At 39.5% G+C, this 72089-nt stretch overlaps 1 protein-coding gene and 1 pseudogene across 2 annotated transcripts; both read right to left on the bottom strand.

Moving 5' to 3' along the window:
* Positions 1 to 20378: 20378 nt before the first annotated feature.
* On the bottom strand, positions 20379 to 48579 carry TMEM47 (transmembrane protein 47). Of its 2 annotated transcripts, XM_036305410.1 has the most exons (4): positions 48063 to 48579; positions 27679 to 27819; positions 23692 to 23744; positions 20379 to 21995 (listed from the first exon to the last, which is right to left on the bottom strand). In XM_036305410.1, exons 1-4 carry the CDS (start codon positions 48286 to 48288, stop codon positions 21855 to 21857), a joined length of 561 nt encoding a protein of 186 aa, XP_036161303.1. In that variant the 5' UTR covers positions 48289 to 48579; the 3' UTR covers positions 20379 to 21854. The 2 variants fall into 2 exon arrangements, with proteins under 2 accessions (XP_036161303.1, XP_036161304.1); XM_036305411.1 differs by having other exon boundaries at positions 21855 to 23744.
* A 9668-nt stretch (positions 48580 to 58247) lies between these two features.
* On the bottom strand, positions 58248 to 59218 carry LOC118654744 (annotated as a pseudogene).
* Positions 59219 to 72089: the final 12871 nt, after the last annotated feature.

Here is a 72089-nt window from a genome sequence, read left to right as displayed (position 1 = left end):
AAACATTGATCAGCTGCCTCCTGCACACCTCCTACTGGGGATGTGCCCACAACCAAGGTACATGCCCTTGACCGGAATCGAACCTGGGACCTTTCAGTCTGCAGGCCAACACTCTATCCACTGAGCCAAATCGGATAGGGCATTGTTCATATTTTTTATCCCTCTTCTCCTCCTCCTCCTCCTCCTCCTCCTCCTCCTCCTCCTCCTGCTCCTCCTCCTCCTCCTCCTCCTCCTCCTCCTCCTCCTCCTCCTCCTCCTCCTCCTTCCTCTTCTTAAGGAATACCTTTTAACATTTCATGTAACACTGGTTTGGTGATGATGAACTCCCTTAGTTTTTTCTTGTCTGGAAAGCTCTTTATCTGACCCTCAAGTCTAAATGATAGCTTTGCTGGGTACAGTAATATAGATCCTTGCTATTCATCACTTTGAAGATGTCTTGCCACTCCCTTCTGGCCTGCAAAGTTTCTGTTGAGAAATCAGCTGATAGTCAAATGGGCGCTACCTTGTAGGTAACTAACTGCTTTTCTCTTGCTGCCTTTAAAATTCTCTCTTTGTCTTTGACCTGTGGCATTTTAATTATGATGTGTCTTGGTGTGAGCCTCATTGAGTTCCTCTTGTTTGGGACTCTCTGTGTTTCTTAGACTTATAAGTCTATTTCTTTCACCAGGTAGGAGATATTTTCTATGATTATTTCTTCAAATAGGTTTTCAATATTTGCTCTCTCTCTTTTTCTGACATCCCCATGATACAAATGTCGGTATACTTGAAGTTGTCCCAGAGGCTCCTTACACTATCTTCATATTTTTTTATTCTTTATTCTTTTTTGCTCTTCTGATTGGGTGCTTTTGGCTTTCTCATATTCCAAATCGCTGATTTGGTTCTTGGCATCCTCTAGTCTACCATTGGTTCCCTGTAAATTATTCTTCATTTCAGTTAGCATATCCTTCATTTCTGACTGGTCCTCTTTCATGTCTTTGAAATTCTCACTAAGATTCTTGAAATTCTCAGTAAGTCCCTTGAAGCTCTCATTAACTAGTTAACTGCCACAATATTTTGAATTTAATTAAAAAGGTCCACCATTTGCATCTATAAACATTTATAGCATACAAATGGTTGAGATCCTTAAGCATCTTTATAACCAGTTTTTGAACTCTATATATAGTAGTTTGCTTGCTTCCATTTCATTTAGCTCTTTTTTTCTAGAGATTTCTTCTGTTCTTTCATTTGTGGCATGTTTCTTTGTCTCCGCATTTTGGTTGCTTCCTTGTGCTTGTTTCTAAATATTAGGTAGATCATTTATATGTCTCATGGAATTTGTATAATGGCCTTATGTAGTAAGTATCCTACAGGGCCCAATGGCCCTATGTCTCCTGGTATTGGTATAGTGGCCTTATATAGTATGTATCCTGTAGAGCACAGTGGCTCAGCCTCCCTATTCACCTGCGCTGGGCATTCTAGGCGTGCCACTGTGTGGACTGCCTTATTGCAGTTGAGCCTTGATTGCTGTTGGTGTCATTGGAAGGAACTGACCTTCAGGCCAATTGGCTTTGAGGACCAGCTGTGACTACAGTGGAAAAGTTGATGTGCAGAAGATTCCCCTATGGATCGAGACTTACTTTAGTGGGGCTTGGATACTCACTAAGATTGCCCCTTGAATGTGTTGCTCATGGATGCAAAGAGTTGTAATGTGGCATGGTCTGAAGCTGTTCACTGGGTGCCCTGGCTCGGGGGCCCCCTGAGAGATTTAAAGTCAGCCATGGCCTGTGCCCTGCCTGGGGCCACCCAGCAGTAGCTATAGAATGCTCTGCAGGTGGCTGTTACTTGTGTTGAGCTTGGAAGTGCCCAGGAGAGGCCAAACTGTGAAATAAGGCAGGCTGCTGCTAGCGCTGGGCCTGGGGCCACTTATTGAGAGGTATGGGGCATGCTGAGTCCAGCTGCTACTTGTTTGAGAGATTTTAGGAAAGTCTGAAGCTCCAGCCAGGACAGGCCATTCATATGGAAAGGACACTGCCAACAGATAGTTGGTGCTGCAAATATTTCACCTGCCAGTCAACTCTGTGGCCTGGGAGGTTTCAGCAGAGGAACAATGATCTCTGGGAGCACTTTTGTCTGGGAGAAAGCTGCCTCTGAGTTCTTGTCCTTATGCCAGACAATTTAATTCCTCTTCGTATGTCCCTGGATCCTATCAAGCTTCTGTCTCAGCACTGGAGCTCAGAGGGAGCAAGTCTATGTTGATTTTTTAAAAAATATATATTTTATTGATTTTTTTACAGAGAGGAAGGGAGAGGGACAGAGAGTTAGAAACATCAATGAGAGAAACATTGATCAGCTGCCTCCTGCACACTCCCCACTGGGGATGTGCCCGCAACCAAGGTACATGCCCTTGACTGGAATCGAACCTGGGACCTTTGAGTCCACCGGCCGAAGCTCTACCCACTGAGCCAAACTGGTTAGGGCTGATTTTTTTTCTCTCTCTCCCTCTTCCTTCCTCCCTCTCTAAAAAAACAATTAAAATATTTAAAAATAAAATAAACTGCAACTGAACAAGACAAAGTAGAGGATATTAGATGGCAATACAGCTAGTAATAATTCATGAAACTTTTACTTCAGATGTGTGTACAATATATGTATATTGGTCTAAAATAAAAATGTACTTCTTACTGTATCACAGTAAAAAAGTTTGAAAAATACTGTAGTCTACACTCTTGAATTAAAATAATCAATTTGCAATTATAATGTGCAGAAAAAGAAACTCCTAAAATAAAGTACTATTACTGGAAGATTTGATTGGCAACATCCTTAGCGTTAGAGGCTATTTTTCATTTTCTCCTTTACTAGATATATAGGCTGTCTCCAAAAATGTGCACACATACTTTAAATAATCATAAAGGCAGTGTTTATTAAAATACATTTCATTTTCAAAATTGAGCTATCAGCTATGGAAGTGTGTATACATTTTTTGAAACACTCTATATAACCAGGTATGTATCAGATGCTTCTCTGGATTCTACAATTCACAGCTTGACCAATAACTGTGTACACAAGATTACACTTGATGCCAAGTGACACAGTGAGTTAGGGCTTATACAAATATTAGAGACAGAATATTTAACTTAAGTATCTTTCCCGAAGTCATCTAACTAGTACATGACAGAAAAAGGAATCAACTATGTACCCTGTGATGTCATGTCCCCTTCTCCTCACACTTCCTTTAGATGGCATATGGCAGGTGTTCCATGTACACATGGCTTTCCAGTTCAGAGCAGAAAACAGGGCACTTAAGAAGTGTGAGTACCTAGGGTGTCACTAGTACTAATAAGATGCTATGGCTTTCTACACTACTAATATATATGTCTTTCTTGATTTGATAGCACCAGCAAAATAAATCAGTGCAATCATTCAATTTAAAAGCATTAACTGCCGAAACCGGTTTGGCTCAGTGGATAGAGCGTCGGCCTGCGGACTGAAGGTCCCAGGTTCGATTCCGGTCAAGGGCATGTACCTGGGTTGCGGGCACATCCCCACTGGGGGGTGTGCAGGAGTCAGCTGATCGATGTTTCTCTCTCATCGATGTTTCTAACTCTCTATCTCTCTCCCTTTCTCTCTGTAAAAAATCAATAAAATATATTAAAAAATAAAATAAAATAAAAGCATTAACTAACAGAATTCTGAAGCCTCAAAATTACCAGTATGTTAGAAAAGTATGAATCCTTTGATGCTCCAGACCTTAGTGGGAGTGGGAAATGAAATTGCATCTAATGTCAATTAGGTACTAACTTATGGATAAGGAAACTGAATTCAGTAGCAATGTATGATAATGAGGAGCTTCAGTAGTTTATTGCTTTTATACAAATTATCTCTTTCTGAATGACACACTACTTCTAATTGGAAGAATAATTTTATTTGAATGTTCATTTAATTCTTATCTGAATCCACATATAAGGAAATCAAGTGTATTGTAACTATACAGCTATTTATTAACCTAGTCAATTAATTGAGTAGATGATATCTGAAAGACAAAAACAATACATAAATATCTCTAGAAATGTTAAAATTCATAGTTTATTGCTAAATATGTAATATGCACATATATAAAATATTCCAAATATATATTTATAATAATGTGTCTATTTAACTGGCTAGAAGTGTGAGTACTTAGGGTGTCATAATTAAATACACAAACAAGAAATAAAAGTGAAAAATACCATAGCCACCATGTTTAGAAAAATACAAGTGAATTCAGCTGGTGTGGCTTAGTGGTTCAGTGTCGACCTATGAACCAGGAGATCACGGTTCAATTCCTGGTTGGGGTACATGCCCGGGTTGTGGGCTCCATCCTCAGTGTGGGGCATTAGGAGGCAGACAACAATGATTCTCTCTCATCATTGATGTTTCTGTCTCTCTCTCTCCCCCTCTCCCTTCCTCTATGAAATCAATAAAAATATATTTTAAAAAGGAAAAATACAAGTGAGAGAAGCATAAAATAATGTATTTAGCTATAACTCACAAATTCTCAAGTGCTTTTGAGATGTTTTTTCTGGGAATACTGATATAGCATTTAGTTACTACTAGCTTCATTTCTATTTCTAGGAGCTAATAACCAGGAAATGGAATGCTACAGGGTTATTGTTGGCAAAAGAACAGGTATTTCAGATGTCAGTACTCACTGGAAGTGCATGAATTTCATGAGGATAAAAGGTTGGGAAATTATGTCTCTGTAATATATAAAGTCATATCATGGTTAGAATTATCTATCACTAAATAATTTCAAAATGCAACTGTAATATAAGAAAACACAACTAGATGTAGTCAGAAGACTATCCTATATAATAAAAGGGTAGTCAGTGGTCAGTGTGCTCCCACAGGGGGAGCACCACTCAGCCAGAAGCTGTGTTTATGGCTGGCGAGCGCAGTGGTGGTGGCCGGAGCCTCTCCAGCCTCCGCAGCAGCACTAAGGATGTCCGACTGCAGCTTAGTTGGACATCCCCTGAGGGCTCCCTGACTGCTAAAGGGCATAGGCCGGGCTTAGGGACCCCCCCTCCCCCAGTGCACAAATGTCATGCACTGGGCCTCTAGTATTAAAATAAAAAGCTGCCGAAACCAGTTTGGCTCAGTGGATAGAGCGTCGGCCTGTGGACTGAAAGGTCCCAGGTTCGATTCCGGTCAAGGGCATGTACCTGGGTTGCGGGCACATCCCCAGTGGGAGATGTGCAGGAGGCAGCTGATCGATGTTTCTCTCTCATCGATGTTTCTAACTATCTCTTTCCCTTCCTCTCTGTGAAAAATCAATAAAATATATTTTAAAAAAATAAAAAATAAATAAAAAGCTAAAATTTACTAGCTGAGCAATCTTGAAAATTACTAACATAGGCTTCCATTTCTTCCACTGAAAACTGTAGATGATAATTCCTTTATACAGGATGTTTTGATAGTAATTTGAGGTTGAATTGTATAAAATTGATGATATTTGATTTTTATCTACAAAAATGATGATTTCATTTGGATTAACCTTATACTAATTGCTCTGCATTTATTGAATCCTTTGTCTTATGTTTTACATGTTATAGTACATTACAATGATGGCTCAACATTTTTACCCCTCCCTGTATCTGTGCCCTTTGCAATATACATTTGTAGTGTTCTCCCATCACAAGTGAGCTGACCTACCCTGTCCCTTTAGTCTGGGCTCACCAACTTATTTTTTGTCAATGAGATGTTAGCATGGGTGAGCAAACACAGAGGCTTGACATGAACTTCAGTAATGGGTCTTTCCCTCTTGTGCCATGAAATAGAGTGCTAGAGAATGAGACACATCTAGAACAGAATCAAGGAGACTTAGTGATCTCAGCCTAGGCCATCTTAGATCAAATGTCATCCAGCCAATTCTCAGAGTTATTCTGCCCAGTATGGTTATTGTAGCCAATCTCCAGCTATAAACTTTTTGTTGTAAACCACTGAGGATTTATATCAGTACATATATTATTGTGGCAACTAACAGATACAAATGACTATCTCATTTCATTCACATAATAAATCTACAGACACTATTATTATTCTCACTGAACAAAAGAAGACACTGTGACCCAGAGAAGAGTTCAGTAAATCACCCTGGGTCACATAAGCAGATGGTAAATGACAGAGGAAGGGTTTGAAATTAGGAAGCCTGGCTCCAGAGGTCATATTCTAACCAGTACACTCAATGGCTTTGTTCTTATGAAGATGAAATGAGATTTGGGGGGGGGGGAATACTTTGTCAGTGTTAAATCACACTAAAAATATATCATTATTATGAAGCTGCAACTCCTTTTCAAAGATGCTGTAAAATTCCAGCTAAGTTTTTTCTTTGTCTCATAAAAAAGAAACCCCAGGCAAGCACTAGACGATTTAAAATGTGCTGTTCTTTGATATACTAGTAACATAGGGAAAATTGGTAAGTGGTGAAATTTCATAAGCCTTCTTCTTTCTAAATCAGTGATATACGCTGCTATTTGCTAGGCAACTACCAAGTAAACAGAAAAATAAAGCCACAGTTTTCTTGGAAAGCATCATTAAAATAGATTAAGTTTATAGTAAATGTAATCTGTAGCATAGATCATACAGGCAAAAAACCTGAAGGGGAAATGAAGGCACTAATAAGATATTTCTTAATTATATGAAGCTTTTCACACATCACACCACTGAACCAAAATAACCTAGGGAAAAAGCAATGAAACAGGGCATTTATTCCTCAGCTTTGAGGAGGCATGCAAATAAAAATGGAGCAAAACAAGAAGAGGAATAAACATAAAAAGGAAAAGTCTGGAGATGCTAATAGGCATTAAGTTTATGAAGTGTGACTTTATTTACATGGAATCTTCTCTGTGGGCATGAATTTTTAAAATTCCACTTTTTTTATTTTTACATATTATTTTATTTTCTTCAAAAAATAAAACTAGAATGCTGCTCTGGGTGAAATGAATGAGGGATAGAACTGGAGGGCAACAGGACTCTGTGGAAGTTCACACCTAAGCGGAGCAAGGCATGACCAGAAGAGGGACTTCTTGATTTGACAGGCTTTTGTCTGCAGGATTCCTTTTTTTATAAAACACAGAAATGAAAACTTAAAAAAAAAAAGAGAGAAGGAAAGAAAAATGAACTTAGAAGGAAAACCAAAAAGGAGCCCAGAAGAAATGGATTAAACAATAGGAAAAATATAGTTCTGTTTTGGAAAGCATAACTAAAACTTAAGTGATTTATACAATACCTATCTATAATAATCTATAATAATAAAAGCATGATATGCTAATTAGACCTGACATCCTTCTGGATGTCCTTCCAGACGATCTTCTGGGCGAAGCTGGGGCTGTGAGGGAAGCCTGGGGCCCCAGGTGCCAGAGGGAAGCCAGTGCCAGCAGGGAAAGGAAGGCCTACTCTTGCTCGAATTTTGTGTATCGGGCCTCTAGTTGTTTCATAAAAGTCTAAGTTTGATTTAACTGGCTCTTAGTTTAATCCTTTGCTTCCCTAGTCAGCTAATTTTCTCTGTTCTTCTTAGAATAAAAGGGAAACTTAGCCCTGGCCAATCTGGCTCAGTTCCTTGAGCTTCAACCCATGCACCAAAAGGTCGCCAGATCTATTCCAGTCAGGGCACATGCCCTGGTTGCGGGCTTGACCAGTAGGGTAAGGGTATGAAGGAAGCAGCCAATCTTCCTTCCTTCCTTCCTTCCTTCCTTCCTTCCTTCCTTCCTTCCTTCCTCTTCCTTCCTTCCTTCCTTCCTTCCTTCCTTCCTTCCTTCCTTCCTTCCTTCCTTCCTTCTGTTCTCTCTCTCTCTCTCCCCCCTTCCTCTCTCTTTAAAATCAATTAAAATATTTTTTAAAGGAAATTTAAAGGGAAAGAGAGCAAACAGATGATTTTTGCTCTTGAGTGTCTTTGCTTTTATATTTGAACACAAACTATTCAACTATTCTGTCATTCGCTTATTTATTCATTAGTAAACATCTACTGAGTGAAATGATAGCTCCTCCTTAGGGGGTTGGCATACATAAGCTCTGCTTAGGGGAAACTGATGTAGCTTTGGATAACACTTTCCCCCCCCAGAACTCTATCTTAGTAACATCCCACCACCTTTTTCATGTGAAATTCTATGACACTTTAGCGGCTAAAGTTTAGCCTCTTCATACTGTTCTTGGTCAGATGATGTAACTTTAAATCCTGCTAAATTTCATGTTGTTATTGCTGTATTGTCCCAGCCTGTCAATAGTTTCAAATCCTGACAAGATAATCTTATAATGCTATTTGCAATTTTTAGGTGTTCTTAAAAGTCATTGAAAAAAGTTTCCATAGGCCAGACAACTAAAAATTAAATAAAACAAACAACAACACTCTATTATGTGGCTCCTGGGCATGCAAACTGATATCAGTGCTTTGAAAATCTGCTTGGAAATACTTATTAAATTGAACATGTGAAGTCCCTATAACCCATCAATTATTTTCCAAGTTATAAATACATAACAGAATTGTGTGCCTAGTTTCAATCAAGGAACCTATATAAGAATAATCATATCATCAATATTTGTAATAATCCAAACTGAGAGTGAACTATATGTCCAGGCATTGTAGAATGGATAAATAAATTGTGACATCTTTATATAATGAAATACTACACAGCAATTACAATGAACAAACTACAGTTTATATGCAACAATATGTATAAATCTCAAGGACATAATGTTGAACAAAATAAGACAGAAAAACAACAAATACTGCATAAATTCATTTTTCTGAGTCCAAAAAACACTAAATAAATCTATAATGTATAGGATGAATAATTATGTTGTCAAGCTATTTTTTTCTAAGAGAAAACAAGGCAGTTATTATCTTTAGGGTGAGGGAAGTGAGGAACAGTTATGGGAAGGGCTTGAAAGATCTCTGAAATGCTAGCACTTTCTGTTTCTTGATCTTGTAAGGTTGAGTTATGGTTATAAAGATGTTCACTTTGTGATAAATGACTGAGTTCTTCCTATGTATTTGTACACTTTTGTGTGTGTTCTATTTCAAAATAAGAAGATTAAAAAAAATACTAATTAAAAAAATCATGTAGGGAAGCATCCCTGCAAGGTTATCTGCTGGTTCACCAACATTCCTTAGCCTAACCTGCTGTTAAGCATCATACTTTTTTATGTTTTTTATTGATTTTAGAGAGAGAGAGGAAGGGAGAGGGAGAGAGAAATATTGATGAGGGAGAACCATTGATTGGCTGCCTCCTGCATGCCCCATACTGCGAATTGAGTCTGCAAACAGGGCATGTACCCTGACTGGGAATCCATCCAGCAATCTTTTGGTGCATGGGATGATGCTCAACCAACTAAGCAACACTGACCAGGGCAAACATCATACTTTTTAAAATGGTTGCTTTTATACAGAGCAAATTTTTCAGATAAACTACTTAAAGTTTTAGCCAATATCTGTCACCATTATTATTTTGTGAATAAGTGACATTAGCCTTAAATTGCTAGGCTGGAAACATATTCCAGAAGATAATAGAGATATGTTTCCTAAAGATAAAGACACTGAAAAATAATGACCAAGATATATAACAATGAACTCTTCTTAAATCTCAAATATTTTAATCAAAACCAAGAGCTAATTTTGAGATGAAGGTTCTATAATCACCGACAAATAAATTATAATATTTCATTAATCCTAAAACATATTTTCTCACACCTATGAAATCAGGATGCATCTCATAATCAACTCCATCCCCAATTTCTGTTACCCTGGATCAAAGTTAAGGTCTTCCAGAGAGAATTTTTATTTGCTTTTGCCAGCCAATTTCAGGTACTACCCAACTGAAACCATTTCAAATTGAGGTTTCTTGGACCCCACTGGAAGTGTGAATGCAGACCTCAAGCTTACATTAGTACTGACTAGCTCAAATTTTCTACCCAGTGCTAAGGTTTCCCTTGACCTGCCTTTCTATATGGCCACTCTATTGAGTCACTTAGTTTTATACTAAAGCTATAGCCTTTGGTGACCCAGTTTTATTCAGAGGACTCATATTACACCACCCCTCCACCCAGTTATGGTTGTGTTTTCCTTCCTTATCCTATATAAGAAAGAGGTAATATGCAAATTGACCATCACTGCAACACACAAGATAGCCACCCTCATGTGGACACAAGATGGCCACCACAAGGTGGCCAGCAGGGGAGGGCAGTTGTGGGTAATCAGGCAAGCAGGGGAGGGCAGTTGGGGGGACCAGGCCTACAGGGGAGGGCAGGTGGGGGGACCAGGCCTGCAGGGGATGGCTGTTGGGGGGACCAGGCCTGAAGGGGAGGGCAGTTGGGAGGGACCAGGCCTACAGAGAGGGCAGTTGGGGGTACCAGGTCTGCATGGAAGGGCAGTTGTGGGGGACCAGGCCTGCAAGGGAGGGCAGTTGGAGGGCAAACAGGCTGGCAGGGGAGGGAAGTTGGGGGGGACCAGGCCTGAAGGGGAGGGCAGTTGGGAGGGACCAGGCCTGCAGGGAGGGCAGTTGGGGATACCAGGTCTGCATGGAAGGGCAGTTGGGGGGAACCAGGCCTGCAGGGGAGGGCAGTTGGGAGGGACCAGACTGGCAGGGGAGGGCAGTTAGGGTGACCAGGCTGGCAAGGGAGGGAAGTTAGGGGCGACCAGGCCTGCAGGGGAGGGCAGTTAGGGGCAACCAGGCCTGCAGAGGAGGGCAGTTAGGGGTGATCAGGCCTGCAGGGGAGGACAGTTAGGGGTGACCAAGCTGGCAGGGGAGGGCAGTTAGGGATGATATACCTGGCAAGGAAGCAGTTAGGCATTGATCAGGCTGGCAGGGGAGTGGTTAGGGGTGATCAGGCTGGCAGGCAGAAGTGGTTAGGGACAATCAGGCAGGCAGCCAGCAGTCCCAGACTGTGAGAGGGATGTCCGACTGCTGGTTTAGGGCCTATCCCTTGAGGGAGTCCCAGGTTGGAGAGGGTGGAGGCTGGGCTGAGGGTCACACACACACCCCCATGCATAAATTTCATGCACCAGGCCTCTAGTCTATCCTATCTAATAATAGAGAAACATGGTAATTAGCCATACCTCCGCTACCCTTCCCATTGGCTAATCAGGGTGATATGCAAATTAACTGCCAACCAAGATGGCGGCCGGCAGCCAGGCAGCTTGAAGCGAACAGGAGGTTTGCTTGCTTCAGTGACGGAGGAAGCTAACGTTCCCCGCCTGCCTTGCCAGCCTCTGAGCTTGCAGTTTAAGAAACATTGTTTCAAATATAGAAGCTAAACAAAACCCCAGAAACCTGCTTTCAGCCAGCCGGGCTTCAGCCAGCAGGACCGCAACATTGTTTCAATTATAGAACAAACGCAGATCCCTGCTTTCAGCCAGCTGGGATCTCAGAGCTGGAGTGAGCAGGACCGCAACAGTGTTACAATTATAGAACCCAAACAAACCAGATACCTGCTTTCAGCAGCCGAGGCCTCAGAGCTGGAGCCAAGCCTCAGAGCTAAAGCTGGCCCAGAATAAAAAAAAAAAAAGAAAAAAAGGACAGGTTGGGAGCTTCAGTCACCCGCCAGCCTGAAAACGGCCCTCAGCCCCTCACCCAGACTGGCCAGGCACCCCAGTGGGGACCCCCACCCTGAAGGGGGAGTGACCAGCTGCAAATAGCCATCATCCCCTCATCCAGGCTGGCCAGGCACCCCAGAGGGGACCCCCACCCTGATCCAGGACACCCTTCAGGGAAAACCAGCCAGCCCCCACCCATGCACCAGGCCTCTATCCTATATAATAAAAGGGTAATATGCCTCCCAGCACTGGAATCAGCGGAGCAGTGAAGCCTCCCAGCACCGGGATCAGCAGAGCCGCGAGGCCTCCCGGCACCAGGATCAGCGTGACAGGGGGCAGCGACCAAACCCCCTGATTGCCCTGCGGCTCTGTGTGTGACAGGGGGCAGGGCCACAACCTCCCTATCCACCCTGCTCTGTTCATGACAGGGGAAGGCACCCCAACTCCCTGATCAGCCCTGCTCTGTGCCTGATAGGGGGGAGCTCCCCAACCCCCTGATCAGCCTGCGGCTCTGTGTGTGACAGGGTGCGGTGCCCCAACCCCCTGATAGGCCCTGCTCTGTGTGTGACAGGGTGCGGCACCCCAACCGCCCACCACGGGCCCTGTTTTGTGTGTGACGGGGTAGAGCCATAACCTCCCCATCCGCCCTGCCCTGGGTGTGACAGTGGCGGCACTCCAACCCCGATTGGCCCTACTCTGTGGGTGATAGAGGGTGGCGCCACAACCCCCTGATCCACCCTGTTCTGTGTGTGACTGGGGGCGGTGCCCCAACTCCCCTATTGGCCCTACTCTGTGAGTGACAGGGGGGAGCTCCTCAACCCCCTGATCGGACCTGCTCTGTGAGTGACAGGGGGCAGTGCCGCAACCTCCCTATTGACCCTGCCTTGAGTGTGACAGGGGGCAGTGCCCCAACCCCCCAATTGGCCCTAACCTGAGCGTGACTGAGGGTGACATCGCAACCTCCTGATCCGCCCTACTCTGTGCATGACAGGGGGCAGCGCCCCAACTCCCCAATCGGCCCTGCTCTGAGCCCGACCAGGGGCTGTACCTAGGGATTGGGCCTGCCCTCTGCCACCCAAGAGCATGCCTAAGCCAGCAGGTCATTATCTCCCGAGGGGTCCCAGACTGCGAGAGGGCACAGGCCGGGCTGAGGGACCCAACTCCCCCCCAAGTGCACAAATTTTTGTGCACCGGGCCTCTAGTATATATATAAAAGGCTAATATGCAAAGTGTCACCTTGGGAGTTTAACCGGGAGTTCAATTGTTCGCTATGACATGTTCTGACCACCAGGGGGTGGCACAGAACATGGTGGATGACCAGCAGCGGTGGTGGGGCACTGAGGGAGCGAGGGAAGGAGGAGGCGGGGAGGTAGGGAACCTGATTGGCCCTGATCGTTGGCCAAGCCTAGGCACCCTACCCATGCACAAAATTCATGCACCGGGCCTCTAGTTAATACCTAAAGTCAGTCAGTGGTGTGTTAAATTATACAAAATACAGGTTATAGGTAGACATTTGTTCTTTTTCCCAATAAAATATTTAGCCTATAAGTGGATAGGAAAACTCAGACTGATTTTTACATGTATCATTTTATTTGACCATGTATTGATTTTGGTCAAAATGTTGCTATATATTCTATATTGTTAATAAAAGTATCAAGTAGCAATGAAATTAATGAATTTACTTTGAGAACTGTAGGTCATTCCACAATATAAGACAGAATTATTGTTTCTATGTGCATGCTTTTTGTTTCCTACTTAAAATATAAGACCCATGAAGTCTCAGATTATACCTTCAGTAATGTCCCATAGTCTTGTACAGTGTTGGGCCCATTCTGAAGATTCAAAAAAACTTGGTAAATATTTGGAGGGTTGAAAAACAAGCATATGAGTTTTGTAAGAAACAAACAGAATTGAGAGGAGAGAGAGAGAGAGAGAGAGAGAGAGAGAGAGAGAGAGAGAGAGAGAGGATGCAATGCAAAGGAAATGTCAATATCTGGGCACAGAAGCAAAGAGAGCTTCTTGCTTGGTCTTCATTACAAACATATTTTGGCCTTGCCAGGATTAGATATTATGTAAGAGTGTTTGTGTTTGTGTGTGTGTGTGTGTGGGGGGGGATCATGTGTACAATGCTTGCTCCAACAGATTCAATTCAAAGCCTTAGCAGGTAATAAAAGAAACCTCTGGACCATGTAAGGGATTACCCAGGCATAGCTAGGTGCATTGACCATTTTATGTATTAATGTCAATTGCAAATAAATCACTTTTCTGGTCTTCTGTGGAAGGAAAGAAGATATTTCTGTCAGGAAGTGAATGGAGGATTACTGACTTTGTGACCTTTCCTGACTGTGATAAAAGATGACTTCCTTCCTTTCAGTAATACTTCAAAAAAATGGAAATTGCTCTTTTAAACGTATGATATGAGAATGAAGTAGGGAGCCCGCTATTTTTTTTTAAATAGATGGTGGCAGAGGGCACTCCTGAGGAAAGGAAGAAATTCTCATTAGGGTTATTTTTCTGAGAGCTTTCAGTATGCGTGTGTTTGCATTTAAAGACCGGAGAAAAGAGGGAGTGGGTCCTGACAAGATGTATTTTTAAGACTCTATTCTTGTTCCCGCAGCATTTAAATATAGTGTAGAAAATACAGCACTCCTAACTGCCTTGTGCTATGTTTGTTATGTGGATTCTTATATCATTTTCCTGAAGAAGGAGTAAAGAATGCAAAATTATTTTGCCTTGTCTTATTAGATCCAAATAAGAATGAAAAATAACAAGTCATGCGTTTTCCCTTGTCCTAGGGAAAACAAATCGCTTTTGCTAAGGATTTGACTTTTGTTAAATGTGTTCAAGGATTTTTTGAAGGCCTGAGAAATTTACAAATGAGAAAACGATGATGTAGGGTATTAGTGATATAAAATACTGAGACACCTAAAAATAGCCCAGAGGAAGTTCCACCATATCCCTCAAGTCTTCTATTATTAAGTCTTAAAGAACCCTTCTTTCAGTAATACCAGTTGTCAGAACCAGTCTTTTGTTTCATGTTCTGTCGGTATGTGGCTTCTCTGGACAATTTGAAGATACTATTGACAAAGAGTAGGGATTGTGTATTATACCAGTGGATGCTTCTGGTGATGAATTGGTTTTTCTTATGGGCTCGAGGCCATCTGCTGTCATTCAGAGTCACAGAAAAATTACAGTCAAAGCTGAAATTCACATCAATCAATATAACTTTATTTTGAATAAGACCCCGAAAACATTTTAAAGTGGATGGCTCCAGGGGTGGGCAAACTTTTTGACTCGAGGGCCACAATGGGTTCTTAAACTGGACCGGAGGGCCGGAACAAAAGCATGGATGGAGTGTTTGTGTGAACTAATATAAATTCAAAGTAAACATCATTACATAAAAGGGTACGGTCTTTTTTTTCAATAGTTTTATTCATTTCAAACGGGCCGGATCCGGCCCGTGGGCCGTAGTTTGCCCACGGCTGGCTTAGACCCTGGATGAAAGCTGTGGACATGACTGATAAGTTTGGATGTATAATACTTTGCACTAAGAACTAAAATTGTCATTCTAGCATGTCATTTAAACACAAATATTGTTAATCTTTTACCAAATATAAATAGGTTCACTCCAACATGCTTCATTCTACTTGGGTTTGATACACCCGAGCCCAAAACAGCACTAGAGTGAAGGCAATGAAAACCTTGTTTGATAGTGTTGTGTGTGTGAGGTAATACACTGAACTCAAGAGTAGCCATAGTGCAAAGAAATAAGCAATGTCAGCAGGACTAACTTTTTTAGAGAAAACATGGCACTCTCTAGAGTTGTGCAGTGCAATAGCTTTTATGGGCTAATGTAAATTGCCAATGCATTCTAGATTTAAGATGGGGGAGAAATTACCATAACTTGATTCAGAGATTCCAGGGAAGCTTTCATCCCATCTGATGATTATTGATCTTTCACCCTTAGCATATGACTTTGATCTTGGAAAAAACATATACACAGAAGGGAGAGTTTACACTAAAATATTTTCACTTAGTTACATTTTACTGTGAATGAGGCAACTGGGAGCAATCTTTGTCAAGGAAATAGTGTTGGGCACACTGGGGTGAGATGGGAAGTGTGCCAAGAAATCTTCATGTACTGCCAATCCTTTTTTGGAGATTTACACAACCTGAATATTGAACCTTCTAACAAAGGATGCTTTGTCTAACAAAAGGTTCTCTTGGTTCCAACTAAAACTGGATACAACAGGAAATTATTGGAAGGACACATGAGTGTTTCATAGAACACAAGGCAACTTGACCTTACTAGGATCTGGGATCACCCACTCTTGTATTCCCTACAGTGGTTCTCAACCTTCCTAATGCCGTGACCCTTTAATACAGTTCCTCATGTTGTGGTGACCCCCAATTTCATTGTTACAAATTGAACATAATTAAAGCATAGTGATTAATCACAAAAACAATATGTAATCATATATGTGTTTTCCGATGGTCTTAGGCGACCCCTGTGAAAGGGTCGCGACCCACAGGTTGAGAACCGCTGCTAGGACTTACATCGTCCCTCTTGACTGCATTTCTCTATCTATTTCATTCCTTTCTCTTGAGTTTTTCTTTGTATCCCTGCATCCATTTCCAAACCCCATGGTTTATGCATTTTATTGCTAACTACATGCAGAGACCAATTCCAAATTAATGGGCAAGAGATACAGAAGGAGCTAATCTAAGGCAGGAACCATCTCTGCTCTAATCACCTCTGACCAGGGGTGCAGGATAATATGGTAAAAAAACATGGCTGGCTGCCAATTCCTCTATTGTTCTCAGAAAAATCACTATGGGTGGAGCAGTCTTCAAAGCTAATCAATTACAGCAACCTATTAGGTTTCTATTCTCATACCTGCAGTTTTATACCACACAGCTTTGACTAAATGGTAAAACTTGAAAGATCCAACCATTTAATCTGATTTTCCTGTAGATATTTCCTCCCAAATCCTACTGAGTTTACCTTTGTATGTCCATAAATTATAAATAATTCTGAAAATGCTGTTGCAATGTAGATAACACACAAACTATTTTAAGTATATAACTGCATGGAACATGTACATATTTACACTAATAAATCAAAACCAGCAAGGGAGATATCTGTAATACTCTCAACAATAAAAATATATTTAAAAATAAAAAAAACAGCCTAACTTTAGGAAAACAACATATTACATGGGTTTTCCCCCATCAATACAGCATAATAGTCAAATAAACCTAACGGTACTTCTGGTTTGAATAGGCATAAGAAGTCTTAATTGTTGGTTCAACTTTTAGAACATTTCTGATTCAAATATGTCATGCAATCATCAGCAGCAGGTTGCCATGTTTAGGATCATAATTGAACTTCCTAAAGCTCAAATTCTGCCTAACTATGCACTGTGTTTATTGACTTTCTGATGCAGCTAGGGAGAAAATAATTTTATCCATGTCTGAAAAAATAGGGAACAGTAACTCAAAGAATTTCATGTATTGAACGTCATCTGGAAAGGTAGATGCTAAATATTGAGGTTTACAGAGAAATATTCTGGGAATGGATTTTTCCAAAATTCTGCTTCATCAAGAAGCATTTAAAAAATCAAGGTCTTTGGAAACTATAACTAGAAATTTTATATGAAACATTATGCCTCCATAAGGATTTCTATGTTATGTCAAACTTATGCCAAATTTCTTCCAACAGTGAGTGACATTCATAGCTTGGAGTTGAATGAAAAACATACTTTTCATGATCATAAGTGTTAAATGTCTTATTACTATTTCTCATTTTGCTTCTTTCTGACACACCACTACTCAATTAACACAACCATAATGCCTAGATAATGCTTAAGATGAATCACTTAAGAGTTAAAAATTAGAAAACTTGTTCTTGATTTCAGGAATTGTCACATTACTACTGAGCTGTGATATGGCCACAAAGGAGGACTTACTCTCCAAAAATGCTTTGATGCAGCTTGTCTGGGAGAGGTTGCCTAGTGTGATAGCATTATCTGTCTTTTCAGTTAACACACAGAAATAGTTTCTCCTCCATTTAACTCTTAACAGTTTAAATCCCCATTCATAATTTCAAATGTCTTCTGTGAGGTTTAGAACAATTTATCTGAACTCTTGAATTATTTTTAATTTTAAAAATCAAATAGGCTATGCATGCTCTTTCTCTGTTTAGCTATAAAAACTACTGCTTCTTTCTCTCCAATGGGGTCCCCTCCCAAGTAAAAATGTTTGTAAGAGCAATTGCTTTCCAGTGACTATGAATCTGTGAATTTAAGTCCCCTTATTTTGGGGTCACTGCAAAATGGAAGCAGCAGCAAAATGTAATAAAGAGGAGAGACTTTGGAGCCAGAAAAAAAAAAATAGGCTGTATGCCATTCATTTCTTATTTTATCTTTATGATAAATTCGAAGCAATCAAAGGGCAGTCTTTAATACCATCATCACATCAAAGTAATATTTTACGTTTAACCCCATGCCTAACTGCTTCTCTTCTATACAGTATAAGAAATGCCTTTGGGTCATCCAGACACATCCTTATACAGGACAAAATTAGTGTGTGTGTGTGTGTGTGTGTGTGTGTGTGTGTGTGTGTGTGTAAATTGTTTAGATACTACTTTTTCATTAATCCTTGTCACACATGGGAACTGAAGTATTCAAGATTTTTACTGGTTTGATGACATGGTTTCCCAGTGCTTGCTCCAAGCCTCTTTTATAATCATTATTCCTATGAAGTTATTCAACTTGGAAATAATTGCTTGCCAAAACTGAGTTTCTCTGGTGAACCACTCAACACAGCTTTAGTTTTACAGAGAACGCCATTCTTTGTGTGCTGCTAATCTTGGCTTAGAAACACTACATATTATCCTTCCCATTTGAACAGTTCAGCTCCTGTTTTCTTAGTTACACTTTGGAACCATTAGACTTACTGCTGGAATATAAATGTGAGTCACCTAGCTGGTGACTCTTTGAAAACAAATTTTCCATGTATAGATACATGAACCCTTTGCTCATGGCAAAATTTAGTAGTTGTTAAAATTGTGAGACTTCCCAGTCTGAAAACCTGCCTTATATAGAAAAAAAAATTTTGGCATTTTATTACATGGAGTTTTGTGAATCCGATTTTAACTTTGACACTAAGTTATGTAGCTATGATACCATGTTCTAATACTTGAATGGAAGTTAAATGATTCAAATAAGTCAGTGCTTCCTGTGAAAAGTCTAAGCACTTAATTCTATTTTTTATTTGCTCTTTTAACTTGATCTCATTAAGGTTGCACTTCTGAAAAGCTATTAACAGGTCATACCATGAAAATTTTGATACATTAGAAATCTAGATATTCAGTGGATTACTCTGCAGAATACAAAATAATTTACTATCAAGTTATTCTCTAACCAAAATGACTTGGAAACCATCAGAATGGAACACTGTGCTGACATAATATGGGCCTGACTTAATAAAACAAACTGCTAACAGGTTATATCGCCATCATGGCAAAGCAAATTGAAAATGGTTTTCTATTATGCGTTCACAATGAAATCTCTGAAGGCAAAGGATTTTCCCTTGTCAAATTCCAGTGAAGTTATGTCTCCATATCTTCCAAATTCAGAGAAACTGGGTCATGGATAATTACCAGGCAGGACATGTTTGTAAAGGTGTTCTGCTCATGAGAATTCTGTATAAAAATGAAAGTACTTTATGCTGAAAATATAATACATCAAATGAATGATGCTATTCCATCAAATTAGAGTAAGGTCATCAAAAGGAACAATTTACAAAATGATAGAAAATTGGCAAAATTTTTAGAATTTATAACTTTTCATATAGTTTTAAAAGTTTGATATTAGCCCTAACCAGTTTTGCTCAGTGGATAGAGCGTTGGCCTGCAGACTGAAGGGTCCCAGGTTCGATTCTGGTCAAGGGCATGTACCTTGGTTGCGGGCACATCCCTAGTGGGGGGTATGCAGGAGGCAGCTGATCGATGTTTCTCTCTCATCGATGTTTCTAACTCTCTATCCCTCTCCCTTCCTGTCTGTAAAAAAATCAATATATTTTCAGGAAATGTTTGATATTAAATATATCAAAGGCTTGCAGATATTTTACAATATTTTAGCAGAAAAATATACTGTGGACCTCTCAAAATTTGAGGGTTTATGAGATATGGAAAGATATCTTCATGACAAAAAATTTATCTTATATTCAAACTGATTTACCAATAAGAAAGTTGTTCAATCATATATGATCTTCTTTATAACTACAAGATAATTTCCTGACAATCATACAAGTAAATTTTATTGTCAAACTTAAATTTCCAAGTATACTCACCATTTTATATACACCAATGGTGATGGGAACTTTTGACTTTAAATTTACGAATTTCTTCACATATACATGTGCACATGTGCACTGAAAATTTAGAGTGCCTCTCTAATTAAAAAACAGAAATGATGTAGGAAAGCCTGCTTTAACATACCTTGCAAACCCTGAAAACTAAACAAAAACCCTTTCACTTCTACTGTTTCTAATTGTGTGATTAGAGAGTAGGAAAAAAGATAGTCCACACTGGGTCCGCCTTCCTTTTAAAACAGAAAGTTTAAAAAGATATTTCCTTTTATTTTTCATGTAACTCAGCTGCAGAGGACGGAATCTTGAGAATTTGAAATAAAATACAGTTTTAAGGAAATTTGATACAAAATGGGCATGTCATATTAAGCTGTTTTCAAAATGATTATATAAAGGAGAAAATGAACTGAAGACATGTAATTCAGAAACCTGTGTACAGCAGAGAAGACAGAGTCAAACCACATCCGTGAAACCACTTTTATTTTTATTTTTTTTCCACATAGATAATTTCATGTCAGCTACACAAATCATGAAACAAGAAACTGATCCTGAAACTGCAAACTCAAAACCAATGGAGTGATAAACAGGTTTCCCCCAGAGGACTATTAGAAAGAATAACCAGAATATCAGGAATTCATATTTAAGAAGTAAAATGTCATATATTTTCAAATAATAAATATAGAACAGCAGTAGAGAAACTAATAGCATGAACAGCATGAAGTATATTTTATTTTTAAAACATGAAATATCTAGGCACAGTATTAGGCATTAAAGAGGACACAGAGGCATAAGTTAGTGTGCGCTGCTCTGTACAAAAATACAGTCTGAATAAATCACATTGCTAGCCATACAATTAGACATCACTTACCAGTCAGTGCATTTGCATGTTTAATAATATACAGGTACATGCTAATCCATATATATCTTTTATATTTCAAACACATAGGTCTCTCTATATTTGTCTTTAAAATTTACATGTTGAACTTACAAAAAGCTAAATAGTTGTGCAAGAAATCTGAATAACTAGCCCTGCTGAGTACTCTTTGCTACACGTGTGTGTATATCTCTCTCTCTCTCGAAGATAAACAATGAGTTTATGGTTACCAGTTTTGCTTGTGAGAAAACATCAAACAAACCTAAAGCTGCAAATACACATGTTAATGTAGCTGAGAAATTCACTTGTGTTTATTCTGATAGACAAAACTGTATTTCAGATGAGCAACAACTCATGTATTACTGAGCTTGTTAATAATAAAATACTTCCAAACAACATTAGTGATGGTAGAAATATAGCATAGGGCTCTTCACTGCTAAGGAGAAAAAGTTTATATAAGCAATCTACTTTTCAGTAAACTGCAAATATGTATACCTTAGCTGATAACATATTCTGTCACTTTTCAGCTTGTCATGTTGACAGAGAATGAAAACTTGGTAAGACTTGAGATGTGATATTAGTCTAACAGCACACTGCATCCTCTACGAGGACTAAGAAAAGTGCCTCATTGATGTCAGCACCAAAGTACTGTTCTTCCATTATTAAGGAATAAAGAGATTCTCTCACAATTGAGAGTGTTTAGTAGCCGAAATCCCTTTCCAACAAATATATTTCTCATGCTGTTCTGACAATATGCAATTAACTAACTGCAAGACAGTCTGGCCCAGATTTTACTATGTGTATTTATCAAGAAAACTGCTTCAAAAGATTCTATAATACTAACATCTTTCTGGAAAATGTCCACTCATAGTTTCTTATGGTTCTACATAGAAACATATACTTTTATAAAGGTTTCTCTCTAGGATGCATTTAATCACCTTTGTCACTGCTAAAATAAGAATAAGCCTGATACTTCATGATTCTATAGAAAAGTCAGAAGAGGTTTTTTTTTAAGCATTTGAATAATAAAATAGTTTTTTCTTTCTGTTGTTTTGGCAACAGCTCTTAAGACAAGCTGAAAGCAGAACTTTGCTTTGGGAGGGAAAGCAAATTATTAAATACTATTGATGTGGTCCTGCTCTTAACAGAATTTGCAATACAAGAGAACATAGGTGTGCTTTCAATGATTTTCTCCACTGCTTCTTTCTGCAAGAGGGCCAAAACCAGGACATACTGTTTTAGTGTCTTTGTTAACAAAAATAATTATTTATAACTTTTATATTAGAACTGTATATTTGATATAAAAATATGCTTATAATTAAACTATCCAAATTTGTATATTAAACAGGATTAAGATGAACAAGCTTGCAGTATGAGATTAGTTGCAAACTTATTCCCTATTATTGATATTTCCTTATATTTGAACAGTCAACAAATAATTCCCTTAACATAAATCCATCATAATTGTGTGCACAAATCAGTTAGCCCCTTAGTTAACATCAGAGGACCAGGTGATAACCAGATGAATTCCATTCCTCTACTGAGACATTTAGACATTCAAATAAATCTATCACTATTCCTTTATTTTTTAATAAAGACATTTAAAATACTTGAAAAAAGCAGCCTTCTACTTTAAACAAAATGACCAACCTAATTGCTACTCTTTTTTGAACTACAGTGCTTACAGAAGAATCAAAAATTTTTAGATTAATACCATTTCAATTTTTCTTCTTTATACAATTCTATTAAAACTTTCCAGTGGAATAGCAGAGAATATAGAGCAAAAGCTTTAATATGTACTTTTGTAAGGTAAGTGTGCATACCGATCTAAGCCTCTTAACAACAAGTACAAGGTTAGTGTTCAAATCACTTCACTAGAGCAAATGTTAATTCTATGTGTAATAGGCAAATGCAAGTGTAGGGCTAGGGAACAACATATTACCATTTATGCTAATGGTCCATCTTCTATAAAAACACTTAAGTTTGTTACATATGCACAATTATTTGCTGTAATGTTTGATAAATGATTTACCGGGTACTTAGGACAAAAGCAACTCATGCATATGTCTTTCTAGTTGCCCCAGGGAAGGTAGAGACTCCCAATTTTCCTCATTCTAGATATGGCTGAGGCACAATTTCTAACCACATAATGAAAAGCACCTCTCCAAGTCTTGACACCTTTCCCAAGGAAATGCTGATTGCCAAAGCATAACCTCCCATTAAAAAGAGTACTCTTGAAGATGGAATATGTACCATTAACAACTTACATTCAGAACTCCCATTAGATGCTGATGGGCAGTTCACTATTCAAGAGCTCACTCAAGCAAAAAACCAATGGCAATTTAGTCATTGGGTGGGAAAAGCAGGTGATAAGGACTCTGACAGTTAAATCCTTGTCAGCGTAAAAGGAACTTCTAAATGTTGCTTATGCCAGCTGCTCCCCTGCAGGCAATAGGAGATTCAGGCATTTCTCATTCCATCTAGTTTCTCACAATGGTTGCTGTCATATAGACCCTTCACTTGTCAAGAAAAATGACAAGAACATATTGGAAGTTTGCAGCATTTGCCTATGTCTAATCAGCTCTCTTAATTTGTGCAGGTCCCTAAAATGGATGTAGAAGCTGGTTATTATGTTGACAGCCAAAAGGCAAAAGATATTAAATCAACTTAGCAAACTGCTTGACACTCCACAAGTGTTTTAGAAAATAGTGAGTTAGAAAAGATGCAGATGTAATCCTTGTTGGATGTTTTTCCCCCCAATTTGAGACTATTGGTTCTAGTAGTAGTCTTCGTAGTTCTTAGGGTTCAGGCAGTAAAGGATGGCACCCCCAAATGAGAATATAGTTGCACCCCACGCCAGGCCATAACCCCAATTGAACTCATGGTAAATTTTCAAGCTCACAGTTTCAATGAACTTGATTGGGTAAAGAACCAGGCTGCAAACCTGTAAAACAACTGAAAGAAAAGCAAATCAAAATTAGAAAAATGTATTTACAGGAAACAGAATAATATAACATATAAATACACATAGTTACGAGAATTACTTTTTAACCAAATAAACATAAAAGCCAAAACATCTGAAGCATTGCTTACTCTAAATAGTATATACTTTAAAATATTAACATTTTTTCCTGTTTAACACTATTTTTCACAATACAGTAAGAATTACTCTAAATCACCATAATAGGTTTTGGCAAAATAATTAGTGCAACATAATAATTTCTATGGGCATACCAAGAATTACCACTTTACAAAATATATACAGGGGTGAGCAAAAGTGGGCTTACAGTTATACAAATAAATAAAATAACTAATAAATAATACAAGAATAATCTATTTTGTGTACTTACAACTATAAACCTACTTTTGCCTACCCATGTATATAATTATTAGTATTATGGCAGGTAGTACTAGTTAAGCTCAACTGCTCCACTATACAAAACCTGTGAACAGCAATTGAAAGTGCCCATCAGCAGATGAGTGGATAAAAAAGCTGTGCTACATTTATACCATGGAATACTAAGCATCAGTAAAAAGAATGATATCCTATCCTTTGAGACAGCATTGAAAGACCTGGAGAGTATTAAGCTAAATGAAATAAGCCAGTCAGAGAAAGACAAGTATCACATGATCTCACTCATATGTGGAATCTAGTGAACAAAATACACTGATGAACAAAACAGATCCAGAGACATAGAAGCAAGGAACAGACCGAGGAATTTCAAAGGAAAAGCAGGGGTGGGGGTTGGGTAGGGAGTGATTAACGGGAACTTACATGCCTTAATGGACACAGACAACAGTGTTCAAGGCCTGGGAAGGACAGGTGCGGTTGTAGAGGGGGTTAATGGGAAAAAAGCAAATAAAGGGGACATCTGTAATACTTTCAACAATAATGAAAAATAAATAAAATATGGAAGATGAGAAGGAAGCACCCAGTGTGTGTGTGTGTGTGTGGGGGGAGGATGTTTTCCAACTCCTGATATATAAAGTCAATTTTTGGTTAAAATGATTATTATTTAGCCCATCTTAAAAATACTGTAAACTCCAAAAGTGTAGCAACAAACAATTAAGGAGTAGGACACAAGAATAAACCTTGATAAAATAAAAAAGATAGTTTATTACATTTTTTTAAAAGAGCAACAGGATGGATAGTGTGCTTAATTAAACTAAAATTCTGTGCTTAAAAATCTATTCTCATCTGTTCTCAGTAGCTGTAAAAGATCATTATTATCAATATGATTAATGTTCCTAGAAAGTCTGTATAGCAGTCATCTATCTTGGGCATAAAACTGATGAAGTACAGAAAATTCATGAGGGCATGATTCCTCAAAATAATTACTTTCAATGAAGCTCTATGTGAGGGTCAAGTGACCTTTCTGGAACCTGATATAAGAATTCTAAACATTTTGCCCTGCAGTTCAACATTGCATGGGCCAGTACTTTCACATTACTATTGAGAGTGAATGGATAAACAGGTCCCTCAAAAAGGAGAATCTCTCAGCATCCAAAACAGAAATCACACCTTGTTTGTAGTTTAAACATCTGCTAAGTTTTAAGTCGTCGTTAGGATAACTGACAGCATATTATATAACCCATACGATTTGCAGCCAGTAAGTTCCAAATGTATATCAATTTTTAAAAAATTCAGCTGGCTCTGTGCCTTTGTGAAAGGGCACGTTCGTGTTTTAAATGTCTTAAAACTAACAAGCAGTCAATCACTATCAACCATGGGCTATAGGTGAAGAAAATGCCACAGTTACTAAGTTTTTTTTAAAAACAAGGCATTTCTCCTTAAGGTTTCTGTATTCCAGTCACTAGTCAAATCATGACTGATCCTGGCAGAACAGGACTAAAGTATGAATGTGAATAGGAACAGGAATCTATTTACTCATTGGATAAATTCATTCACTCAATAAATCTTTGGATATTTCTAAAGTGATACAGTTTGAGGCATTGGTAACTAAAGTGCTACCCTTATGGGTAGGCAGTCCATTGTAATTAAATACAGAATATGACAGTTATTGCTAAGGGACATAAAAATACAAGAAAGCAAGCAAACAAGACAGAGGATGCTATGCTCTTTTAGAGAGTTGAAGAAGTCCTCTTTGGAGAGGAGTCATTAGAGCACAGACCTGAATGAATGGGGGATGTAGGTCAATATAGTGGGGAGTGAGCAATCTGGGGGGAGGGTACAGGCAGTGCAAACTCCTGCTGCAGGAGCACACTGAGTGAAGAGAAACATAATTTTCACTAGTTGAAGTACATTAGAGCAAGGAAGGGAGTGGCATGAGATGATAGAAAAGACAGCCAGGGGCCCATTCAGGGATAAACATGTGAACCATGGTCAGGGGCCTGAGGAGTTTGAGCGGGTAAGTAAGTATTAACTGATCTGAACTATATTCTAAAAAGATCAGACTGCTTTTTTGGTGAACCAGCCATCGTTATTCACAATACTTAAGATGTGGAAATAGCCCAAGAGCCCATCAGTGGAAATAAGCTAATCTGAGAAAGGCAAATATTACATGATCTCACTTATTTGTGGACTCTAATGAACAAAACTGATGTAATCTTTAGGAGACTCTTTATGTCGTACTATATGATTCACAATAGACCTTTTATTACACATGAGATCAACAAAATATTGATACTATGGTCACCACTTAAGCTTTCAAAATATTTTTTTTATAAAGGTGTTTTCTACTCTATTAGAAGTCTGGAATAGGTGCCCAATAAACAGTTGAACGAATGAGTGACAGTAGTGATGAAATACTAGATCTACCAGTATAACTAATATGTGTTCTTGAGCAAGAACACATATATATACTTCAGCCCTTCATTTTTGTAACACCTACATTCTGATCAGTCTTCATTGGTACAAGAAGAAGAACACTGAAATGAACAGCAGGGGGCAGCAGAACACTTCTGATTTTATATTTTTAGCTCAAAGTACCCTTCAAATCTTGAGAAATTTCTCTATTCCCTACTTTAAACAGCTTTAAAAAATTCATCTAACAGCCTAGATGATTCTGTCAGTGTCTTCATTATTGACAGTCACAGGGGCTTATTTTGCAGTCTTCAAATCAGATATGACTGACAGGGTAAATTGAAGGGACCACAAGACTATTTCAGCTTGAGTCAAAAAGAACAATATATTCAAAGCTATTCTTATAAATGAAAATTGAAACACACAAAACAATGTACTGGGCTTTTAGTCTTATAAGCCCCCTTTTTAAATAGCTTCCTGACTTTCTGTAAAACCTCCATTTTACCTTGGTTGATATTTTAATCATAGAATGCTTCATAAAATGATGGCTGTTAAATTAATGAGTATGCCACTGACCTCATACAATTCAAATGTCTGATGGTGCAAGTGATACATTATGATTTTACAGTATAACCATGTTTATGTCCAAATAGATTTATACCTCTAAGGATGGATATATATATGTATGTGTGTGTGTGTGTGTGTGTGTGTATGTGTGTGTCTATAGACACACACACACACACACACACACATATAAATTTCTTTCAGTTTCATGTCAGAAAAAAATAATGTTGCCTTAAGATAACCAAGGGGGTTAAATGAGGGGGGGAAAACTGGATGTGAGACAGCTGCAATACATCTGTAATTCTTAAAGTGACAGCCTTGTCAAGAACTACTATTTATTCACCTTTTAGAAGTTTAGACATTGCCACTGTGCTCTGTGAAATGCTTAACACACTAAAAACTGATATGATAAACCTTTAGCCAATTTACCTTAAAATACAACAAATGCCTCTCAATTTGTATGCAACGCAGCAACTGCATACTGCTTCTGCATGAGATGGGAGGGTAGTAGAAAGGTTCATGCACCTTTAATACCAGTTTGAAAGTAATGAACATATTTACCTGCTGCAAAAAGCATGACGGCAACAGGTCTGTAGAAGCGCCTTCGAGATCCCACGCAGATAGAAATCAAACCCACCAGGAATGCAATGAGAATGATAGCAGCACCGCCCAAGAGTAAAGCCAGAGTAGCAATCTGCCAATCTAGAGAGAAAAAAAGAAAAACACTGCTTTTAAGCAGTAAGTCCTCAAGGAATCAAGAGAACTATGCTCAGCAGCCTTCACCTTGCTGCTGCTAAACGGATGTTAATTTACTGCATGCTAAGCATCCTTTGGGATTTGGAATGTTTTGCAACAAAAATTACTATAAATGTCTTATTCAGAAAAGTTTCCTATGTTAAACTCAGCAGAGTTATTAGACCAGAGGTTTGCCATGCTTTTCTTCCAAGGATACTATTTTAAGCATTCATGCTAAATTTGGTGCCCCCTCCCTGACCTACTTTCCTTATTATTATTACATTTTCTATTGAACTCTATAAAGCTCAGAGATCTTAAGTACAAAAAGTAGAGAACTTGATGAATTTTAATATGTAGTATACACCCAAGTAAATACCATCCAGATTAAGATACAGAATATTTCCATTACCCAGAAGGTTCCCTTGTGTCCCTCCCCCCCCCCAGTCAATAGTCACCTCCCCACAGGCTACTGATGGACATCTATCATATCTCATATGGAAGCATTTTTCTTGTCTTTAAACTATATGTAAATGGTTTGAATTCTTTTATGCCTGGCTTTTATGTTTCTAATATTCATCCATGTTGTTGCTTGTGGCAACAGTGCTTTAAAAAAAATTGCTGTGCTTTCTTGGAAAGCCTTCCTTCTCTCTCTCTCTCTCTCTCTCTCTCTCTCTCTCTCTCTCTCTCTCTCTCTCACACACACACACACACACACACACACACACACACAGCCTTCCTTTTCACATACACACATACCCACCCCCCAAGTTTTTATTTGCCTCCCTTCTTCCTTTCCAAAAACAACTCCCCAGCAAATTAGCATTAGGGGGATTTGTTGTTGTTTTTCCTCCCCTCTTTCATTTCATTGTAACCTTACTTTTGTATTTACCACCACAGGAATGGTTTCTGAAATTAGGAATTTCCAGGGATCCAAAATGACCTCTAAATGGCTGATTAGCCCCTTTCGTCACTCATGCACACAGACAGTAAGCGTATACTGATTACTTACCATGTGCAGGCCCCTGCACATGGGTACTTTAAGAGTCTCTCATGCCGAGTGAAACATAAACCTCACTGAAATGCATTTGTCATTTCTTATAAAAGAAAGATGTAGAAATAGTATGACGGAAAACTGGCCTACTTTCCATTCCATAAGAAGAGCAAAATGTTCTCTACGAACAAACAAAGTGAATAGATAAAAGCACTATCCAGCTTATTAGGAAGCATCACAGAAAATGATACTGGGGAGAACATTTTTCAGCAGGGGTTGTTTGGAAGTCCCAGGCTGCCTCTTCTGGCTCTCACTTGAATGTACGTGCAGGAAATGAAAATAGACTTTAATCCATGATTAAATTGCCATACAGTCTATCCAAAGTTAAGAACTCATGATATTTGGATACTGCACACTGAAATTATCTCTCTAGAAACCTTCCAAAGTGCACTCTTTGCTGCTGGAGTCTAAAAGATAAATGGAGGAACCTACAATATCCTATACTTAATTTATTTACATTTGTATATCCCTGCCTCAAGGGTCCTCTTGTATATCCTCTTCTAATAAATTCTGGATAATAACTGGCATTGGACTGGAATTTGCACTGTGTTCAGGAAACAACAAACAAACAAATAAACAAGGGGGAACAAATCCACACTTTTTTAAATATAAAGATGAAACACAAAAGTAGAGAACATTTTTTTCATGCAACAAAGCCATATAACTTCAAACCAAAGTATATCTTGCTTTCAACTAGAGTTTAAAAGTATAGCCATACTATGGCTTTATATTCTATAACAGCATGTAGCTTTGGATTTTTAAAAAACCCAAAAGAATAATCTTTACATTTGGAAATCTCGAAATTTATTTTAAAAAAATTTATATACATAGCACAAACATTGCACTTTAACAAAACAGAAATCCTTCTGAAAACATAAGTTGAAATTTCTGAGTAATAAATCAAATATTTTAAAAATATATTTTTATTGATTTCAGAAAAAAAAGGGAGACGCCGTAACTGGTTTGGCTCAGTGGATAGAGCATCGGCCTGTGGACTGAAGGGTCCCAGGTTCAATTCTGGTCAAGGGCATGTACCTTGGTTGTGGGCACATCCCCAGTAGGGGGTGTGCAGGAGGCAGCTGATCAGTGTTTCTTATCGATGTTTCTAACTCTCTATACTTCTCCCTTCCTCTCTGTAAAAAATCAATAAAAATATATTTAAAAAAAAAAAAGAAAGAAAGGGAGAGGGGGAGAGAAACATCACTGATGACAGAGAATCATTGATCAGCTGCCTCCTGCATGCCCCCTACTGGGAACTGAGCTTGCAACCTGGGCATGTGTGCTTGACCTGAATCAAACCTGGGAGCCTTCAGTACGCAGGCTGACGTTCTATACACTAGGCCAAACCGGCTAGGGCATAAATCAAATTTTAATCTTATCAAAGTGTTTGGACTACAAAGAAAATAGTATCTTATCCATCTATCCATTCAGTTCTGGAGATTTTGTTTAAGAGAACCCATGCTGAATACCTTCTAGATGTACTATTACTTTTACTTTATTTTATTTATATTTTGTTGATAGTATTACAGATGTCTCCTGTTTCCCTCCCCCCCCTTTACCTTCCTTCTCTCAGCCCCTACCCACCCTCCAGGTCTTCACCCCCCTACTGCCCGTGTCCATGGGCTATGCATATCTATATATATAGTCTATATCAGGGGTGGGCAAACTTTTTGACTTGAGGGCCACAATGGGTTCTTAAACTGGACCGGAGGGCCGGAACAAAAGCATGGATGGAGTGTTTGTGTGAACTAATATAAATTCAAAGTAAACATCATTACATAAAAGGGTATGGTCTTTTTTTTTTTTTAGTTTTATTCATTTCAAACGGGCCAGATCCGGCCCGCGGGCCACAGTTTGCCCACGGCTGGTCTATATATGTATAAAAGGCTAATATGCTAAGTGTCTGACCATCTGACTGGTCACTATCATGTACACTGACCACCAGGGGGCAGACACTCCACGCAGGAGCTGCTGTGATGCACACTGGCTATTTACAAAGAAACAGCACCATGGACCTGGCACCCACAAAGCAACACTCGGCTTCCCCAAAGTAGGACACAGGCCCCGCTACCACCCCGGAGCCACAACCCACCAAATCGCAACCGACACTGTCAAGACCGAATGGCACAAAATGTGGCTTCCTCTTCCTAGCAACCAGCCTCCTTGGAGTGTCTTCAGCCCAGGAACACAGGTAGAAACATTTTACACTTTAACCAAATGTCTGTGAAGCATTCTCCGTGGCTTACCTCATTTGATCCTCAAAGAAGTACAGGAGTAGGTAGATAGGAGACTCAGTGGAATCCTATTTTCTATTCATTAGCCAGAAAACAGAGATTTAGAAAGCTCAGAAACTTGACCTGACTGAAAAGAAGAAATGGTGGACCTTGAAAATGACTTCAGCTTTCCTTACTGCACAGAATATAGTCAAACACTGCTGCAGTTAAATATTTTACCCTTTGTTCTCCCTGCGTGATCTACAATAATAATCTGCTTTGTGTTGATATTTAGTGGTGTGTTGCTGACAATTACCTGGAAGAGAAGTTGGGGTGCTTCACTAGGCTGGAAAAAGTTTAGCTAAATCAGAAAGCAGGTCTAATTAAGCAAGTTTATTCTATATCTATAAAAGGCTAAGTTGAATTGCACATGCGCGATAAAGCTTTTGCTGGTGCCAATCGCACGCATGTTTTGATCTGTTATTGCCAATCGTGAATTTGGTTGACACTTCTATTATAGAGAAAGGGCAAACAGCAATATTAAAATATTTCTTCTAATTAATTTCCTTTCGATGTGCATGAACTCGTGCACTGGGCCACTATTAAGTATATAAGTTCTGTGGTTTATCTCTTCTTGTCTCCCCAATCCTCACACTGAGGTATGTCAGTTTGTTCCATGCCTCCATGCTTCAGTCTTATTTTGTTAATGCATTTTGTTCATTAGATTTCACAAATAAGTGTGATAATGTGATATTTGCCTTTCTTAGATTAGCTTATTTCACTTAGCATAATATCCTCCAGCTCCATCCATGCTCTTTCAAAGGGTAAGAGATCCCTCTTTTTTACAGCTGCATAGTATTCCACTGTTTAAATGACCCACGGCTTTTTTTATCCACTCATCTACTGATGGCCACTAGGGCTTTCTATGTACAACATCATGTCATCTGCGAATAATTGAGAGTTTTACTTCCTCCTTTCCAATGTGGATGTCTTTTATCTCCTCTGATCGCTGTGTCTAGGACTTCTAGGACAATGTCAAACAGGAGTGGTGAGAGTGGACATCTTTGTCTTGTTCCTGTTTGTAAGGGAAACACTTCTAGTTGTTGCCCATTGAGCATTAGGCTGGCTGTAGGTTTGTCATATATGGCCTTTGTTATTGAGATTATGATCACTCTATTCTCACTTTTCTGATAGTTTTTATCAAAAAAGGGTGCTGGATTTTGTCAAATGCTTTTTCTTCTTCATCTATTGATATGATCATGTGATTTTTTTGTCTTTCAATTTGTTTATGTGATTTATCACATTTATTGATTTGCAAATATTGTACCAGTCTTGTATCCCTGGAATCAATCCCACTTCGTCATGGTGTATGATCTTTTTAATATATTGCTGGATCTGATTTGCTAATATTTTGTTGAAGATTTTAGTGTCTGTGTTCATCAGGGATATTGGCCTGTAATTTTCTTTCTTTGTGGTGCCTTTATCTGGTTTTGGAATTTGGGTAATGCTGGCCTCATAAAATGAGCTTGGAAGTGTTCCTTCCTCTTAAATTTTTTGGAATAATTTGAGGTGGATAGATGTTAGTTCTTCTTCTTTGGTAAAATTCTCCTGTAAATCCATCCGGCCCAGGACTTTTGTTTGCAGGGAGTTTTAATTTTATTTTTTATTTATTTATTAAGGTATTACATATGCGTCCTTATCCCCCCCCCCCGGCCCCTTACTCATGCCCTCATCCCCCTGTTGTCTGTGTCTATTGGTTAGGCTTATATGCATGCATACAAGTCCTTTGGTTGATCTCTCCCCCATATCCCCACCCTCCCCTACTTTCCCTCTGAGATTTGATAGTCTAATCGATGCTTCTCGGTCTCTGGATCTGTTTTTGTTCATCAGTTTATGTTGTTCATTACATTCCATACATGAGTGAGATCATGTGATATTTCTCTTTTTCTGACTGGCTTATTTCGCTTAGCATAATGCTCTCCAGTTCCATCCATGCTGTTGCAAATGGTAAGAATTCCTTCTTTTTACCGCAGCATAGTATTCCATTGTGTAGATGTACCACAGTTTTTTAATCCACTCATCTGCTGATGGGCACTTAGGCTGGTTCCAAATCTTAGCTATGGTGAATTGTGCAACTATGAACATAAGGGTGCATATCTGTAGGGAGTTTTTAAATTACTAGTTCACTTTCATCAGTTGTTATTGGCCTTTTATTGGCCTTTTCAGATTTTCCTATTCTTCCTGATTTTTTTGTATATTTCTAGGGAGTTGTCCATTTTGCTTAGGTTGTCCAGTTTGTTGGCATATAGTTGCTCATAGTATTTGCTTACAATCATTTGTATTTTCATTTTGTACTATTACTTTTATAAAATGATTATGACTTTCACAACTTCCTACGAATGATTTTAAATAAAAATTTCAAGGTATCGCCCTAACAGGTCTGGTTCAGTGGATAGAGCGTCAGCCTGCGGACTGAAAGGTCCCAGGTTCGATCCTGGTCAAGGGCATGTACCTTGGTTGCGGGCACATCCCCAGTAGGGGGTGTGCAGGAGGCAGCTGGTCAATGTTTCTCTCTCATCGATGTTTCTAACTCTCTATCCATCTCCCTTCCTCTCTGTAAAAAATCAATAAAATACATTTTTAAAAAATTTCAAGGTATCTATTTGTATCTAAATCAAGATACAACTAATTATTTACTCATTTAAAAAATATCTTAAAAGTACAATAGAATATTTTATTCTGATAAGCCTGTTCACATTACCCATTATGCATAAAATGCTATAAATGTGACTATTTCCACTTTCAACCCAAAATAAATCAGAAATTAATTTTGGTCACTTTCTCTACTTTAAATATCCTCAAAGAATAGCTAAACCACACATATATTTGCATTTTGTAAAGATAGACAAAAAAGGCAAGCTTTCTCTATAAAGGTCCAGATAGTGAATATTTTTGGGTTTGTTGGTTATGATCTCTGTTGCAACTACTCAGCTATGCCATATAGTGTGAAAACACCATAGACAATACATAAACGAATGAGCATGACAATATCCCAATAAAATTTTATATAATTTTATATAAAAACAGGTGGTGCACTATTGGGTTGGGTTTTTTTTTCGGGGGGAGGAGGCGGTCCATCTTTTTGTTTTACATCTTTATTGTTGAAAGTATCACCTATCTCCTTTTTTCTCCCATTGACACCGTATAGGCCATCCCTGCTCCCACCACTCTATTGTTTGTGTCCATGGGTTATGCATATATGCATACAAGTTCTTTGGTTGTTCTCTTCCTACCTACCCCTACCTTCCCTCTGAGATTCAACAGCCTGTTCCATGTTTCTATGTCTCTGGATCTATTTTGTTCAACAGTTTATTTTGTTCATTAGATTTGGTAGACTGGCTTTGATCCTCCGAGTGTAGTTTGCTGACCCCTGGTCTAGACTTTATGTACCATTTTAAATGTCTAACCTTTTTCTAGGTAAAGGTCTCTCAGACAATAATAAATTCATAGTGAAGTTGATTTGATAAATGAATAATAAAGGAGTACAAAGTAATGGTTATCCAATTTAGCAAGAGAAAACTATAAAAAATCTTAGATAATGTTAAACTCCATTAAAATAGTAATACTTTATTCCATATGGAACACCACATAAAATGCAATAGAAGCTGCCAGGAGAATAACAGTTACTAAAAGGGTCCAGAACCTAATTAGAAAGGTAAACTCTTCTAGCACAGAAAATAGTTCTAAAAAGTAAATGAATACACTGAGTTCTGATTTTCTTCTAAATGTCCTATATTTCTTTTTAGTAGTAAGGGTTGTAGCTAATGAGAAAGTCACTCTGGACATAAAGTTAAAAAGGCATGTCACCAGCACAACCACCTTTGTGATACTGCTACCCTTCCCTTTGGTCCAAAACCATAGATATGCCTCCTCAAACAGAAAAGCCATTTTATTTTCCAAGAGAGACTAGAATTGGGCCATTTTTGCCACTCTCCTGGCCAGAGGCTGGGGCTCAGACTGAAGTATTGAGGCTTTATCTCTGGTGGACCATGCCAAGTTTGGGGATTGTTGTCATTATATCCATTTGGAATGATTCACTCAGGCAGGCTGCCCAGGATCAAAGCTCTTAACTCGCTGACCAGATGAGCATCAATCAGGAAGCTGAAAGAGTGGTTCGATATGGCTATCGCAGTCAAAGAAGCCCCGAGCACTTTTCAAGGTTCAGCACTATCCATTTTGGAGCTGTGAACATGCTTATGCTATTGTGTCTCTTTCAGTAAACAACTAGAATCCATTGTCCAAATATTAGGGCCTGCCTCACAGGTGAGCTAAAGTCAGGGACTATGTAGATTGGCCTGATACCATTTCCCTCTTTCTCACTGAACAAGATTAGAATATGGGGAATTTAAAAATGAAAAATACTTTTATAGATACCTACTAATTGCCATTAAAGTAATAGGCTAGGACTTATGTTTACTGATATTTACTTATCCATCAAATGTAGATTTGAAATATATATATGATATTTTGTTATATACTATATATAGGATGGGCAATTTACAGTGATATAATAAAGACTAGAAAAACCTGTCTCCACATTAATGGTTTTTCCATTAGAAGATTTGCATGTCAGAAATACTTACTATCTCATATTCAGTGTTGGCAAAACAAATTAAAATGTCATAAAATTCTTAATTTTCAGCCCCATTTCTTTAAAAAGTCATGTTTTAAGTTCTCATAATTGGTGAATTTCTATATCAATCTTAGTGTCCTAATTTTATAGTCCTCACAGTATTTAGTCAGATGAAGTGTTAAAAGTCCTTAGAGATTTATTACTCTGCATTAGTTTTACACATTTCTATAAATGATATACTCATAGTGAAGTGGAGCAGTGAAAAGAAATAAGCTCTGCAGAACATCAATGGCCGTGGTGCTGTTTTACAAATTGCACTGCTCTGCACAATTAAAGCTGGTTCAATGGCAGGCCAGCAGATTTGAAATCTGAGTTACGTTTCTAAGACCTGAGAGAACAAGTGAAAATTAGTTTTGAGGGAGAAATGTATATATTTTTTTTTGTCCATAAACCTACGAGGGCTCAAATGTGCTGGGAGGATGTTCTAGATCCAGAAATCAACCCAGAAAAGAGGCTGCCATCATATATATCAGGTTCCAATTGAGAGTATTTTGGCAAAATTGACACAGTGGACGCACTGGAGCAGCCGTGGGCAAACTACGGCCGGCCCGTTTGAAATGAATAAAACTAAAAAAAAAAAAAAGACCGTACCCTTTTATGTAATGATGTTTACTTTGAATTTGTATTAGTTCACACAAACACTCCATCCATGCTTTTGTTCCGGCCCTTTGGTCCAGTTTAAGAACCCATTGTGGCCCTCGAGTCAAAAAGTTTGCCCACCCCTGCACTGGAGGCATGGAAACTGCACCTAGGAGAGCCAAGACTCAAGACTTCTCCAGTAGTGCTTTCTCTAACAGAAACAAAGGGGGGGAGGGACCCATGAATGAATAGATGTTATACTCTTATATGTTATACTTTGCCCTGTAGTTACAGAACAAAAACTGAGCAGTCCTTTTGTCATAATGAGGGGAGAGCAGAGTTTGCCACCACAAAATACACCTTTTGGGGGCTATTGATTATTTTAAGCTAATTATTTTTAAGAAACAAAAAACTCAGGAAACAACTTTGACCTGCCCCCTAACTGCCTAAAAGAATTTAGATAGAGGGCCTGCTCCAGGAAGTGAGCTATCATCAGAGATTAACTATAGTTTAATCTGATCTAGGGTGTGACAGACAGGGAGGCACCTAGCAAGGCCCTTCCTCGACCAAGTCTTCTAGGTGCCCCATTGTTAAAGAAGGCCCAGCAAACTTTTGTTTACCAAACATTTGCTTTTCATCTCCCTGTGAACTGCCTTCTTTTCTTTGAAGTCCAACCACTACAGTCCTCACTCCTTAGCTCCAGAATGGCATATAAACCTCAACTGTCCTATTTGTCCTAGGGCCCCATATTCTTATGGAACCACCATAAGTACATAGATAATGAATTTGCTTATTTTTTCCTATTAATCTGTCTCATGTCAATTTAATTCTTAGGCCAATTTAGATTTGCAGCCCCTCCACACCCCACAACAAAATCAAGTCCAAAATTAATATGCAACACAGGAACTAAACTCAAATCCTCTTTCAAGGTATTTTTATTAGCTGGCACCAGAAGTTCCAATGTTTACAAATGCTTTAGTATTCTGCAGAATTGTGCAGACTTATTTTACAGTCTCACATGACAGTTTTGAAACCACCACTGCATTATGAAAATTCTATTGGCCATATTATAACTGCCAAATCGAAGAATTCCCATTCCCTTGTGAAATTCATGGTCAAAATTTACTTCTGATTTTCAGGAAAGGCAAAATCTTGATGATGATAAATTTTCCACACTTTGGAGCCATGGTTAATGCACCACACCAGTACCTAAAGCTTTCTTTCATCCATTTCATTTCAAAACCTTTAACTTGTCAAACACTGGCTAATTTATTTATTTCTGTAGATACTGCATATAAGCTGAGATTAGTTCTACTGCATGTAAGTCCCTAAGCACACAACTGCCACTTTTTCTAGCATATTAGATATAATTAAAAATAATGAAGAAACAGATTTTAACCTTAAAATTCAACTCCCAGTTTAGGTGGGGTAGTATTTCCCTAAACGTATTCTAATATTTTAATGCATGATTCTCACTTTTCTATATCATATACTAAAATAATATTGATTTTTAGTAATTTTTTTAAATCCTCATCCAAAGATACATTTTTATTGATTTTTAGAGAGGAGGGTGGGGAGAGAAAGAGAAAGAACGATGTGAGAAACAGATCGGTTGCCTCTCATACACGCCCCAACCAGGGGATTGAATCTGCAACCTTTTGGTGTGTGGGATGATGCTCCAACCAACTGAGCCACTGGGCCAGGGTTGATTTTTAATAATTTTTGTTATCACATTCAAATTTGCCAGACATGCACTTATGTTTTCACTTCTGAATTCCCCAAAAGGAAATTATATGAACCAAAATGACATCCATGACTGCAATCAAACTCATTCTCTATTCAACCTATCATCTTGTCACCACCTCCCATAGGGTTCACCTACTACCTCTCCCCAATTCACCCACATAGACTGGATCATTTCACTCAAACCCTGCAATATTCAGTTCTTCTAAATACCTTTATTCACGTGTAGGACACATTTTTAGCAATACATTTAAATTTATTTTAGTTATGTTGGTGAGAACTCAGAAAGCAAATTCAGTATTGCTAATTCCATTTTGTCATCAGAAATTGGAAGTATTGGAATGGTTTATGGTTGTTTAAGGAAAAGAAAGCTCAGTTACAGAATAACATTTTAAACCCATATTCCCCAAGATATCCATCTCTTCACTAAAGACTATGTCTTTTCCCCAACTAGTTCACATGGTCAGAAATTATGGCATTTAATTATTTTCATCAAATGTAATGTAAGAATTTATTTGCCTCATATATGGAGAATGAACCAAACGGTGCTGTTATTTTGTGCAAAAGGAACACAGAAATATTTCTGAAGGTATCAAATGATATACTTAACTTTTTAAAGTTAGTCTGTATGTGGCAAATGAAGCGAAACACCAAAACCATTATTGAGGGAGTTTAAACTTTGTTTTTTTTTTTGGCTACATTGCATTTTGACCTAAATCCATCAGCGCTGCATTAATTTTCCACTATCCCATGAGATGGAGACACAAAGACAGCAAAAAAAAAAAAAAAAGATTCTAATTTCAATAACTAAAATGACCACCTCTTTTTCAAACAACTAATAGCAAAACTAACATTCTTCAAACAATTATTTAAGGCAAACAATGCTGTCTTTTATAAAAATGACCAACAATATAGACACTACATGCACTGGACTACACAAAATGAAGTGATAATAGCAGAGAAGCACCTATTTTACATAGCCATGTTAATCAAATTGTAAACAATAGAATTTAGAGTCCTACTCTTTAGCTCATTTATGGATAAAAAAATGTGTCAAAAGTACAGTCCCGACCTAATTTTAAGTACATAAATGACTCGGGTAACCATCCAAATTAGTGATACAACAAACTCAAATGACCAAAGTGCTGATCAATTTTGGCAACATTTTGGAAAATTCTGGATGCCCAAAAGTACCAAACAGGTTACTAATTCTCAATCCATGACAATTTTGTTCAAGCCTTTTGAGTTGCTTTGTAGTGATGTTAGAATAAACAAAGCAGCATTTTAGTTGCTTCACTGACTTCTATCTTAGGAAATTTGGTGGAAATGCAATTTATCATCTAAATATCATAGCATATGGGGTTTTTACCCAAAATAAAACCATTGTATACAAAGCTTAGCAAAGAGCCTTGCTATTAAAGCAAATTTCAGTATTTAGACAAAAGGAAAGACACCTTCACTGCTAACGACTGCTGTTTCTTCCAATGTACTATATTAGAACACTTTCATTAGCATTTGGTGATAATTAATATTATCTAATGGGTACAGGTATTTCTCAATAGTAATTTCTAATCATAGTACTTCTATAAAGTTGTGATGAGTCTGTTACACTGAACATTATTTCTTCATTCTTCAGAAAAAAACTAAGAAGGTGACAATTGGAAAATTTGGCTATTTTGAAAAGCAGGAAGAAGAAAACCCACACCAGGAATAGGAGGGGTAACCTTTCTCTAAGCAACTAAAAAGCTTTTGTGATGGATTTATGGTAGCTCATAACAATCAAAGAGAAGACAGCCGGACAGTCACCCACAATCAGTATTAAAACACCCCCTTAGTAAATAAATATGGAAGGATAAAATTGGCAAGCAACTGTCCCACCAGTTTCCTGTTATCAAGCTTCTTTAGATGAGATCCCTTATATCCTCCTGCAGAAGTCAAACTTAAATATCCTTCTTTCCAGAACTTTGCACATTTATATTATTTCATTAATTTGTTTCATTCATCACCTTACCACCTAGCAGCACAGTGACACAGAACTGACTGGATGACTTTGTACCAGGATAATGCCTACTCCCTGCTAGGAAATCAATGAATATGTGTTGGTAAGTCAACTCCTTGGGTACATATGAGAAGACGAGGAAAGAGGGGAAAAGTCATTTCTATCTCTAAGTCACCTAATGGTGTTAGGAATAAACTCCAGGTTGCATTCAGAAAGCACTATGGCAGCATTTTGATGAATGTTTGGTTTAGGGACCTTAAACATGACAGCAATAAAATCTTCTTTGATAGAAATTTGAGTTCTTTTGTGGGTGTTCCTTTCTATGCATAGAGAACATGTGACTCAAGAAGTCCTGACTTCTATTTTTTACCATCTTTTTGCCTACTAAACATTTATTTTGAAAAGACAGAATCAGTATTTGTGACATTATCTTGAAACATGGCTCATTAAACCTCAAAAGTTAATAAGCTGGTAGAGACAAAAATTATCTCCTAGATATTTTTTCTTTGTTCTTTGGGATCCATGGTACCATATTTTTGTAGGATGTTGTTTTGTTTTGTTTCAATGAGAGTCTTTGGTGCCAAAGGCAAGATTACAGTAGAATAGAAAACTGATGATCTACTTGTATCTCAAAATCCCATACAAATATAGGAGCAAAAAAGGGCAAGGAAAGATGTCCTTGTCTAATTTTTAAGGGAGATGATCCAATACTTTGACAAAACTGGTAAAGATTTACATGTCAGTGGTTTTGACATGTGAGGATGAAATTCTGCTCAAGGGAAAATCAGTCTCTTTTGATAGATAACTGTATTTTAAAAAAAATAAGGCCAGAATATAGTAATAAGTTGATATAGTAAAATGTATATCCATTTAATCCATTTAAGAAGCGTACATGGCTGGCTTCCACATATTTTTGGAATTATTTTTCAACTTAAAATTAAGTCACTGTTTTAAAGTACCATATCATGGAGAAACCTAAAGAAAAAAGTCTGTTGATTTTTAAGGACTAGCCATGGAAACACTGTAAATTTGGTGATAATAAACATCAAAAACTTAACTAACTTATCAACATAAGAGTATTTGAAGACTCTAAATTCTATGTGAAATCAAATTTTGGATGATAATCTTATAAAAAGTAGATGTTGCCCAGGCCAGATGGGTATATCCAGTACACCAAAAAGGTTGCAAGTTTGATTTCCAGTTGGGCACATACCTAGGTTTCAGGTTTGATCCTGGGTTGGGGCACATATGGGAGGGAGACAACAAATCCATGTTTCTCTCTCACACTGATGTTTTTCTCTCTCTTCCTCTCTCTGAAATCAATAAACATACCCTTAGATGAGGATTTTTTTTTAAAAAAAAGTGGACATCTATTTCCTGTGGAGTCCTTAACCTCTTCATCCAAAATTTCATACATGACAGTATGCAACAATCCTTCAAGCAGCGAGACAGTTATCTGAAATATTACAGGAAATTTTGAAAACCGACCCTGCAAAAATACTACAGCTACAACTACAATCTCCCTATAGGGTCTTTAACATTGTACCTTGACTAATTTTTCTTAATATTTGCAATAAATTTGATTGGGCAGAATTATTTTTAAAATCTTTCCTACTCCAAATGTGCTATGGTTCTTTGATTCAGTATATGGGTACTTATTAGGCAAATAATTATGTTACTTATTCATTTTTTTAAAAAGCAAACAAAAAACAACTCTACAACTCCAACACCTTTCAAGTGCTATAAGACCTGGCTCCTGTCTGGAATTTTAATGTTTTAGTATTTGTTTACAAAACATCTCATCAGACTCACAAAACTTTTTTTTTAATACTAAAATTTTATCATGCAACATGAACTAGCAGGTTACAGTCCAGATTCTTAAGTTACTTTGAGCCTTGGTCATTTGAGACTAAATCAAAGATGATCTAAGGTTATATACACAGAGAAAAAGTTCTCTATTTGTGGACAGGCTAGGTTCTTGAGTTCATTTGATTCCAAATCCAAATTAACTGCTTACAAGTGAGCAATCATTAAAGCCATGTGTAGGTTCAGGGTAGTTTTCAACCTAGCCAAACATTATTTATATAATCTATTCAAAGTTCTTAAGAAAAGAAGCTATGCAGTTAGTTGTCTTTGTTCTTTGGAGGCAATAAAGAATGCAGATTTGTAGTTAGACTCCAGGATCAAAATATATGCTGTAAATGTGGCCCAAAAGCATCTCCTATCCTGCATGCTCTTCTATAACGTGACATTGTTGTCAATCCATCAAGAGGTGAAGTCCAACTGTCCTCCCCTGGAATCTGGGCTGGCCAGATGGCTCCTCTGTGATGTTCCAGGCTAGTTCAGACAGAGCCTGTTTCTCTTGGGACCCTGGCTCTGAACAAACACACTCATCCTGTAAGAAGTCCAATTACCCTGAGACCACCAAGTTAGAAAAGCCAGTCCCAGTTTAATCCAGTCTCCCGGCCATTCCCACCAAGGTGCCAAACCCAGGGAAACCATTTGGAAGATGATCCTGTAGTTCTAGATCTTTTCCTTCCCAGACATTCAAGTTATCCTCTGCTATGGCCCCAGACATTCTGGGGCAGAGACAAGCCATCCTCATTATGCCCTATCTGAATCCCTGACCCAAAGAAGTCATGAGCACAATAAAATAATTATTTTACACTACTAACTTTAGGTAAGGTTTGTTTCCCAGCATTTGTAACTAGAACACTATTGGAGAAATCCTGTCTCTACCACTGACTGAGAACTTCGTAAATTTACAAAAATCTCTGGTCTCTTCAAATAATATAGGAATAGCATTCACTACTGTGCAAGTTTATTGTGACCTTGGGAATACTTGAGATGTCTGGCCTGTACGAGTACTGAATAAAAGGCAGCTTTTATTTCTGATCATGATCTATCTACCAAGAGTACTATTAAATGCTAGGTAATGCATATCAAAATTTAAACTTGAAACTAACAATGTACTTCATTGTTTAATGCAAAGAAAATGTGCCCTTTAAGGGGGAAAAAGTCCTTAATTATTGAAAAAATCACCTTGGGTTTGTTTTTCTGAATAGATACAATAAGGAAGAAACATAACCTTAATGAGCATGTACTTTTGTATATTTAATCGTCATAACAAACCATTTAAAGACATTACGTTGTATGCGATCACGTGATTGGTAAGTGGCCAATTTCAGGGCATTTTGAAACCAAAGCCTCATGTATTCTTACAAGAGTACTCGACCCTCCTACAGGATCATGTTATAATTTGGCATAGTTCATATAGAAGTTTACTGTGGTATTTAGGTAATGTATTCAGGGACTTACTTTGAAGCACTGATAATCCTTTTCACTAACATATCTAGTAGCACTGGATGTGTATTATGGTCTGGCTGAGTAGTCTTACTATTAAACAGAAACTTAAAAGAAATTCCTAAAGGGTACTCCTGACAGCAAGCTAAATCTATTGCTTAAGATCTGTTTTTGACTGTTTTGAAATGTTTTATGAAAGGCCAGGCTTCTCACACACCCATCAAATCCCTTAGCTGACAAAGATGGTTCTAAATGGCTCCCTGGAGATTACAATCATTCTATAAATGTGAGCAAAAGAGGAATTATATCTGCCCACAAATTAAAATGTCCTTCGTAAAAGTCAATTTCAGGAACTTGAAAATCTTTTTTTTAATTTATCTTATTTTTCGTATCACCATTTATCCCCTCTATGCCCTCTTCCACCTCCAACCCCCCCAATCACCCCACAGTCCATGTCCATGAGTTCTCTTTTTGCTTTTTTACTCAATCCCTCCATACCCAACGTCCTCCGAAATCTTAGGAGATATTAAAAGAAAATCATCATGAAGATCTCGACATATGTTATACTTGGTTTTCCCTGGCTTATTACTTGAGAAAGTTTTGGTGCTAAGTGCTACTCTTTGCATAATTTTGCCATAAATCTGAGCTGTGTAGGTTAAAAAAAAACCCAAAGCATTTGTTCTGCTTATGTTCTTTTGCAGGAAGCTGGAAGAGGGTTTCACTGTTGTGACCTCCAGGGTTGCTGAGCTATTTGTAAACATGCATCAATATCAACTCATTTTAAGCAACAAACTGAACCTTCCCTTGAGTAAACTTCATTATGAGCCTTCCCAAAGAAATGCTGTCTTCCAATGAAGGTATGGACTTAAAATATGCACAGATGATATCTCTCTGAACTCAGAATCACTGTATCTCAGATTTTCTAAGGTTTACAGGTGTTTAGGCATTTCAGTTTATCTTAAACTACCAGTAAAGATAAGTTTTCTGATGCCTTTTAAAGTGGATTTTTATACTACCATTTTAAAAAGTGAGCTACATATAAAAAGCCCTCTTAAAAGAACCTCTTGTCAACTGAAAATAATAATATTCACCTGTTATTAGCGTATAGTGCACTGTCATTTCAAAACTGCCGGTGACTCATGTTACAAATGCAGCTATTTTTAGGACAGAGCAGGAATGATGTTCACAATATTCCTTGAAAAGCCACTAACTATTTGATCAAGTATTTTGCAGATGGAAAAATGGATACACTTCTTATATCCCAAAATTACTCTCAGTAAAATGTGTTCATTTGGCCATCTGCGTGTCCTTGCTTTTTGCGTAGTCAACAAGTCACACAAACAACAAAACAATTTGCTTCACATGAAAGCTACATATTTATGAATCTTAAAGAAGAAATGTAAAACCACCCTAGAGGTTATACAGCACGTTTGATATCAAGTTCAGGGCAGCAGCACTCTTGCATACACTTCAGTAATCCTACTTACAGGTAGGATTCTCCTGTAATTGCTATTGCTGTGAAACCCTAACTATGTTCTTTAAAAAAGTTATTAAAACTAAATGTGACTAAGCAAAAGTCGAAACATAACTATCATTTAAAAAATTAAGACTAAACATGAATTAAAAGGTTTTATTAAAAGCCCAAAATCGGTAGTGGGGAAAACTATCCTTAGAAAGAAATTCTATGGCCAGCAGCCATGTGAGTACTACTGATTCGAAACTTCCTAACAAGCATACTCTATTATTTCTTTGTTTGTTTGTTTCCACCGCAAATGGCAGCCAATTAGCCGCTTTCTCATTTGTGGAAAACTTAAATCTTAAAATGGACTGTCCTCCATACACTGAATTGGGACACAGGAGAAGAGCATTAGTGCTGATTGACACCGGGATTACTGGTTCCTACTAGAAGTGCTGACGCAACCTTCAATACACCAGGACACAAAAGGCATAGTTCTGCTTTGGCTTAGAATCATAAAGCAGGTTATAAGCAGCAAACGATGCATATTTGGTACCAAAATTAAAATGCAGCTTTAAAAATAATGGCCGAGGGGAAAGTTTCTGTAGAAATTGGGCCTAAGTAGGACAGATTGTCGTCAGTAGAAACATTCCTGAAATTTCCCTTCTGTAAATACAAGCTGGCCTCTTCACGGCAGTTTTAATTCTAATTAAGACAAAGGTTTTTAATTAAGCCCTGAAGATCCTGGTGAAGGGCCTTCTGTAAAACTGTCCTTGCTGGTTCCTCCCGAGGTAATTCATTTTGAGAGACAATGAAGTGGATCTATTAAAATCTTCAGAGAAGACATTTCTCTCCCTGCTTTCTGCTACTCCACAAAGCAAACAGACTGAGAAAAGCTGCTGGCCCCTTGGAACATGCAAGAAAAGCACTGCTCATTTTAAATTCAAGCTTCCTCCTTCGTTTCAAAACACCAGTGGATACAGGCTTTAAGTCCCCAGAACATGGGAAGAAAACTGATTTTGTAAAGTGGGAGCTTGAGCAATTTTCCATATTGTTTCAATCCCCACCCCCCACACACACACATACACATACACACCACCTTGGGGAGACGAAAATGAACTGCTACTACATAAAGAAAGCCAACAACTTGTTTCAGATATCCTTAAAAATGCCATCTCTACTCCCCACCCCAAACCCTATTTGCTTATGAAGTATACTTTTTCTAGGATGAAAACTAGTTGGGAAGCAAAATAAAACTAAAGCTGATTTTCAGGAACCCAAACAGAAGTCAATGCTGGTGTATGAGTTTCAACATGAGGGCGGAATAACGGGTTGAGGGAAAACATCAGAAACTGTACCTGCCTCTGATTTCTACCTTGCCTAGTCCTATCATCACTACTTTTGCTTTAAGCTCTGGTCTCCCTGCTTCCTGGCCTGGAGAGGGGAAAAGAGAAGATAATGAGTATGGAGGCAATTAAGGAGAGATTAGCCAGCCCTGCATACTGCTCCACAAAATGAGCTGGCTTCTCCCCATACCCCGCATTCCTGGCCAAGAGAAAGGGATCCTGGCCTGAAAAGAAAATGGGACTTAAAGCTGGTTTCTCTAACCTAGCTGCAAAGTCTTTATACAACCAGGGGGCTATTATTTGAGGAGACAGTGGGAAAGGGGCAAAAGATTCACGTTGCTAAGGAGACACACTGAAGCTGGCATTCCTACATAAATTTCCATTTCTATTCAAGAGGAGAAAGAAAAGATATTTTCCCCAAAGTTTATTTGGATCCCCTGGTTACTGAAGAAAGGCATTTTAACGACTTATTTCATCTTTAGTTGTAAACAACCAACCCTGAAAGAATTAAAGGCCTAAATGTTGACCTCCTGCTGCCAACCAGTCCCCTCCACAGTGAATTAAGTAACAAAACCAAAACCCTTCAATGGAAATTTTGAGGAACTATCGAAGAAAAGGCCTTTTGTAAACAGAAAAATCAATTTTATGGCCCAAACTTAACCAAGTGAACTAATCTCTCTTATAACAAGAAACCAAAGACAAAAGTCAATCAGATTCTTGTGGCTGTTGTGTTATTTCAACTTTCTTGGAACTGGAAACGTTTCCAGCAAAGCTTTATAAATAGTCCCAAAGACATGAAACTGGCACGAAGGAATTTAATGAGTTTTTCAGGGGTGCGTTTAAGTGCATAAAATCACAGGCAGGTCCTCTCTCTCCATTCCCCTTTCTCTGTACCGACACCGGCTGAAGAATCAAGATTAGCAAGGAAAAGGGTTTGCAGCAAGAAATCAGAAGTTGGCAGATTTCTACTACGGGCGTAACTGGGGTACAGGGGAAGGCAACTGGGGGTCAAGGAGAGAGTAAAGCAGTAAAGCCCCCATGGGGCTGGTAGCCCGAGTAACTACCTTTGTCTCCAAACCCCATCTTTCCATTTGCAGCTTTCAGTGCTGGCTGAAAAGGGTACTAAGTCCCAGGCTTTTGTGAATAGTTCATGAAGAGAAAAGAAAGGAAGGTCTGGAGGAGAGGGGAGGTTCTTGGACTGGGAGAGAAGAAAAGGCAACTCACAACCAAGGGCAGTGTCACCATAAAAGGAAGAGAAATTAAGCCTGTCCCTCTCCCAACTCTTCACATCCCCCCAAAATGTCAGGAAATAGAAAGTCCGAACCTAAACTTATTGGGGAAAAGTCAGGTAAAGTGGAGACAAGGCAGAAACGCGGGCACCAAGAGGTAAACTTGGGCGGTTTCCCGCGAAGAGAGAGGAGGGAGAACAGAGCGAAGAAGACCGAGAGAGAACCCAGGGCATCCCGGTGAAGTTGGGTCGGTTTTGCTTTTCCCTTTTCAAGGGGGGCGAGGAAGCCACAGACACATGGTTCTCGCCTTAAGTGATAACAATGACCCCAAAGAGCATACATGTTACTCCAGAGCCCGAGGAATGACCACGGGAGGAGGGTGGAGGGCGCGGGACGTCGCATTGGGTTTGTGTGGCCACTAGGATCAGGGAGAGGGCAGGGGTGGACATCCGAGGATGCGTGTAGGGGCCAGGATGGAGCGGGGCGGACAAGGGGAGGGGACACAGAAAGTGCGGGGCAGAGGCGGCGGCGGTCCGGGCAGTGGGGCGCGGGGCAGTACGGGGCGGGAGGAAGGGATCGCGGCGCGCCAGGCCCTTACCGCTGCTGAGCGTGGACTCGCAGTCCCAGTTGTCCAAGCTGGCGGGTTTCCGGCAGGACTCCCACAGGGACAGGTAGTACTGGTGGTCGGCCGTGACCCAGGCCGGGCTCAGTACGGCCCCCAGGTCCAGACACAGCGCCAGGAAGATGCACACCAGCCCGACCAGCTTCAGCGGGGTGAGCACCGACACACGCACCTCCTCCATGCCGCTGCCCGCCGAAGCCATGCCCCGGGCGCCGCAGTTAGCCGGCCCGCCGAAGGCGAAGACGCCAGGCGGGTCCGGAGGGCTGGGTTCCGGACCTTCCTCGAAGGGAAGCAGCGGCTCCGCGGGGCGCGGGAACTCGCTCCCTTGGGGCTCCGCGCCTCCCGCCGCCACGAACTGGGGGTGCGGAGGTGGCCGGCCGAGGCGGAGGTCCTCAGCAGCCGCAAGGACGCTGATCCCACCGCGAGCCTTCGCCACCGAACCCGCGCCTCGATCTGCCCGCGCTCGCTGGGTGCCCGCTCCGCCCCGGCGCAGTCCCGCTAGCTCCGCCCCGGCCCCTCCCCGGTAGTGGGAGGTGGTGGTGAGTGGGGCGGGGCGGTAGCCCGCACTGGGGCGGTGTCAGGCTTTGGCTCTCAACTCCAGGCACCACTAGATGGAAGCTGGCGCCTGCCCCGCCCCTGTCCGATGCGTGCGGAGCGGGTCCCTATTCTCTGCCCCTGGCGCGCGCAGAGCGATTCCTCTTCCACGCTTCCGCGCGCAGAACCAGCAGGAACCCCCCCTCCCTCCCGCCCCCACCAGCACCAGCTGCGCGGGGCAATTCCTCGATACAGCCTGGCCCCCTGGCCCCGCCCCTGGCCAAGAGGGCTGCAGGGTCGCCTAGCTTCCCATCCCCATCCCCCGCCATCACGTGGGTTTTCCTTTCTTAGCAAGTTGGGTGGGTCCTTTTCTAGAAGGCTTCAGCTGAGGAATCCTAGGTTTCCTGGGCTGTAGTCTTTGGACCAAGGAGAGGTCTCTCAGTGATGGAGCAAAGCCACCCCCCTCCCCTCCCCTCCCCACTACCGCCCGTCAATTTCTTATCCTGGGGGATTTGGAGGAAGGAGGAGAAAGGTGATAACAGGTATTTTGTCCTCTCTTTTCAAACCCAGGAGGGACCCTGTCTCAGAGCCAGTAATCCCCCACTTTTCCCTATTTCCTAACTTTCCCTCTAAAACTGCTGCTGCTTCTATTCTCGGGACTCGCTTTCTTTCACGCCCCCTATGAAGGGCGATTGCTCAGGGGATGCAGGCGTTAAAATGGGATTGAAAGCTCCTGCAAAATGTGAAGTAAGCCTTGCTTGCTTATCTGCTGCTCTGTTCTTTGGTTTGATATTGACTGAAACCGTTATTCTTTGGACTTTGGACAATTCCAAGTTGGATCTAAATCCCTCCCTGGGCATAAACCTGTTCTTGTACACCTCAAGATTTAGCCCAGGGCCTGGCATAGAAAGAGTGTCATATCTTTAAGTGCTCAATCTACACCTATGTATTGAGCACCTACTGTGCTCTCCGGACTAAGGATTCAGCCATATATGACCTTGCCCCTGTTCTTGAGGAAAGGCTCTATTTTCTTATCTATACCTGAGGAATAAACACCCCTTGGAATTGAATTTGTAACTCTGTAATTAACTAGGTCAGCTTGTGATTGGTGGGTCATCTGTCTTTTGCATCTCTTTGACTGTTTTCCATTTTTCCTGTAACAATTTGTTGAATAGTAGATCACTGGGGGTGGGGGTGTTCCCAGACCTTTCATCATCTGGAAAATTGGTAAGAAACCCAAAATAGTGGTTAAGATCTGAAGAAGGGAGTAAATACCTTCTCTCTTTTCATGAAACACAGTCCTTGACACTCTAAGATTTCATAGTTTTTGTTAATAACCATTTCCTTCTAACCACATCTTTCCATGGGGCTGATCACATTTTGACCCAAGCAACATTTTGAATGTAAGAAACAATCAGTGTCAAGTGACTTGCGAATAAGAACCAACCCAAGGTGAAATAAAAAACCCATGGTTTTCTTATATTTGGAAATTAGAGAACTGGTAATTTTCCCATACCTGCCAATCATGATATTTGTTGCCATTAATAAAGAATGCCTAGAGCACTTTGAGCTCCTTAACCTCTGACTTCTTGGCCTCCCAACCTCCCAAGGAGGAAGAAGCTTAAGTGCTTCTCCTTGAAAATGGTTCCTAGTGGAACATTGAAAATTTAAAAACCAAGATGATTAATAGGGATGACCAGGCTTGTGATGGTTTTCTTTTACCTGGATTTATGTTCATGGGCTTATAATGTACTTTTGAAAATAATGTTTAAGGAAATTTTTTGACTGTGCCCTCTAAGTTATAAATATTTTTCGTCAAGTTCTACCACCTGCCCTTTAATAAATTCCATTTCTAGTCAGCTGATGTTTTTTTCTTTATCTTTGTTCCCTCTAATTTGAGCCTTCTTGCCATAGACGGTGTGGCTTAATGGATAGAGTGTCAGCCTGGGGTCTGAAGGGTCACAGGTTTGATTCCTTTCAAGAATACTTACTTTGCCGAAGCCAGTTTGGCTCAGTGGATAGAGCGTCGGCCTGCGGACTGAAAGGTCCCAGGTTCGATTCCGGTCAAGGGCATGTACCTGGGTTGCGGGCACATCCCCAGTAGGGGGTGTGCAGGAGGCAGCTGATCGATGTTTCTCTCTCATCGATGTTTCTAACTCTCTATCTCTCTCCCTTCCTCTCTGTAAAAAAATCAATAAAATATATTTTTTTAAAAAAAGAATACTTACTTAGGTTGCAGGCTCCATCCCAGGCCCCGGTAGGGGCAGGTGTGGTGATGTGTCTCTCATATCGATGTTTCTCTCTGCCTCTCCCCATCCTTTCCACTCTCTCTAAAAATCAATGGGAAATAATATCCTCGGTGAGGATTTAAAAAATAAATAATTTGGGCTTTCTTCCTCCTCCACCCTCACTCTAGCCACCTCTGTACTTGTTTCACTTCATTTTTCTGGCTTGTTCTCAATGGCTTACTTGAGTGACTCCATCCTTCTTTGTACTACCTACAAACTTGTCTGTGTACTGTCTCCAAAATCAGAAAAATAAGCCATTTTAACAACAAAAAAACAAATTGTCCTAAAAATTTCCATTCTTCTGTCAATTGTTTCTAGAATTTGCACAACATAATATAGATTAGCTATCCTTAATCCTAACTTTCAAAAAATGAAAAGCTCTCAAGACAAAAGTTTTTTTTTCTTTTCATAAGTTTGTATCAAACCAATTTCAAATTTATCTGAGGCTATTTATTTATTTTTTATCCCACTTAGTGTGACTAAATAGCCACACACCCTGTTGGATGTTGTCTCACAATATGTGTACCATAGTATCCTTCAAAAATCTGAAAACATCTGAATTCCTTAAAACAACTGACCCCAAATTTTGGAGATAAGAGATTGTAGACCTGCATTCATGCTAAAGATGGAAAAAGTAGGGGGCATTTCAACAATTACTAAACATTGAATGAAAACCTACAAAACATTATCTGGCTGGAAGTGGACTGGGAGGTGACAAATAAGATGTGTGTGTGTGTGTGTGTGTGTGTGTGTGTGTGTGTGTGTGTAGGAGAAAGGTAGAAATAAGGATTGAAATGGACCCATATCTGAGAAATAGTAAGGGAAAAAGAGTTCCTAGCTCAAGATAATGTATTTGAGATCTCTTAGAAACAATGACTCTGTTGGCCCTGCACTATAATGTCACACAAAGGCCAGAGACCCCCTTTTCACCTGAGCCTAACAAAGGGCAGCATGTCACAACAGTCACCGTTATCCATGGACCTCCAGGTATCAAAGGCTAGGGGCCCTAAATCTATCCCACAGTATAAGAGCTCCATGAAATTTAAAATTTGAGTCACAGAACACTGATGTGTGAATCTATATGAGTTGTGCAGCTAAGGACAGGCAGGAAGGAGTCATTCCCTAGACCAGCCGTGGGCAAACTATGGCCTGCAGCGCGAAATGAATAAAACTAAAAAAAAAAAAAAAAAAAAGACCGTACCTTTTATGTAATGATGTTTACTTTGAATTTATATTAGTTCACACAAACACTCCATCCATGCTTTTGTTCTGGCCCTCCGGTTCAGTTTAAGAACCCACTGTGGCCCTCGAGTCAAAAAGTTTACCCACCCCTGCCCTAGACCCTGTAGTAAAGGAAGAAATCAGTCCTATGCTTGAATCAATCAAGCCAGAAAATGGGGCAGCGATGTGAAAGGTGAGATTGGATGGAAGTGACTGGAAAACTCATCAGAAAAGTACAAATGTGTCATGATGGGACATAGAGGGTATAGAGGAGATGGAGAGGGGAAGCATGTTCCAGACTGTGAAGGTCTCTTAAGAGAATAAAGAAGAGTAAATGCCATGCTGTCTGCTCACAGTCTGTAAGCAAGGTCACCATCTCTGCATTTGCTTAGCAGTTGAGATGTATGACTACTAAAGTTCAGTGGTTTGGGAAAAATTAGAGGGGACTTATTCAGTTAGGGACTAAACAGGGATAATTTACTGTTTTCAGGAATGAGCCAAGCAATTTCATACATTGTTCAAGTCACCAATCTTGTCATTGTCGCAGCAGCCTCTGGTCAATGTCAATCTTCTACCCATTATTTAGATACACAGTGGGAAGGTTTCTCTAGTTATTCTGAATCCAGGTCACCATCCATATAGAGAAGGTTCCCTCCCTCACGGACAAACCATTTTGTTTTGCTCTTTGAGTCCTGCTTTTCTTCCCAGATCCTAGAAAGGTCTTCCTACACTGCAGACTTTCAGCACTGGGATGGCATCAGACACACACTGGTTAGAACTGTCTACTCTTGGAGAGGAAGAAGTAAGAATGGATGGGAAAACATTGATGAAATAATCATTAAAAGATTATAAATATCCATCAACTTTTTTTCAATGTAACAGATAAGGTTGGCAAAATACATTATAAGTTAGAAACAAAGAATACTTCAGTGGTTTGCTCTCTTTATTCCATTTTTGAGGTCTATGCTAGAAAGATTCTGATGAGAGCGAAACCATGCTATAATGAGGCTTGCCTGATATTTATGATAATCATGTCCAAGAGAGATCCAGGTTATGGTATATTGGGTATTGCATTATTGAGATTTCTTGTTGCATTGCTCTTGGCTTAGAAATATCACAAATAATTGTGACTGATATTTGCTATTTCTGCTTTTTTTTTTTAAGAAAAAAAGAACATTGATGAAAATAAAGACTCCCACCTTCAAAAAACTAAATCCGATCATTTCCTAATGTGTTTTCCAATTTAAAAATGTATGATATTATTGAATCAGTTACATTTAAGTCAGTAGTAGCACATTCACGATTCACATTATGTGTTGATGTTTTGACTTCAAGGTAATTGTTTCACAGTAGTACCTATAATTTACTCGCCCACAAAGAAAGAAAATAAATCATAAAAGTGAAAACACAAGAGGTCAGTGGAGTTGAAGGATGATTAGTTTTAAATAAATATGTTTATTGTAATGAAAGAAGTATGAATTAGATGCCCGGGAGGTGGGAATACAGGGGAAATTAGAATATTCCCAGTGGGACTAAATTTAAGTGCCTTTTCCATCTTTTTCAAGCCTCTATTTCCTTAATAACAGTCACTTATAAGATCAGATCTTCCTTCATATTTATATTTTATTTGTATTCACTTACAGCTTTGTGGAGTATAAGCATTTCAAGCACCTCATGACTACATTTAAATTTTTCATTTCTTTGTTTCTACAATTATAAATTGAAGCTTTTGGTTACTCTGAAGCAAGTGAACACCTACCAACATATTCTCATCCTGATAGCATTTCAGTTATCCTTGATAACCATCAGCATGATACATCATTTCTACATCTCTCCTGGTGTGCGCCACAGTTGAGGGTTGATTTGAAATGGGGGGAGGGGGGGGCGGAGAGGGAAGCCTGAGAAATGGTTACCGTGAATAACTGATTTGTTTGGTAGGGTGAGCAGGTTTACCTTATGCTTGGAACTTGAAGCTGATTAGTATTAAATCATGACTAAGGTGTTCACATCAACACAAGCCAAGGGAAGTTAGAGCAGAGATTGAATCATGGCCATCAGGAATCACTATGGATAATTGTTCACCCTTTCCGTCACTCTTTTTGGAGCTCATTAGCTAAGCCTCCTCTGTTACTTTAGATTTTACTCTAAAGCCATCTTTGTTCACTTCTTGGTGAGTTTTCAAAGAGACTTTTACCCTTGGACATTTGAATGAAGACAATTGTGACTAGGCAGAAAAATTCTGATAAATGCCTGCATAGAACACCCTGCCCCCACCCCCTTGCCAAATTAGACAGCAATATGGTCAGTTTCTCATCTCAAAAATAGTTTCATCCAAGATGATTGGCACTGTTGTAATCTCTCCCATGTGTTCATTTTTTGTAATATAGACAGTCTCAAACTGTGGCTGGAAGCCCTTCCCAGTGTTCTCCTGATAGGGACTATGCCTGCAGTGTAAGAAAGTTCTCTTTCATTAGCAAGTGTGGGCCCCTCCTTTCTTTGTGGCCTGAAGGATTCACATTATCAATGGGGAAAAGTGAACCCCAAATTTATATATCTCAAATATAGGGATGGCTCAAGGTTAATTGAAGGAAAGGCTAACATTTTTAAAAAGGATTAAGTAGAAAGGGTACCTGGAGCAATTTATACTCACACTTCCAAGGAAAAGAATGCAGTTAAGCAATTTCTCTCTGGAATTTCCAAAAGGTGGTCTTAAATGTCAGCAATGCTAGGGAACTGAGGCTAGTGGAAAAATGATCCTCTTAGGAACTGTATTTCAATGTAGCTCTCACCTCTAGATTTCACCTTTTAAAATTTGTCTGTAAAGTGAGTCAGTAGTATTGTATGATTTGTCAGCAGTCTGTCAAATTTGAATGTCAGCTAATTTAGGTCCAAACAAATAAAGGTGGAAATAACAGAACGATATGAAGATCAGTGTTGTTTGTCATTCCCTGAATCTTTTTCTTTCAACTTTTTCTTAGCCTACTGTTTCACACGCCCCCCAGAGATTACAATCCTATATAATAAAGAGGTAATATGCAAATTGACTGTCACTCCGCCACAAAGATAGCGGTGCCCACAGAGGAGGCAGGCTTTCCGTTCACACAAGATGGCTGCACCCACAGCGGAGGCTGAGTTCCCATAATGAGCCTTAACAAGTAATCAGCAGGGACCTGAGGTTGCACCCCGCCCCCCGTGGGGCTTGACAGGGGACCTCAGGCCATGCTCCCTGCCCAGCAGGGCTTGACAGAGGACTTGAGGCCAGGCCCCCTGACCCAGCGCCAGGCCGGGGGACCTCAGGCCGCATCCCCTGCCTGGCAGGGCTTGACAGGGGAACTCAGGCTGTGCCCCCCACCCCGGCACCAGGCCATGGGACCTGAGGCTGGGCCCCCTGCCCTGACACCAGGCTGGGGGACCTGAGGCCATGCCCCCCACCCAGCAGTGCTTGACGGAGGACCTCAAAGTGTGCCCCCTACCCCGGTACTGCGCTGGGGGACCTCAGGCTGCTCTGTCCACCCTGGAGCCAGGCCAGGGGACCTCAGGCTGCTCTGTCCACCCTGGAGCCAGGCCAGGGGACCTCAGGCTGTGCTCCCTGCCTGGTGGGGCTTGACAGGGGACCTCAGGCTGCACTCCTGCCTGGCAGGGTTTGACCAGGGACCTGAGGCTATGCCCCCCACCTGGCGGGGTTTGACAAGGGTGGGACTGGCTGGGTCTGGATCTAGCCCAATTGGGGGGGCGGCTGGGTCTGGGTCTCACATGATTTCGAGGCTCACATGGGTGGCCGGGGACTTGACTCTGGGTCCCGTGATGTGCCCCAGACTCTGACAGGAGGAAGATTTTCATATGCATTTTACTGATTTTCTTTCATCTCTGACACTTCTATTATAGAGAAAGGGCAAATTGCAATATTAAAATATATCCTCTAATTAATCCCCTTTTAATGTGCACGAATTTTGTGCACCAGGCCACTAGTAATTCTATAAACGTGAGTAAAAGGGGATTCTATCTGCCCCAAATTAAAATGTCCTTTGTAAAAGTCAATCTAGGAAACTTGAAAATCTTAGGAGATGTTAAAAGAAAATCACCATGAAGATCTTGAAATAAGTTATATTTGGTTTTGTCTGGTTTATTACTTGAGAAAGTTTTGGTGCTAAGGGCTCTTTGATAAACAAGACTAGGGATTGCTTTTGATTTGGCCAGACCATGGCTAAGGTACTCACTCTGGAACCTACTGACTGTATGGATCTGGGCATGCCATTAACCTCAGTTCCCTCCTTTATAAAATGGGATGATACCTACATGTTCGAGTTGGTGTGAGGATTCATGAGGTAATTTATATAATGTGCAATGTCTGGCATATGGTAAGCACTAATTATAATTATTTTATTACTAGAGGCCCGGTGCATGATATTCGTGCATGGGGAGGGTGTCCCTCAGCCCGGCCTGCACTCGCTCACAATCCGAGACCGCTGGCTCCTAATCGCTCACCTGCCTGCCTGATCGTCCCTAACCCCTCTGCCTGCCTGCCTGATCACCCCTAACTGCCTCTGTCTGCCAGCCTGATCGCCCCTACCTTGCCCCCCTGCCGGCCTGATTGCCCCTAAGTACCTCTGCCTTGGACCCCAGCCTAAGCCACAGTCTGGCCTCCCTCTGCAGGAGGTGACCTGGTGGATCAGGGTAAGGCGCCGTCCCCATTACCCCACTGCTGCTGCCACTGCCAGCCTGAGCCTGGGCCCTTTGCAGCTACCCATGGCTGCCTGAGCCTGGGACCTACACAGCTGGCCTGGGGCCCACAGATCCCTCCTGCCACCATGCCCAGGTGGCCCAGGGCCCACAGACCCATCTCACCACCACGCTATAGAGGCCCGGGGCCCACCGACCCTTCTCACTGCAGCACCTTGGTGGCCTGGGGTCCACAGATCCCTCCCGCCACCATGCCCCAGTGGCCCGGGGCCCACTGTTCAGTCATTTGTCCATTCGTGACAGATCCTGGCTCTTTATATATTAGGATTATAATCCAGGTATCAGCTAGTCCTGGGAGATTTAGGTAAACTTTGTTTGCATCTAATTCCATGATTCTTCAGAGTCTAAAATCCTTGCTGCTTCTGTTCTTCTCTTTAAGGGGTTCTACAACTAGTAAAATGCTCAATTCTACCCCTAACCAACCTAGATACAATGTCAGCTCCTTCACCAATTTCCAGGAAAATAATCAAATAGCACTATATAGTTTTGAATTACTACACTTTCTAAGTACTTGATAACTCCTGAGCAAGGGGTACTGCAGAGAAAGAGTAAGCCTTCCAGGTCTTGGTTGCCTCATCAGAACCTGCATTTATCCTCTGTTCTCTCTCTGTAAGTCCCATCCCTCCTTCCTCTCCCCATCTGCTCATTTAGTAGATTCCATCCCTACTGCTCTCAATCCTTGCTACATGAAGGATGCCAGGAATACTGGATTCACCTGGGGGTTAACTAGAAATGCAGATCCCTGACGTGTCCCCAGACCTACTGAATTAGAATATTTTGTTTAACAGATCCAGATCCATACTGATCATGTGCAAGTTAAACTTTAGGAAGCATCTGAGCTACGCCATCTTCTCAGGCCTCTCAGGACTCACTTCTACTGCAAGTAGCTATATCAAAGCAGGTGCTAAGAGATTTTAAAAGTCTCAACTTTCTTCCTTACTCTTCACACATTGTGTGGTGACCAAGACAATGCTGTTTCTTTCATGCCTACTTATCATCAGGCTCAAGTTGCCACTGATTTTGGTCCCATTAGCAAGAATTAATCAGTGTTGTGTACCTTAACTGGCATCAGTGTATTTTCTTCCTTCCTTCCTTCCTTCCTTCCTTCCTTCCTTCCTTCCTTCCTTCCTTCCTTCCTTCCTTCCTTCCTTCTCTCTCTCTCTCTCTCTCTCTCTCTCTCTCTCTCTCTCTCTCTCTCTCTCTCTCTTTCTATGTTTATTGAGGCACTGGTGAACTGACCTACAATTTGGAAGAGATGGTAATGTGAATACAGTACTCATCATCAAAGCAAATTGAGATACAAAGATATCTGAAATGACATTACAGTGACATGATGCTTTATTAAGTTAAGGAAATGAATTGCTCACTAACTGCTTTCTCATTTAATGATCTTTCCAAACTCTTCTCCTTTCTTGATTGAGGTTTTCAGCTCAGGAATGACTGCAGCTATCATCTTCTCTTTGAAAGGGATGATTTTGCCAATGCTTACATTCTTCTTGATGCCCTTTCCCCCCAATAGCTTTGGTGTGGAGAAATAGGGACAGTGCATTTCTTGGGACTTAACAAAGGAACATTCAACAGCTCCTTCCTTTCTGTTGAATACATCCACAAGGGAAAATATATGGACAGGGTGGCAGAGCCTGCTCCAGCTTTAGCCTTGACCACCACAATTCTGGCCAGTGAAGGTTGTCAGCTGGTCCTGAGAAAAGTCCACCTTGGCAATGCACTGAGTGATCAGGGGATGATAGTATTTCCAGCATGATTGTCAAAGACAGGAACATTGACTCCAGATGGATCCAAACCTTTTAGTTCTGCGATGAAAGTGTTGGCTCTGACATCGTCCAGGGTTGTCACCCCAGAGGTCTTATTGGTGTTGTACACTCCATGTTTCTTGGAACCTTATGATGTGATGGGATGGTGAAGTTACCTGAATTTGAAATGATGCAGATCACAGCCTCAGGGCAATGCTGGGCACAGGCAGCAGTCAAGGTGACCACAATTGTATCATTGGTGTTGAACAGGTCATCCCATGTCATGTCTGGGACTCCAGCTGGAATTACCACCAATCACAACCTTTCAGGCAGTTTGCCAGCTTCTCAGGTCTAAGGCAGCCTTTCACAGTCACTCTGGTCTCTATGTGGCTCAGATCGGTGGCCACTCCTGGTATATGAGCAATATTGTAGAGCGTCAGGCAGCTCACCAAAAGGCTATTGTTCAGGAGAAGCGAAAAGGGCTGCCCAATTCCTCCAGAGCCCTGGGCACAACTATTTTAGCATTGCTCTGACGGCCTAGGTGCTGAAGCTGTGGCAGAGAGTGGCGCCAGCTTGGCAAGGCAAGAGCAGAGAGCATGGCTGGGGCAGGTAGAACTCGGACCAGCAAGCAAAGGAGCTAGAGGTGGGCAAGTGACTACAATGATATTTCCCTGCTACACTCCACATGGTCTCACAGGCATCAGTATATTCTTGGCACAATAGTTCTAAATCACCTTGTTTTGTTTTGCTTCCACTTCTGATGGCTATGATTCTCAGTGCAGTAGCAAGATTCTGAAGGTGTGTTAACTGACTGATGAAGACAAATGGTGATGCCTCTTCAAGTATACCTTATAAAACAACTTTTAAGACGGGAACACTGAGTGACCCCTGGCTTCTTGTGAATTTACTTTGAGATATTTATGCAGTTTCACAATACATAAGTAAACTACTAGGGATCTCAAAGTAAAAGGCAGAAGTTCAATTATGCAAGCCATATTTAATGTTTACTCTTTAGACTCCTTTTAAATTCCTTATCTTGAGCCAACCCAGTTATTAGATTTTGGAAACGTATATGTAGTCTTCTTAATTGACAAATTGACAAACAAAAAGTGGTGTGCCAGTGAACAATGTTGAGAATATAAAATACCCGTGGAAGCAAAATAAGCTAAAGATGGCGTTTGAAAAAGTTGATCCAGGGGACATGATGTATAGAGAGAGTGGGTACAGGATTATCAGTATGATGGAGAAAAAACGAAAGTGGAAGACAAATAAAATTTACTTTAAAAATCTCAATAAAATTATATGTATATGTATAGTTGGCAAGTCAGAAGAAAAAATAAAAATATAAAGAAATAAAAGTTATTGATTATGACAGTTGACAATTAAGACTGAAGGACATGCTAGTAACCCTTGCAGGAACCAATTTTTCATAGCTAGCATAGAATCAGGGTGATTGACACCACCATTCTATGTTTTGACATCATTGCCCTACTGTGTGAAGCTGTGATTTTTAATAACCCTTTATTGTTTCTTGACAAGTTATTACCAATTTTGATAAAGCAAGACATATAAAGCAAATTCCTAAACACATTCAGAGAAGTACATTTTTTGCAATATAGTGTCCTAGTCAATATCTATTAAATTTTTTCTCAAAATGTTTTCAATTATATTACCAATTCACTGTCACTTTCATTTTAATCTCTGGACCCTTCTTTGATCATACATTTTAATACTTTGTGTGTGTCCATGATGGAGAGCCCACATTTTGTGTGTTGTGTGTGCTTTGGGTGTTGTTGTTGTTGTTAATCCTTACCTGAGGATATTTTTTCCATTGTGTTTTACAGAGAGTGGTAAGGAGGGATGGAGGGGGAGGGAGAGAAAGACAGAGAGAGAAACATCCATGTGATAGAGAGACAGCAATTGGTTGCCTCCTACACACACCTCGACTGGGGCCAGGGTTGGAACCTGACTGGGAATTGAACTCAAGACCCTTCAGGGCACGGGCAAATGCTCTAAGCACTGAACAACGCTGGCCAGGGAAGTGCTTTTAATGTATTTTTTCATTGACTGAAATGATGTGTGCTGCTGTTGCTCAGGCATTTTCCTAGAGTACATTCCTTTTTCTTTTGAGATAAGCTTCCTTTGAGGAGAAAACCTAAATCTGGTTTTCATTCTTTGCTCAAGTTTCTGAGTGCAGGATCAAATAATGTAAGAAAAATAAATACATTAAATTTGTGCTTTGGAGTCAGCAAAACTAAAATAAAAATCATCTAAAGGGTGTAGTTTTATTGATAGACCTGCCACAAAATATTTTCAGTTATTCCATGCTTCTTAACTCAACTTTCATTTATCATATCCTTTTCAATTCAGTGTTTTCCTGATGATTTTCAATGTATACTCCTGTTTCCTAGTGCTATTGAAAGAAACAGAGACAGAGAGAGATAAAAACAGTTAAAAAGCATTTCTTAAGTATGTATACATTTTCCCATTTAAAAAATCTTACTTTTATTCTGTTTATGTTGTTGTCATATTCATTCTCTCACATGATCCACATTATGACCTTCTCACTTTTTGGAATAAGCAAGCCATGGACCAAATTGTCTGAAAACACACACACACACACACACACACACACACACACACACACACAGTCCATACTGTATTACTTGTATGGCATTGAATCATTATGAATATCCTTGTCTCTCTTCAAGAAATATGTGAAAATGTTTTTCCCTGGATATGAACAATTTCACCAAACTGAAAACTCTGCATATTTTGAGATAGTGCCCCTACTGTCATTTTACTTTTGCCATTACCAAGCCAGACCCATGCCAACCAGCTAGTTATCAAACCTAAATTTAGGACCCAGGTCTGACCAACTAAGTGTTCTAAGGGAACAACTAGGCCAGTTATTAAAACTCTGTAGTGTTCTGCAAAATCCAGATATGAAATTACCGAATCTGTACTGAAAAATGTTTACTCTGTCCTTGATATCTGTTCTCAGTTAGACTTCTTTACTATTGAAGCTAAGCATTTGTGTCTTTGTCACCATTCCATTTTTCTTTCATTCTTCCAAATGGTTTTCCAACCATGCCTGAGTTTCTCAGCATACCTGCGAATACTGTAATGTATAGACTTGTAAGATGTTTCTTGCCTTCCAATCATACCTTCTGGGAAGTATCAGGACAAATGTAAAATAGCAGATTATGTACATAAATGAGGATAGTTTGACGGTAATCATTAATAGCCCTTTAAATGGAAAGAGATCAACAGTAGAGAAATTGCTTTAGATTAAGCTAGAGTTGACTATATTTTGAATAATGTATTTGACAATGATTCCATAAGAATATAAAGTTTAGAAAAGCATTGTATAGAAAAAAAAATAAAGCCTGAATGGAAACAACCAAGATATGTGGATACTAAAGAATGAAGAATTGAAAATGATTCTACCACTTATGGTAACCCATGTATTTAAAAAAAAACACATAAATTCAAAAGGCAACTTACAGAAAGTAGAATGGTGATTGCCAGAGGCTGGGGGGTAATGGGGAGTTATTGTTTAATGGGTTTAGAGCAGGGGTCCTCACACTTTTTAAACAGGGGGCCAGTTCACTGTCCCTCAGACCGTTGGAAGGCCGGACTATAGTTTAAAAAAAAACTATGAACAATTTCCTATGCACACTGCGCATATCTTATTTTGAAGTAAAAAAACAAAATGGGAACAAATACAATATTTAAAATGAAGAACAAGTAAAGTTAAATCAACAAACTTACCAGTATTTCAATGGGAACTATGGGCCTGCTTTTGGCTAATGAGATGGTCAATGTCCGGTTCCATATTTGTCACTGCTAGTCGTAACAAGTGATGCAAGTGTGCATTAGTTAGTCTAGATCTGGTTGGAGTTTTCAGATGTTTCATTCTGGAAAAAGGCTCTCCTAACTTAAAAAAAAAAAAAAGGCCCTACTAACTGCAAAATAAAAAAAATAAAAAAATAGACCTCCTAACTTCAAAAAAAAAATAAATCCTAACTTGTTCTTACCTCAGTCCTCAGGCAGCAGCAGCCTCTGCACAGGCAAGCTCGTGACTCATCCGATCACACCCGAGACTGAGAGGAGGAGTCCAGAGACAGAGAGAAGGAGGGGAGTTGGTGGGTGTGGCGCACATTCCACACATGTGCACTGCGGGCCCGGGACGAGTCGGCTGCTAAGCAACAGGCAGCGGCGGCAAAAACACCCAGCAGGCCAGATAAATGTTTTCAGCGGGCCGCATGTGGCCCATGGGCCGTAGTTTGAGGACCCCTGGTTTAGAGTTTCAGTTTTACAAGATGAAAAGAGTTCTGGAGATTGATGGTGGTGATGGTAGCACAACATTATGAAGGTATTTAATTCCACTGAAATGTAGTACATTTAAAAATGGTTAAAATGATAAATTTTGTGTGCATTCTACATAATAAAAGGCTAATATGCAAATTGACTGAACGGTGGAACGACCACTCACTATGCCATCACTGACCATCAGGGGGCAGATGCTCAATGCAGGAGCTGCCCCCTGGTGGTCAGTGCACTCTCACAGGGGGAGTGCTGCTCACACGGCTGAGTGCAGCAGTGGTGGTGGGAGCCTCTCCCGCCTCCACGTCAGTGCTAAGGATGTCTGACTGACGGCTTAGGCCCATGGGGAGCAGGCCTAAGCCATCAGTCAGACATCCCCCGAGGGCTCCTGGACTGCGAGACCATAATAAAGATGGAAGAAATAAAAGGCAACTTAATTTTTGTCCTTCCCCCAAGGTCTCTTTAAACATTTTTTGTACAGGGATAATCTTCTTCTCTTCTTCCACTCTTCATTGAAATCTCTTACAGAGCTCATGGGTATCTGTTCATTCACTTTCAGGTTAATAAAGAGTTCCATGGTCAATCTAGGTGACAAATGTAATCTCAATTCAGCAATCAGAATGTCCAGATGCAATATATATATATTGCAAAACTCCAAACTTCATTTAGCATTAAAACTTTTTTGTAGCCCAGGTTTGATTCAGGTTAGACATATATAGTTGTTCTTTTTTTAAAAGGTCTATATTTATATTGTTGATCAGGCTGTTGAACAGATATTGAACTGGTCCTATGTTATATTATTTGAAATTTTAATAGTTGAAAGAGGGAGTCTCTATCACCCTCACTCTAGCATCTCAAAATCTGTTCTATTTGGTACTTTATTTAAATTTGAGGCAAGGCAACTTCCATTATAAGACCTTGTTACATGTACTGTCACATATGACCAAAGGGTTGGGAAAGAGAGAGAATACTGTGGACATCACTCAGATGTCTGGTCAAGGACTATCAGTCAGAGACTTACTATTGTAACACACATGTATTAATGACCTAGTGCAGCCGTGGGCAAACTATGGCCCGCGGGCCGGATCCAGCCCACTTGAAATGAATAAAACTAAAAAAAAAAAAGACCGTACCCTTTTATGTAATGATGTTTACTTTGAATTTGTATTAGTTCACACAAACACTCCATCCATGCTTTTGTTCCGGCCCTCCGGTCCAGTTTAAGAACCCATTGTGGCCCTCGAGTCAAAAGGTTGCCCACCCCTGACCTAGTGTGTAAGAGATGTTAGTAGCTCCAAATCAGATTTCATTGCACATAATTTTCTTAATATTATTATTAGCTATAATTTTTTTTAGTTCCTACCAACTGCTAGATTTTTCTAAGTGCTTAACACATACTTTTAAAATTTATTAAATGAATATATCTCACAAAGAGATAGGTACCAGCACTGCTTTCCAGATGAGGTAACTGAGTTGTATAAAGTTAAGTCACTTATCTAAGGCCACACAAGTAAAAAGGCTGAGATTTATGTCTTATGACATCTGAAGTTGATAGAACATTAAGATTGCTTTACTGTTGCCAACTAATGTTTTGTTTTGTTTTTTTTTTACAATGGGGCCTAAAGCTGTCTGATACCTAGAGAATCAGATGACAAACATGACTAATTGCCTTTTGTGTTATTCCTCCTAGTAGACTGCAACCCAGGACTGATGACCCATTCACCATTTCCCCCCACTGGCATTGCTAATAGCCTTTCTCTCCACGTGGAGACCCAGTCTTTCAGACTAAGCATTATTTATATTTAAAAAACACACACACAACAAACTTATATTGTGTAGAGTATAATACAAACCAAAAATTTGTAAGAGTACTCTATTAACCAGGGATGAATGAAGGCATTTTCACTAAAAGATAGTAAATATAGGGACACCTGTGTTTCCTAGTTCAGATTTCTTTTGTACTATCATATTTTATATGTCATTTTAATGTATTATCATCTCATATAAGAAGCCTATTTCTACTCAACCAACTAACCAATTTAACTACCACTTTTCACTGTCTCTGTAAAGGAAGCCAACTGATGTCCAGTGACTATTCAAGACTCAGGGCTAGTAGGCTACTCAACTGTAAGCCCACTCCCATGGGGAGATGAATGTGTACCAAGAACTGTTTGTGTTTATTATGATACCTGTTAACAGTGCTTGTGCATATTCCAGTAATTGTCAAATTAAATGTGGGAGAAGAAATGGTAAAAAAAAAATTGGAAATAATCAGACAAAAATCTGGATGCAGTCCAAATCCAGAACGACTCTTAAGTATCTAAGTTCTCTTTGGTTTTCAAATGAAAGCCCTCCCCTATTGGATAAATATTTATTAACTAGAGTACGGGTGCATGGATTCATGCACCGGTGGGGTCCCTCAGCCTGGCCTGTGGGGATCACGCCTAAACCAGGTTTCCAACATCCCCCAAGGGGTTCCGGATTGCAAGAGGATGGTTCTCAGGTGACACACCCCATAATCAGCCTCCCTCCTCTTTGGGTCCGGGGTGTGGGTGAAGCAGATTTGGGGCCAACAGTGCCTCAGCAGCAACCTAACCCACGGCTGATTCCATGAAGAATCAGGCTCCCTCCTCTACTGGTTGGAGCATCTACCCCCTGGTGGTCATTGTGTGTCATAGTTACCAGGCAAACAGTCAGACACTCACTTAGGCTTTTATATATATAGATGAAAGAGATTAAGAGACTTCCATTAATGGACTCTTATTCAAAGGAAGTATCTTGGGCCTATATCACAAGATTGGTAAATAGGTGCTCAATCTCTGAGTAAGTCTTATTTTACTTTGAAGAATAAGGACTGAGAATGTGAGTGTGACATTAAGAACACACACATACACACACACACGTGAGAGCACACACACACAACCATAAAGTTGAGAACCTAGGTCAGGTACCCTTGTGTCCCATAAAGGATCTAAACCACCTCAGGCTTTACCTCAGCAGTGGACAAGAAACCATCACATGTTGGAGAACCAGAGTCCAACTGTGACTCCATATGGCAACAACACAATGGTGTTAGAACTAGGCTCTCTAGCTCTCTGTGTAGATAGATTTTGGAAGAATTGATTTCTTTATACCAAGTAAATTCTCTTTTTCTTAATTAGTGCAAGCTAAAGTCCTAAAAAGAGGAATAAATTGGAATACTGCTAATAAGGATGTGGGGTTTTAAGAAATCAATTTGAAAAATAAAAGAAATATGACACTGGTTACACCTCAATCTTTTGTTAAAGGTTATAAACATTAAACCCCAACTTAGGAAATATTGTTAGCTTGAAAATAAAATCATCTAGTTATCTTTCCAAGACCAGAAATAAAGTTATTTAATGTTCATTTATGCAAATGCAAAAATACTATGGATTTAGATAAACAGTGGTTTGTACAAAAAGGCATTATAGTATCTGCATTTAATTTAAGGTTATTTCCTTACTTTTTGTTCATCCAATAATTTCACTTATATGTAAATATCCTAGAAAAAGTCTTCATAGTTTTAATATTAACTTTCTTATTTTGATATTGCAATTGGACCAATATTTGCTCCATCCAGGTTAGTTGTTTTTTGCATCACAAAAATAAAAATTATTAAGTTCCATTTTACTTAAAAAAACTAAGCTAAAGCATGTTCATATGCCCCTTCCTCCCTCATAACAGTGCAGGACAGGTTCTTAATCTGAGACAGAGCATTACTTGTACATGGGCAGTGCAAAGATTCAGATGAAGGAAGAATACAAGAAGCTACTTTCTGGGGAGAAGCCAGGTAGACCACATAAATACATTTTTAATCCTAAGGTGCCAGAACAAGAAGTAAAATCCAGGTATATGGCAGCCAGATAGAACTGTGGGAATGAGATGATATCTAGGAGGTTCACAGAAGAGAGGGGAGAGGTAAAATGGAAAAAAAAAATATCTGAGGAGAAGCAGTAGCTCCATAGACCTTTATAAGGTGTTCAAGGCCTCACACTATTTAGGAGGGAACTTTCCTTGGCTCTCCCTTGGTCTGAAAGGCTATGGGTAATTTCTCAGCTAAAAACGTACAGTTTCCATTGGGTTTGTGTATATTATTCTAACTTTATGAAAACACTGCCTGGTATGGGTGAGGTGGAAATGGGTATAGAAGCATGGATAGGTGGGTCCTTAGTGGGGATTATGTCCAAATCACCATATGGTAAATATTGTAAATATTTACCCCTACTGTAGAGAGGAAGGTCTACACCTGACACAGTCCACCTCTGAGCAAACTGCCAATCATAAAACAATTTTCCTCACAATCACATTTTTATTATGAAATACAGCATATTTACAGAAGGAAAGTATATCAATTTAACCAATAACAAATAAGCAATCATGTACCCAACACCAAATTTAGAATACAATATTAACACCTCAGAGCTCCCTATATCAACTGTTTTATTATCTATTTATGTGATCACGGGTTTTTCCCTCCTATATACTCTTTCTAAAAATATATATTTTATTGATTTCAGAGAGAGGAAGGGAGAGGGAGAGAAGGATAGAAGCATCAATGATGAGAGAGAATCATTGATCAGCTGCCTCCTGCACACTCCCTATTAGGGATTGAACCCACAACCTGGGCATGTGCCCTGACCAGTAATCAAACCATGACCTCTTGGTTCATAGATCGACACTCAACCACTGAGCATCACTGGCCAGGCTCCCTCCTATAAACTCTTAATCTAATGAATTTATTAATATTTTTATTAACATTGAAATATTTCCTGGGATAATACCAATCTACACTAATAAAAGACAAAGATGCTAATTGACCATACCTTTGCTATGCCCCAAGCCATGCCCACCAGCCAACCAGAGAGACTATATGCAAATTAACCCAATCAAGATGGCAGCTGGCAGCCCCAGAGCTGGAGCAAGCAGGAGGCTTGGCTGCCCGGGAGATGGAGGAAGCCAAGCTTCCCGCCTACCCTGCGATGGCTGTGGCCTCTGCTGAAGGCAACAAAGTTTCAATTATAGAAGACAAATAAATCCCAGATATCTGCTTCCAGCCAGCCTCCACTAGGAGCTTGGGTAGCTGGGGGTTGTGGCCAGCCTGCAAACAGCCATCAGCCCCTCACCCAGGCTGGTCAGGCACTCCTATATAATAAAAGGGTAATATGCAAATTGACCCTAACAGCAGAAGGACTGGGAATGACTGGTCACTATGACACACACTGGCCACCAGGGGGCAGATGTTCAATGCAGGAGCTACCCCCTGGTGGTGAGTGCACTCCCACAGGGGGAGCTCTGCTCACCCACAAGCCAGGCTGACGGCTGCCAGTACAGCAGTGGTGGTGGGAGCCTCTCCCGCCTCCTCAGCAGCGCTAAGGATGTCCAACTGCGGCTTAGGCCTGCTCCCCGCTGGCAAGTGGACATCCCCCGAGGGCTCCCGGGCTGCCAGATGGATGTCTGACTGCCAGCTTAGGCCCAATCCCCCAGGGAGTGGGCCTAAGTCAGCAGGTGGTCATCTCCTGAGGGGTCCTAGACTGCGAGAGGGCACAGGCCGGGCTGAGGGACCCCCCGAGTGCACAAATTTTTGTGCACTGGGCCTCTAGTTTGTTAATAATTGTGTGTGTGTGTGTGTGTGTGTGTGTGTGTGTGTTTCAAAAAGACTATACAGTGGGGCCTTGACTTACGAGTGTCCTGACTAATGAGTTTTTCGAGATACGAGCGTCTCTCAGCCGATTTTTTGCTTTGAGTTGTGAGCTAAAATTCGGGTTACGAGCCAGCTTCAGATACCCCACCGCTAGTTGGTGCAGCAAACATCACAGTGAACTCCACAACATCAGCCCAGCATCACATGTCTCACTCGTTCACTTCTTGATTTGACATACGAGTAATTTAAGTTATGAGCTCTGTCACAGAACGAATTAAACTCGTAAGTCAAGGACCCACTGTACTAAGGTTGTTGGTAGATTGATTATGAGTAGTGCATCCATATTCATGAAATGTGCCTAGAACTTTCCATACTATACGCTTTGGAAGGAAGTCACCATAGGCAGTCCACAATTAATGAGTGGAGATTTATGCTCCCCTTCCTTAAGGGAGGGGTATTTACATAAATTATTTGGACTTCTTCTGCACAGGAGACTTGTTTCTTCTCCCTTAATTGTTTATCTAATCACTTATTTATATCACTGTGGACTCGTGGATATTTATTTTATACTTTGGGTTACAGTTCAAGTGTTGTCTTCTGTGTTCCTTTGGCGTACCCAGATCATTGAGCTATTTTGATTTGTTTTGCGTGTTTTTTTTCCCAAACACTTCCTTTGTTTCTGGCATTACAAGATGCCCCAGGCTCACTGTGTATATTTCCCATGTCAGTCCTAGAATCAGCCATTTCCCCATGGAACCCAGTCCTATAACTTTTAATACATTATTTTTAAAAAGTTACTATTAAAGTTATTATGTCATCATCAAATAAATTGAAGGAAGTATTCATTACTTTTCTCTACTAGAAAAGTTGATTTGTAATTCTTTGTTATTTCATGTTTTCTTGAACTTCCCTCCAAAGCCACCCGATTCTAGCATTTTTTTTGTAGGATATTTAAACTATTGATTTGGAATTTTAATAGTTCTCTATTCTTTCTAATTGAACCAGTTTAGGCAGGTTGCATTCTGGATTTTTTTCTATTTCATCTAATATTTTAAATTTATTAACAAAATTATTCATAACATCATTTTATCTTTTAATTATTATAGTATCTGTAGTTATATAATTTCTTTCATCCCTAATATTGTCTATTTTGTCTTCTATATTTTATTTGTTAATATTAGCAGAAATGTGTGCAAGTTATTAGTCTTTACAAATAATTGTTTATGGGGCTTTGTTGGGCTCTTTTGATTCTATTTTATTTATTTATGATCTTTATTATTTACTCCCTAATATTTTGAGGAGGTTTATTATACTGTGGTTTTTAATTTCTTAGGTTGGAGGCCTGGTTAATTATTTTTAAATGACTCTTCTTTTCTAATAAACATACTGAAGGCTATAAAAGTTTCTCTAAGTACTACTTTAGTTATATCCTACACTTTTGATATGTAATTTAGTTTGAAATATTTTATAATTTCATTATGATTTTTTTCTGACTCAAGGGTTATGTAAAAAGTGATTTTAAATTTCCAAATTCATTCATTCTTATTATATACAGACAAAATACCAAAACTAATCTAGTTACTAGTGATATAACGATAAATAAAATAAAAACTATAGACCCTAAGAGCTTACATTCTCATGAAAGAAGACAGATGATAAAATCTGTAATATTTTGTTTTTAATTTAAAATTTATCTTTCTTGTTGAATGTATTACAGATGTGCCCCTTTTTCCACCATTGACCCCCTTCACCCCCCCACCCCCAGGCCTTTACCGCACTACTGTCTGTGTCTATGGATTATTTATTTTTTAATTGAATTTATTGTGTGACATAGATTAATAAAATTATACAGGTCTTAGGTATACAATTTTACAGTACATCTGTATATTGTATTGTGTGTTTATCACTCCATCAAGTCTCCTTCCATCACCATTTATCCCCCCTTTACCTTCTTCTACCGCCTCCACCAGCCTTTCCCTCTGGTATTCTCCATACTTTTGTCTGTGCCATGAGTATTTAGATGGTGTGAAATGATTTAGAGAAAAACCAAGTCAGAATAAATGATAGAGAATGAGTTATGAATAGGGTGTTGAAGACCTCAGTAAAAAGTAACATTTATAAAAGTACCTAAAGGACCTGAAGGAGTCAGTGAGTGTTCAGATAACTGCATGAAAGATCCTGGCAGAAGAAACAGCAAGTGAATAGTTCAGAGGTTGAGTCATTCTTCATGCGTTAATGGGACAGTAGAGGAAAGTGTACCTGGAGCATACTGAATGAGGGAAGGGAGAGGAGATGAGATTGGAGACAAAAGTTTGCTGGAGGGCTAGGTGTGTAGGCTTTGTGAGTTACTGTAATGATAATGGATTTAGACTTTCACTTGTAGCAGGATGTGAAGCCATTGGAGAAATCTGAAGAGAGGTATGACTTATCCAAGTTAGGTTTTTCCAGGATCACTCTGGTTGTAAAGTTGAGTATAGAATGAATAGGGACAAAGGGGAAGCAAGAAAAGAAAAGAAAAAGTATTGCCATTTACTTTGTAGATTAGAATATGGTCAGTTTTCATAATGTTCCTCAAGTTCTTGCAGAAAACATATTCCCTAGTCATTGTATGCAATATTACATATACATTCATTAGACCAAACTTATTCATTGTGGTGTTCAAATCTTCTACATTCTTGCTAAGTTTTTACCTGTTTGTCCCTTTAGTCACTACAGATATGCGTTAAAGTCTTCCAATGTGAGAATTTTTGTAATTTCCCATTAATTCTGTCAATTTGGGCTTTATATAGTTTGAGGCTATATTATTAAGCCCATATGAGTTAAGAAGTATTATCTTCTGGCAAACTGAAACTTTTGATCACTATGTAGAACTCTCTTTATCCTCAGTAATTCAATACTAGGAATGGGACAGATGCTATGACAGAGAGATGGATAAAACATAATTCCTGAACTACTTTCTAATTTATCCCCAGTCATTGATTTACATTTTGATAATCATAGAAAATATAGTTAAAATCTTATGGCATTTGATTATCAAAAATCAGAATCTTTTATAAAATACTGATAATATAAGCTCCTTGATAAGGGAAGTGTATTTTCTATGAAGAGTTTAGATTAAAAGAAGAACAATATATTATCTCTCTATTCAAGGAGCTTTTTGTTAATGTATAAAAATGCAACTCATTTGTATGTGTTGACTTTGTGTCCTGCAACTTTGTTAATTCATTTATTAGTTTTAACAGTTTTCTTTGTGTGTATGTGTAGAGTCTTTAGGGTTTCTAACATACTAGTATAAGATCATGTCATCTGAAAACAGTTGATTTAATGGTTTTGAAATGCCTAATTTTCAGGGAACCTAATACCACAGCATTCATTGTAAAAGTTTATCTCGGATCAATTGAGAGTGATTTTTTCTATTGTTCTATCCAGGGAAAGAAGTACATTGAGCTTTAATTTTAATGAATTAGAAGAATTCACA

The sequence above is a fragment of the Myotis myotis genome, unplaced genomic scaffold, assembly GCF_014108235.1.
Source record: "Myotis myotis isolate mMyoMyo1 unplaced genomic scaffold, mMyoMyo1.p scaffold_m19_p_4, whole genome shotgun sequence".
NCBI classification, from domain to species: domain Eukaryota; kingdom Metazoa; phylum Chordata; class Mammalia; order Chiroptera; family Vespertilionidae; genus Myotis; species Myotis myotis.
This window is presented reverse-complemented; position numbering and strand designations above follow the sequence as displayed.

Bases quoted from the DNA above. Each gene is read 5' to 3' on its own strand.
- TMEM47 (XM_036305410.1), bottom strand. From the start codon at position 48,288: ATGGCTTCGGCGGGCAGCGGCATGGAGGAGGTGCGTGTGTCGGTGCTC. The intron at 27,820-48,062 runs GTAAGGGCCTGG...TTTTCTCTCTAG, and splicing joins CGAGTCCACGCTCAGCAGCG to ATTGGCAGATTGCTACTCTG. The intron at 23,745-27,678 runs GTAAATATGTTC...CTTTTCTTTCAG, and splicing joins CGTCATGCTTTTTGCAGCAG to TTGTTTTACAGGTTTGCAGC.